At 37.0% G+C, this 60,948-nt stretch overlaps 3 protein-coding genes and 2 non-coding genes across 5 annotated transcripts; 4 read left to right on the top strand and 1 right to left on the bottom strand.

Annotated features, from left to right (window-relative positions):
• The first annotated feature begins 8,730 nt into the window (after positions 1–8,730).
• LOC149007751 (uncharacterized) lies at positions 8,731–11,190 on the top strand. The gene is made up of 5 exons (XM_089166320.1): positions 8,731–9,250; positions 9,356–9,432; positions 9,554–9,593; positions 9,664–9,778; positions 9,893–11,190. Exons 1-5 carry the CDS (start codon positions 8,989–8,991, stop codon positions 10,449–10,451), a joined length of 1,053 nt encoding a protein of 350 aa, XP_089022446.1. The 5' UTR covers positions 8,731–8,988; the 3' UTR covers positions 10,452–11,190.
• Positions 11,191–17,395: 6,205 nt separating this feature from the next.
• FOLK (Phosphatidate cytidylyltransferase family protein) lies at positions 17,396–38,339 on the top strand. The gene is made up of 6 exons (XM_089164672.1): positions 17,396–17,926; positions 20,668–20,735; positions 20,818–20,949; positions 24,379–24,494; positions 36,465–36,579; positions 36,683–38,339. Exons 1-6 carry the CDS (start codon positions 17,573–17,575, stop codon positions 36,858–36,860), a joined length of 963 nt encoding a protein of 320 aa, XP_089020798.1. The 5' UTR covers positions 17,396–17,572; the 3' UTR covers positions 36,861–38,339.
• Positions 38,340–41,246: 2,907 nt separating this feature from the next.
• Positions 41,247–41,320, bottom strand: TRNAI-AAU (transfer RNA isoleucine (anticodon AAU)). Its single transcript has one exon. It is a non-coding gene; the product is annotated as a tRNA-Ile (tRNA).
• Positions 41,321–41,418: 98 nt separating this feature from the next.
• On the top strand, positions 41,419–42,408 carry LBD21 (LOB domain-containing protein 21). Its single transcript, XM_089166128.1, has one exon. It carries the CDS (start codon positions 41,486–41,488, stop codon positions 41,960–41,962), a length of 477 nt encoding a protein of 158 aa, XP_089022254.1. The 5' UTR covers positions 41,419–41,485; the 3' UTR covers positions 41,963–42,408.
• Positions 42,409–44,599: 2,191 nt separating this feature from the next.
• On the top strand, positions 44,600–44,671 carry TRNAG-UCC (transfer RNA glycine (anticodon UCC)). The gene has a single exon. It is a non-coding gene; the product is annotated as a tRNA-Gly (tRNA).
• Positions 44,672–60,948: the final 16,277 nt, after the last annotated feature.

Genomic DNA, 60,948 nt, shown 5'->3' with positions numbered 1-60,948 from the left:
AAGAAGAAGAAATAAATTAGATGGGCCCCACAGACTCCTGGGAGGAGAGGGATAGGGAAAAGATATGTGCAGATGAAGACTCGGACCTGATTACCTAAATTTTCATGATCTTAAGGTGTCTACATAAGAGGCTATTTTCTTTTTTTTATTATTGTTTTTTATTTTTTATGTTTTTTTATGTTAATATTGAAAATGAAATGCCATCCGCAAAAGTCGAATCCAAGACCTTCTCTACTGAGAAGTATGGATCTTTATCACTCAACCAACCCTGCATTGGCCATAAGAGGCCATCTTCATTATGCCAAAAATCACGATTACTCCCTAATTTTTTTAAAATATATTAGAGCTAAACCCTTGTTTAATTTTTAATTTACAATTTTATATTGGTTGACCTAAAAAATTATCATCCTCTCTCTTTCTCTTTCTCCTTTTGTTTTATATGGTGGGGAAAAAAAAATTGCAACTTGCAAACACTACTTTATAAATTACAACTTGTGTCGCTTAGTTAAAGGATTTAAGATAAATTTATAGAGGCTGTATTTGTGCTTAGAAAAATGGATGAACTAAGACATAAAGTATGTTTTGTTTAGTCTACAAGTATATTCTCTCCCTAATTAAATTGATTATCTTTTGATTAAGCATTTTGTCCATGTGATGATGCATTTGAACTGCCTGCCACCCTCTTTGCTTGGCTAATGCTTAATCACAAATGAATTAGAATATTGAAATGAAGGTTGAATTGGGGTTGGTTTAGTATAGGGATGTCAAATTGCAGTTCAAGCCGTTAAAACCAAACTACACCGGTCCATTATAGTCCGAACCGACCCAGAACGGATCTTAATGGGCAATATTTGGGCTGAGGGTGACAAAGCCCGCACCAACCCGAACCCAAACCGCAACCCGTTATAAACCGTTTTACAACTCGTTTTATAGTTTTACATTAAATATTGTTTGAATCATTGTATCACCACTAGGTAGTTGGTATAAACTATCAAAAAAATCAACTATGAATTCAAAGATCAAATAGTCTTCTACTACTTGTAAATGACAATTAGAAGGATCAAGTATAAATGTCCAATTGAATGTACCAAATTTATTTAAATTAAGTAAATATTTATCCAATCCAGAGGTATGTCTTTGCATTTCAAGTTAAATTAAGTAATGTGGAATGACTTTTCATTTTTTAAGGGGAATTGATCAATAATAATTTTGTTTTCCATAGAATTTTGGCTCTTGTTGCAAGGTGCTCAACTATTTCTTTTTGTTCCTTTTCTTAAATATCATAATTGTTACTTGCCCCGATAGTCATAAATTGTTTGCCCAAACCGTTAGTTAGCCCGAACCCAAACCGCACCAAACCGAAACCGTCCTGAAACCGTTATTTTGCTAACGGGCCGTGTTTGGGCTAGTGTATTTGAGCCCGAAACCGTTAAGCCAAACCCGAAATCACTCCAAACCGCATTGTTGACATCCCTAGTTTAGTAGATAAAGACCAACATTTCATAAGTAAAAGTATAAAAAAACAAAGAGTTTAGTTTCGACAATATTACCTTGACCCCCCCCCCTCTCATCACCATACATTCAAGGAGATTGATCACCTCTGAATACTAACGAGATACACCCGCTTCTTGAATATGTGATGGAAAGGATGTCGGGAGAGTGATATCCTCCACCTTCAATGATAGATGATTCAAATAAATAGATTAGATTGAATAAACTTCTTCCAAGGATGACATAATTCTTTTAAAATGAGCTCATGTCAAAAGTAAAAAGTTACTAAGAGCCCAAATCCACAGGATTGTGCTTCTCTCACACTTTTCCGCTGCACATTTCCGAAGGGGTCTATCTCTCGACATTTATGATCCACTTTATTAATGCTTAGAGGTGAACCCTCTCTCCTAAATGTGTATTAAAAAAAATATAAAATAGTACAATCCTCTACCCTAATAGATAATGCATCACAACTCAGTAATAGAGAATTAATTGAAGGAATCAAATCATAAGTGATCTTGTATTTTTAGGGCATTTAGTTTTGATGGTAAACTCAAAAATCAATACTAGCCATAATTAATCAAGACTCCTCCATCTTGAGAAGATTTATCAAAAAGAAAAAAAATATGGATTGGAATTACTAAAAGAGTGTCATACAAGGTAGCTTGGAGGGTTGTTTGTTCCCCAAAGGAGGAGGGTGGGTTGGGTCTCTATCATCTACATTCATGGATTCAAGCTTTTCTCATGAGGCACATTTGGAGTGTGGCAGAAATGATCACTTATTACATTCATGGAATCAAGCTTTTCTCATGAGAGTGGTTGTTTCCCACTTCTTAGGTGATTATGTTTTGAAGGCAGTAAAGTGCCTTAATTTTAATACCAAGCTCTATTGTTTATGGAAGGAAAGAAACGATCGTCTTCATAATGGTGGGAAGCAGTTGGAAGAGCAATTGACTTGCCGGATTGTGAGGTTGGTCCAGCTTCGATTTTTGGAGGAGCGTCCTATAGTGAATGACTTCGCGCCTAATAGAGCTTTCTTTGATAGATGGAATCTAGCTTGTGCCTACAGCTTCAGTTCACCATTGGTTGAGACCATCGGCAGTGATGGCTCGATAGTTGGTGGAAAGGGTGGGTACGGGGCGATTGGTTGTGACCCTGAAGGATGCTGCCAGTTCCTTGGAAGATAATATCCTTATTTGTGAGTTGCGTAGGATGCGCGTAGGGCTACAAGAGGTGATTCGATGTGGGTTTAGCAAAGTATAGTTACATTTGGGCTCTCTCAATGTTGTCTAGGTTGTGAAGGGTGAATTGGGGATCCCATGGTATGTTATGGGGGTTGTAGAGGACATTTGAAAGTCACAAGATTCATTGCTGCATTTGCGAGTGATTCACCAAGTCTGGGAAACTAATCAGTTTGCTAACCTTTTGGCTAGTATGATATCTATGCCTATAGAGATTCGGTTGGACACAAACGGTTTGCCTAACAAACTTCACAGGTTTGTCTCTGAAGAGATGCCGGGTAAAAAAAAAAATTTCAAATCTTCAAAGTTTTCAAAAATGCTTGTCACTTAGTATTCATTATTTGAAAAGGAGTAATTTTTTCAGTCAAACCTTAGTTTTGATCAACTTAACAATAAAGACTTGTTTGATAGGGAAAAAAAAAAACCTTAACAATAAAGACTTAAAATGTAAGTTGTTTTTTTTTTCTTCTTCTTCCTTTTGGGGTATGACTTAATAATGTGAGGTTGACTGCATAATTAATTCAGTCAAAATCATTCATTAAAAATGTAAAACTCAAGTTATTTCTTAGAAAAAGAAAAACCCTAAAGGTACTAGATATTCAATGCTTGGGTTAAAGTAGTGCTTGACATGTCCTTGATTGGGTCCATTGGACCACAAATAGGGAAAATAATAAATCGAAAAAAAAAAGGTAGAAACTGAGTTCTCCAACGGCTCTGTTTGGGAATTAAGAAAGGAAAAAAAAGGAAAAGAAAAGTGGCAAAATAGTATCCTAGGCACTTATCTAGTATGGAACCCTAAACCCTAAAAAGAAATCTAAGTATAAAACACCCTGATTCTCTTGGACTTTTTTGGATTTTAAATTCGTTGAGTCTCTGAATCTGCTTTTTAATAATGGTTTGATTACTTTTACTAAACGATTTACATCAGAATTAAGAATCACTGGGAATTATGAACTTTTTGTTGGTGTGAAGAAAGTGGACTAAAGTCCCTACAAAGCCCATATACACTATTGGGCTAAATCACCACTGGTTTGGGTTCATTATTGGGCTTTTATATCATTGGTCGATTTTTGAGTCCATGACATATAATTTATTTTTGGGGAAAAGTCCATTAGACCATTACATATTAATAGGTGAAATTTTAATTGAAAAAACTGGTTTTCATCTAGATACACAAGCATGATAACCTTGCAAATTGGACCAACTAGATGCTGCCATTTGGCATCTACCCATTTGCCCTCTCATCTCATCCGCATCACCCAATTGCGCGTGGTTTCTCTCTATCCTTGAGGGTACAGGATAACCCTCCCCTGACTCTTTAAATATCACCATGCATTCAGGGAGTAGATCTACCTTGCCAATGTTCTAGGGGTGTCAATTTGTAGTCCGAACCGTTAAAACCAACCGCACCAGCCTGTTATAGCCCGAACCGTCCAAACCAAACCTTAATGGGCCATATTTGGGCTCAGGGTGGTAGAGCCCCCACCAACCTGAAACCGAACCACAACATGTTTTGTAATTTTACATTAAATATTATTTGAATAATTATATTACCACTAAGTAGTTGGGAATATAGACAATTAAAAAAATTAAGCATGAATTCAAAGATTGAATAGTCATTTTACTACTTAATATCTAAGTTCTTGATTACTATAGAATGGGTGGGTTTTTTTAATGGAAATTGACCAATAGCAACTTTGCTTTCTATAGAATTTTCGTTTTTGTTGTAGGGTGCTCAATTGTTTCTTTTTGTTATTTTTCTTGCACACCATAAACCGTTAGTCAACCCAATTCTAAATTGTTAGTCAACTAGAGTCTAAACCGTTAGTTAGCCCGAACCCAAACCGCACAAAATTGAAATTGGCCTAAAACCGTTATTTTGCTAATGGACCGGGTTTGGGCTAGGTGTTTTTCAACCCAAAACCACCCCAAACCCCCGTGACCCCCTACAATGTCGAAGTGAGCCACGCCAAAGGATGGAACTTGGAGGAGCCAAGGTACATGACCCCACAAGTGAAGTGAGTCATTGCCCTTAATATGTGATGGAACTTGGAGGAGGCATTAGGGTAGCATTATGACCTAATTCACTATATATAACATGTGAACCGATACAACAGCATTTTATAAAAAAAAAAAAAAAAATAATAATAATAATAAAATAAATGTGAACTGATAGAAGAAAGTTCTTAAAAAAAAAAAATTCATAGAAGGAGCCACTCTTTATGTTTGACTACAATGAAATTTTAGGGTTTTCTATTGTTCAGTTCATATAAAGTCATATATATACTACTACTCTTAGTTATGGCTATTTACCAGAAGAGAACAAATATTGGTTAGAAGTGCTGCATCATTTGTCAACCATGGAACAACATTACCTAACATTTACTTTACGTGAAGAAACATGAGTTTACTAGCTAAAAGATTAGAAAATCATGTATTTCTTGAAATGATAAACTTGACTTTTTATATATTATACAAATATTTATTATTATTATTATTATTATTATTATTATATTTTTATGAGAAAACTGAACTCTTAGTATTAAATATGAAAATTGCAATTACAGAGTGTAGAAAATGTATTGAAGTTTGAATTTTGCTTGGGAGCAGCATAATTAATGTATGATTCGGGCAGCCGACGGCTTGGATTCACTGTTGTGTCTAGAGTTAAATCTGAACCATTTAATTAATTCACTCATTTAAGTTTTAACAATTTGCATTTAGGTTAACTAAACGGTTGAGATTTAAATCTAGGCCAAGAGTTGAATCTAACACCATCAAGTTAGCCCACCTCATCACCATGATCAAGCCTGCCACATCAAGGCTGCTGCCAAACTAAATCCCTAAAGTTTCATACTAGGTTGCATTACAGGAGGCATCTAACGCTAGCTTAGTAAAATATTCCAAGAGTGTGGGGGACTTAAAATGATGAAAAACCATATTAGATGTTGCCAATGTGATTTCTAACAAAAGAAGGGGTTAATTTGAGAATAGTAAATATCTTATGGTTATATGTTAAAACATAGAACCACCCCATCTAGAAACATCAATAACGACCATTAAGGGGTTGGCTCAGATGGCAAAGCCCAACATGTCTTAGTAAGAAGTAATGAGTTCAATTATATTTGGGATATATATTGATCACTTCAACTCATTATTTTATACCCATGGTGTTGTCACTCACACAGAATGGATGTTTTGTACATTGCATTGTTACGATGAAAGTCAAATGTTGGCGTCACTCATGCAAGATGGATGTTCTGTACACTGCATTGTTGTTGATAAAAGCCAAAGGATTCTCATTCGTGGATGTAATTCCCGGAGCAGAACTTCCTAGGGGCCAAGGGGCCATGGCTCCACCCAATTTTATAAAATTTCTTTATGGATACCTCTTTGGTCCTTTTTCCATATGTGAAATACCAACACTTGGCACCCCTCTTCCCAATTTTTTAATATTTCCCTAGAGCTACCCCCGGGCCCTCTTTTCATGAGTAAAATATTAACATTTTCCCCTTCTCCCCCAATTGGAGAAAATTTTTAACAGTAAAAACAATGGATAGAAAGGTCATTGTCAATATTTTGTTTTTAGGCAAGGTAAAAAATATCGTTTCAGTTCGATAGTTGGTTGGGTGGCAAAACAAGTAAAACCCCGAAAAAGTCGGCGATGATTTCGCCGACATTTCAGGGTATATCGATCGTTATCTCGACTCTTAGGAGCCTTCACGAGGCTTCTTCTCAGTGGAACCATTTGGTCACGTCACTGAGCACATCACTAAAATAGGTTGCGTGATGTATTTGGCATTTTGTGTAAACAGGGTTTAAAACTTTAAAATAATCAATTCAACGTGAAACCCAAAATTCTGATTTTTGAGCCACTGTAGAGAGGAAGTTCATCGGCTTAAAGAAAACTCTTGAAGCAAAGTCCAATCGCAAAAGAGAGGAAGTTCATCGTTGATGGTGGAGCTAAGCAAGAAGAGTTCATCGATGGGTTGACGGTAGACCAGTTTTAATCCGGTAAACTATTAGTGAAACAAAGCAAGACAAGGGAGGAGAAGAAGATAACAAAAAGCCAATGATCAGAAAGCAGCGATTTAGGGCTTTGGTGTGATCAAAGCCATTTTTTGTCTTCTTTCTCTTGATCAAAAAAATTGAGAAACAAGAAGGGGTTTCTTCTTGTAATCTACTTCGATCTTCTCGATTTTTTTTAGGGCTTTGTCGCACCAGAGCCATTTTCTTATTCTTCTTCTTCTTCTTCTTGATCAAAAAATTGAGAAACAAAAATAAGTTCTTCTATAATATGTTAGGTAACAGAAATTAGGGATTTTTTCATGTAGATTTCAGAGATGGAGATGGTTCGAATGAAAGAAAGAGATACTCGGTGAAATTTCAGCAATTTTGGCTTGTTTTTCGCCGGTTCTCTGGAAAATTGGTAAATATCGTTTTTGCCCCCAATTTCAATTCGCTACCTTCCAAACTAGCCGAAATTCGCCGAAACTTCCCACCTTGTTTTTAGGGTATTTGACAAATTTGTAGAAACCAAGGCGCACAAAATTTTGCATTATTTGGCCCCCCCCATCGATGTTAAACCTTGGCTCTACCTAGACTTATAAATGGATAGCTAAAATTTACCTCCGAATTTGCATTCGCATTCTTTTAAGAGTGTTCGTATCCAAAAAAAATTTTTTTACCGAAAAAATATATGTATTCGTTCGTTAAGCAACTGGATTCATATTCGGATAATTGTTTATTGGATTGAATAATATCCGGATAAAGTATTCAACATTTTTGTCTGAAAAGGGATGGTAATCGGATTCAGAAACCAAATAATCGAAAATCGAAAATTATCTAGTTAGAGTAAAGTATCAAACATTCTTTTCTCTTAAAAAGGATTGATAATTAGATTCAAAAACCGGCAAGGGTAACCGAAAATTGAAAATCGGAGATAAAAAAATGACAATCACCAATCAATATTCCGATAGTTTATCCGGATTGGATTATTATTGGATATCCGATAAAGTTCTGGATTTGAATTCGGATGCATTCTTTAAATTTTTGCAGGATTCGACTTCGTATTCAGGTATCTGTTTTGCTAATCAGATTCGGATTTGGATATTGGTCTATCCTAGCCGAATCCAATCCGTTTAACATGTATAACTTCTCCCCTATGTACTTTTAGCATAATGGTGGCAGGATCTTAGGTAGAGGTGATAAGACTAAAGAGGTCTCTAATTCAAGCGTTCTTCCTTCCCCACCTTTCCCCACCTCCCTTCTCAAGAAAAACAGAAAAGAAAAAGTCACTACATCGAGAGCCCCTTCTTGAACTTCGTCACCATGAGATCATCAGGAGATGAAATCTGTAATCAACCGTAGCCCCATATGATTTCCAAAGATCAACAACTATGTGGGCTGTCAGAATAAAACAATATACATATATGTTCTTGATTTTGAAACTCTAGCTAGGAATCTCCTAGAAAACCCTAATTATGTCATCTATTATTTTTTTCTCTTTGATTCTTTGTCTTTATTCTCTTTTTTCCCTAGCTATCCTGTTCTTGCGGTTGTCTCAGAAGAGAATCAATATGGATTGGAGATACGATTCTATGATCACCAACAGCAAGCACCAAAGCTCCAGAAAACTTGATCACCCTTTCTCGCACTAACTTCTCAACCCTTTCTTTCTCTGCCTACCCAGTTAAGACTAGAGATATTCTCCACCACCCCAATTTTCACCATCCAAAAATTGGAGTAGATTACCTTGTTAGTCTCTTGATCAGTACATAAAAGCATCGAAATTAATGGAACGAGTTGTACCAATCATGTGTTTTTCACCCATGAATGCACACCTATTCTTGCATGCATGATGAGACATTTACAATGCGGCCATAAATATTTAAGAATATTCTCTATTATTTAATGACGTACGGAAAGGGGAAACAAAGTCAAGAAGAACAAGGAGGAAGGAGTAGGAATATTTCCTTTCTCATCTTCTCAACCTATCACCATCGTTTCTGTTCATTTGTTTGGTTGAAGGAGTTTTCCTTTTTTTTTGATAAAATGTTTGGTTGAAGGAGTTAACCAGTGAAGTTTGACATTAATTTGATCTATACAGGCCATATATGATTGTGCATGATGAAAGAAGGAAGAGTTTGATTAGTTTTTGAAGTTCTGTGAAGATTGATATCAGTCTTGCTTCTTCTCTCTCATTTTCTTCAGTAAAGCTTCAGATTTTGGGGGCTTCAAGGGGAACAAAAAGAAGATGGACAGAAGTGAAACTAGCCCTGGTAGTGATGATTTGAAAAGAAAACCTTCCAATAAGAATCAAGATGAGGAGAGTACTGGGAGAACTAGAAGCAGTGTGAGTTCAAGCAATAACAGCAGTGGTGGAGATGAGAGTGAAAATAAGGGAAGCTCCAACAGTGTAAGACAATACTGTCGATCTAAGGTTCCAAGGCTACGTTGGACTCCTGATCTCCATCTTTGTTTTGTTCATGCTGTGGAAAGACTAGGGGGACAAGAGAGTAAGTTATTTGCAGATTATATTAACAGAAAACCATGGCAACCAAGCTCAAGGAGACCATTATTTTTGTTTATATATCATGATCGATCTTCACTGTTTGATGCAGAAGCAACTCCTAAGCTAGTACTTCAGCTGATGAACATCAAAGGCCTCAGCATCACTCATGTGAAGAGTCATTTACAGGTAATTAAATTCATATTAGAATTCTCCAAGAACCTCCAAAGTTTGGATTCATGGAAGTACTGCTTTACTATAGATTTGTTAACTATCTTTAATTCTCGGCAATGTCGAAATTGTGCAACAGATGTATAGAAGCAGGAAGACATCAGGCAATCAGAGTAGAGGTAATTAAGAGTTCATGGCATGGTTCTATATTACATCTTCTTGTATGAAATCTTACTTTATTCATGACAGGTATGACCCAAGAAGAGAATCATGTGAATGCTAAAGATCACCAAATCCACAGCCATTATCAATTACTTCCCATTATACAGAGTCATGGTCATGAAGGAATTTTTTCAAATTTCAGGTAATCAAATTGAAAGATTCTGAATTGTATACACATCTTCGTCAGCCACAAATATAGAAATTTGAAGTTTTTTTTTTTTTTTTTTACTTCGTTTTGTATATTCATTCTCTCCAGATTTAGTGATTCATGGAATGCATATGGTAACTGGTTCGATGAAAGCAATGGTGTGGGTTTGATACACGGACCCAGATATTATAGTTCACTAAATGGTTATACAGATGGAAGTAGTGAACAAACGACTAAGAGAAATCAAAAACTCAATCAAGATCTGAGTTTTGATCATCAATCATATCAGAACCAATCCAGAACAACCATGGCGAAACCCAACTTATACGATTGCGAATCACGAGGAACTGATGATGAAGAGAGATGGGGTGGCATGGGTGGAGAAAACCACCAAGATGCAACTAGTAGAGGCACCAGAAAAGAAAAGAGGAACACTGTAAAAAGGAAAGCTCACTACTGTGATCTTGATTTGAACTTGTCACTCAATGTCATGCCAAGACAAAGAGTGGACTATAGAAGAACCCAGAATGAAGAAAAAGAAGAAGGAGAAGATAGAAGTGGATCTTTGTTTTTGTTACCTTCTCCATCAAATATGCTGGAAGGAGAAGAGCAAAGCAGGACGAAATCAAGAACCCTGGATCTGACATTATCCATGAAAGCATTCTAGTGAGGTGCTGCAGGTACCTGAACTGTTAGGGCTCATATGGAACCATAGATCATTTTATGTGTATCCTGGACATTATGAGGTACTTATTACAAAACCCCCTTTCAATCTTTTCACTGGGCTTCACAAAGGTTTTTCTGAGGGTAAAATTCATAAAAATACAGTTAAAATCATAGAGAAAGAAGGCATTCATTGGTTGTGGCAGATTTAGGAATCCGTTCATCTTAATTGCAGGTCTAGCAGAAGTGTCTTTTGAAGAACATAGAAAACTTTTGAAGGGTTTGTGAACCCTAATTAATGATGTGGTGAAAGAACAACTCTCCCTTTTACATGCATTGTAGTCGTCCCTACAAAGCAATGGAATAGGCTTGTTGATTTGCTTAGTTCCTTGTAATAATTTTCTTCATTTTTCTTTTGCTTTGAATAGAAATCATACAATTAGAGGGTCAAAGGGCTCTAAAGTTGAGATCTTTTTTAGGATAAATACTTCAATGGAAAAGAACAATAAATAAGGTATTAAACATTTTCACACAAGCAAAGCTAGCTTTAATCCCTTACCATTAACTCAAGGTCACAAGTTTAAGAATTTTAGGGATTTGTGACATTTATGTTCCAAGAGATTTTACAACCATATGTGTTCTTATTAATTCAAAGCATTCATGCATGGTAAGTAGGAAAGATATGCAGTAGGAACACAGGTATATTATCCTTTGCTTGGTTTTGTTCTTATTCTTAACAACCACATGCCAACCACCAATAATATTTCTAGAGTCTTCCACCGTCTGAGCTAACAATCATAGCCGGCCTAGGTCCCTATATATATGGGTTGGAGGTTGACCCTTGTTCTTATTCATGGATAACTACATAATTGATTCTTTTAATTAATCAGGTTTTGGCTTTCTATGACTAAAACGTTTAGATAACCATGGCTACCTCTTTTTCCATCATTTTCACATGAAAGATGAAACTCAATATATTTGACTATTAATTACATCATTAAGAAGCTATATATGAAAATTCTCTAGGGTTGGACAACTCAGATTATGTCCTCGTCCAATGATATTAAGAGCCTAGTCCAAATCCTCTTCATCTGAGCAAGCCTCCACCCCATCCTCCCAGAGTCCGGATCAGCGATTCCAACGGGGAGCACTTTGTGCTCCCCGACGCTTCCTGACCACAAAGATCAGTGGGGCCCACGGTGAAAAACACCTTTTAAAAAAAATAAAAATAAAAAACTTTTTTTTCCACCAGTGGGACCCACTGATTTTTGTGGTCAGGAAGCCATGGGGGAGCACTCTCGACGGGAAGATGATCCGAATTCATCCTCCCACCCTTAGAGTGCTCTTAACATCATTGGACAAGGACATTGCTGGCTTTGATATGGGATAAGCTATATGATGAATTGAATGCACCACGAATTAGATTCATATATTAATATAAAATTAAGAAGATAATGATCTTACATGGATACAAGTTTCACGATAAATTTGCAGGAAAGATAAAGGGATCGAATCCTCGTATTGTTGTTCAACGGAATCAGATACCGATGAATTTTCAATCACGTGGAAAGAAAATAAGATTCACAACTCAAGAACTGTTGTGGATGAATGGTCAAATGGTCAAATGATAAGATCGAGCAAGAAGATGAGAGACCAAGAAAAAACCTGCATTTTTTTATTTTATTTTCTCTTTCTTCTTGTGTTTTTCATGTCGGAGAGAGACAGAGAAAGACCAACCGACACTATTTTCACACACAATGAATTACCTCCATCATACCGGTATCTCATTTTATTGTAACCACCTAATTAGCAATTTCCAAAACTGCCCTTGGGCATATCGATAATTCCCAACCGACATAATCTGAGTTGTCCAACCCTACCCTAATTTATTGGAGAATTTCCATTTATAGCTTCCAAACGAGCTCTATGTACCATGGGCAGAGGCGGACCTACATTGGGGCTGGAGGAGCCACCCCCTATATTTTACAAAATTTCGATTAATTTCTTTAATCTTTCCTAAGTTTTCTCTTCCCACATGTGGAATATTATTATTTGACCTTTTCAATATTGAGAACAATTTTTAAAAGTAAAAATAATGGTATAAATGTCATTCCTAATTAAACACTAACTCATCAATCCCTATTTAATCCGCCTCTCTTCTCTATCAACTTTTCTTCCTATTTTTTCTCTTCTCTTTCTATAAACATTGGTTAAGAAAAAATTTTAAAAAGAAAATCTTATTAGGTATTCAAAATGTCATTTCTAATTAGAAACTAACTCCTCAATTTCTATTTATTCTCTCGTCTCTCCTCTTTTCTTCCTATTTATTCTTTTTCCTTTTCATAGAGGTGGTTTAAGAAAATTTTGAAAAAAATTCTTCTCCACAATTAGGTACTCTTTCTCTTTCTCAATTTATTTATCTTTTCTCTTTTTCTCTTTTTTTTTTTTGTTATTCTTTTTATTTGATTTTATATTCTTTGTTACTTAATTTATTTCTTCTTCAATTTTTGTTTTTTTATTTTATATTTTGAATGAAATTTCTATAGTTAATAAGGTAACTACCATTGGTTTGTATCTCCTAATCCCCCCCCCCCCCCAAAAAAAATGGTTTGCATCTCCCACAAAGAAAATTTTGGTTTGCATTTAACTTTGTAGGGTTGAAGTCATGTGTCTTTTTTTTTTTTTTTTTTTTTTGTATTGTTGTTTTAATTATCTATATTTTGTCAGAAAAAAAATATCATTATCAATAATTTACCTTTTTTTTTTTTTTTTTTTTTCAAATATGTGTTGACCCCACAAAATATATGTGAGCTTATGCCCTAATATAATAAAATAATTCAGAGGTGGGACTCCTAGTGGGTTTTATAAGGGCCTACACAATATATGTGGTGAAAAAATATTATTGCTTCTCCAACAGGAAGGTGATCTGGACTTTCATTTTTTGCCCCCCCCAATGTTCAATCTTGGTTCTGCCCTTGATGACCATGGGTAGGCAATGTGTGAAGGTCGGCGGATGGGAGGACAGGCTACGTGAGTAGAGAGGATCTGAATTCCTCTATTCACATGCAATCTATTGTATTCCGATTTCATATATACTAGATTCTATGTGTGTTGCTCTAAAGTGTCTCTTGTAGAAAGAAGATTTATTGTTAGGTTGGAGAAGACCAATAAAGATGATTCCATGAGACCAAAGGTCACACCATCCCCTCTTTGCCATGCGCATATGATGCTACTCAAGTGAAACAACTACTCTTCAGGAGAAGTCCCTTGGATTGTGCGGGGGGTCCACCACACCTGACTTAACCTCCGTCTCTGGCAAAACCCGCTCGCCGCCCCCAACGCTCGATTGTCTGAGGTGGAGAGGCTCGCTTGGTAGTCTCTCTGCCTCTCAGATCCGCCTCTTCTCTCCCTCCCTGTCTATTTCTCCTGTTCCTTTTTCTCGGCTCCGCCTCCTCTCTCCCACCTCCATCTCTCCTGTATCTACCGCTCCCATCTCCATCTCATCTCCCATCTCTGTCTCTGTCTCGCCTCCCACGCTTCCATCTCCAGTCTCTGCTTTCCCATCTTCGCCTTGCCTCCCCCGCTTCTCTCTCTCTTGTCTCTGCCTCTCCCATCTCCGCCTCACCTCTCTCCCGCTTCCCTCTCTATTGTTTGTCTTTTCCTCTCCTCTAATTGCTTGTTTCCCTCTTTCCCGTCTCCGTTTCCCTCTTCCCCATCTTCGCTTCAATAACCAGATCTAGGGTTTCCCCTTAGTTTCTTTTTTCGTTTTTCACATAACAGTTCCTTTGGTTGCAGCGGTTCTTTGGTGCACACAGCAGAATAACTCCAACTCTGTGTACAAGTTCTTCTACATCGAGCTTGACAGGTACGCCTATACGGCAGGGCCGGATGGTAGGTCCGAACCTTCTCCGCACTTTCGTTGCTACCATTGCTACAATTGTAGGAGTTTTGTGTTCACCCTTGAGGCGTATTGTATGTCCCCTTATGTGGGTGTTGTATGTCTGTCCCCCTATGTGGGTGTTGGTGATTTTTTGGTGTTTCTGTTCTAAGGGTTTTGTGAACGTGATCCATTTTGGGCTTGACCCGATCCTTACCCTGGCTGACCTTGTCTATTGCATGTACGACAATTTGGTCTTTTTCCACTCCTTGGTTCGGTTTGAGCCTTGTGTACTCATGCAGGTGTGTTTGTACTTTTTTTTAGTTTTCTGAATGAAGTGTTGTTTACCAAAAAAAAAAAAAAAAAAACAAAGAAGGAAAATCTGCGACATTATTTTCCGTCCTTGGAACATATCTAAAAATAAGTCAATGAAATTTCATAGAAAAACCAGAAAATATTACATCACAGAAGCTAGCTGCCCTCATCTTTTCTAGCCCTCCACGTTCAATAGGCTTCTCTTTAGGCTTTTGTAACATTTATTAGAATTTAGGGTTTAGGGTGGGGGACCATTGGGGAAGTGCTGCCCCATGTTGTTCCATACTTCTGACAACTTCCACCCTCTTGTTACTTTCCAAAAATTCATTGGCCATTCGGGTTGCACTTGGCTTTTCTAAAATAAACATAGATACAACCTTCAACAAATCTTCAGGTAAAGCTAGTCTTGGTTTTATCATTAGAAATGATGGTGGTCAACATTTACTTGCCAAATCGATTCCCTCCTCTTTTCTTGACATTCTTGATGGAGAAGCACTAGCGATGCGTGAAGCACTTAAAGAAGCAAAAGATAGGCACTTTATTAATGTGGTAATCGAAGCTGATAGCAAGGAACTGATTTCACTATTGAGGGATATTGCCAAGACTGGTCCTCTATCTACACAACCACTGATTTCTGATGTTCTCTTCTTGGCATCTCATTTTGTGAGTTGTAGTTTTACTTATATTCCTAGGATGACCAATAGTATGGCCGATAAACTAGCAAAGGTGGCTTTGTCGATTCCGAGCTCGACATCATGGCCTAATACCACTCCGTGGCTGGATGACTCTGTGAACATCCCCACGTGTTTGTCTCGGTTCCTTGAATGAAAGAGTTTCATACCAAAAAAAAAAAAAAAACATTTATTAGAATTATATCACCATCTCCTTCATTTTCCATCGTCGAATTTGATTATCAAATTATCATAATATATCAAAAACATTGGGAAGATTAGATGATTCTGTTCTCTTCGTCATGAGAGAAATTAAATAATGAGGGCAAGAAAAGATGAAGAAGCAAAGGAAATGAAGGGGAATAAAGAGGAGAAATTTGAGAAGAATATAAAGGCTGCGTTTGTTTGCAAAGGTAGGGTGGGAAAAAATGGGTGGGAAAAAAAAACATGTGGGTCCCATGTGTAGTGGGGTGAGGGAGAAGGAAATGAAATGAAAGGGTTTTGTAGAAAAGTGATAGGGGTGGGTCCTACTTTTTATTTTTCCCAACTTTCCCACAAAGTCCCACAAAATATGTGGGGTTTTAAAATAGCATTGGGTGGGAAAGTTAGGCTGCCACGTCAGCAAACAAGTTTCCTTGATTCAAGGAAACTTGTCTCCCACTTTCCCACCCAAACAACCAAATAATATACTATTTTGGGATTTAAAGGAAAAGTAAGAAATTTACACGTTTTTCAAGAATTTTCCCACCCCATCACCTGTGTGATGGTATAGAGAGCTTTAGGGGTAAAAAATCTAAAGGGAAGCTAATTTGATTTTACTTACTTTTGTTGATTAAAACATTGAGTGATTATTTTTGTAAAGAAAATTTTCAAAGTACTTATTCATGTAATTTTTTTTTTTTTTGCACTGATAACTGCTAATTCTACCGGTATAATTAGGAAATTTTATTTGCTAATTAGACAAGCTTTTCTTGAAATTTAAAACATAATTGAAATAAAAAACATATATTATTATAACACGAAAGGATATAAGGAATTTGACCATGTGAAGCTAGGGTTTTACAGATCAAAAAATAAAAAATAAAAAAATTTAATCTGAAGGGGTGGTCTAGTCTAAGGAAAAGCATATCGGTGAATTTTACTTGAAATATGGTGAAATTCGTCGAGTTCGACAAGGATCGAAATCGAAAATAGGGCAAAATCTATACAGGCCAAATCTCGTCAGAAAATCAGTGAAATAATGGCAAAAATCGCCGAAACTTTGCAGAATTTCGCCGGTATCTCTCTCTTTTGTTCAAATCCTCGTATCAACGCTTCAATGCTTCATTACCTCATCCTTCCAGCAGATACCCCATCTTTCACCTCGCCAACAACGTTGCCGCTGCAACTTTCAACTCCTGTTGACCCTGTGATGATGAACCAATTCGCAAGTGTTAAAGATTCTTAACTCGCCCCTGGCCTTTGAAGTCTGAACCATTCACAAGGCTCTGCTAGACATCAGACTTGCCAGATTTGAAAGAGAACGGAGAAGAGGCAGCACTCTCATACTCTTGCACATCAGCAATCTACTGATTGTGCTTTGGCAGTTCATTTGTAAACAAAAGAGGCATACTTATCAATGGCTTTAGGGGTTAGTTTCTCTCTGTCGGCATTTTTTTTTTGACTATTGCAGGCGGAGAATCGAAATCGGTGGTGATCCCAAAGAAGTTGAGCTTGGAAGGCTTCCCGACAGCTGCAATATTGTCGGTGGTGTTAATCTCTAGAGGTGAAGAATCGGTTGTGGTTGCAGCGACCTAAACGGCAAACCTCTCTGGCTCTCTTTGAACGAAACCATCCCTAAATATTAGCGATTGAGCAAAATTCGATGCGTTCGCTAAAATGCGTACCACCGAACTTTATTACATCACACTTTGGAGTCCCGATGATAAAAAATCAAGTCTTCCAAGTAAGAGATCAGAGTTTAAATCCGAGGTTGGAGCATAGCGGCAGCCCCACCTATCATATAATACCCTCCATATTTTATTTAAATTCCCATTTTAAATAGTTGTGGCGTTTTCCTGGATTTGGTACAGGTCACACAGTAAGTCTTGTTTTTTTTTTCGGTATAGGTCCGACAACCAAACTGTCTGCACATTTATTTTCAACTAATTTCATGAGGGAGACATCTGGAAACATCACATGGATCGAGGTTCCTCTGCTGGATTGAAAAAAATCACCATTTCCCGGATATCTAGGGTGTAGACAAACTAATCCACTCTTTTAATGGCTGCCAAGTTCAGTAACATATTAATTCCCCAAGTTCGGTTCTTCCTCGTTCAGTTCTTCCCCGTTCAGTTCTACCAATCGAACGTCAGCTCAGTTAACTTCATTCTTCTGAAGCCGAATAAACCCTCTGCTTCCGCCATTCCTTCCTGCATTATCTGCAACAATCTCAGATTACAATCCTACACCACAGCCATCCGAAGGGTTCGCCGGTGTCGAACTTCAGTTGCGGTATCTATGTTGCCGGAAAATCCGGTCACAAGAGACCTCTGCGTTGCAACCCTAACGGGCTGCGCTGCTCTCTCCCTGCTTCGATTTTGGGGGGAATTGGCGAAGAACGGGATCCTTGAGCAGGTTCTTATTTCTTACCTCTGTTTTTCAAAATTGAAACACTAGCTCAATTTTAGTGAATGAGGTTTAAATTGGGGTTTAAGACTGTGAGGTACTGAAATTTATGAAGTTGGATTTTAAGATTTCATTTCCCTGTTGTTGGACTTGTGGTTGACTTCATTGATTGATGTTGGTGTTAAGAGCTTCGCTGTTCTTGTCTGAATGTGCTAAATCAGTTCTTTTAAAACAACTAGTAACTCCACCTGATTACTCTCCTACTTCCAGATTTTTTGCTGCAGAATCCTCTTGCGTTATAAAACAAATAGTTACTCCACCTGTATTGAGGAATTGATTAGGAAGGATTAGTAAGAAACAGCAATTTGAATTCTCTTCTTGGTGGATATAGTTTCATTATTGTCTTTGGTGTCGTTTCCTTTCCTAGTTTTGGTAACAGGTGGCTACTTCATTTTATGCAATTACACGAGGATGAACGTAGCAAGGTTCTGGATGTGATATCTTCTTTTCTGTCTTTTGTCTTGGAAGCTAAGAGAGAGTAGGAGATGCTGCTAGGTGAAGACATATTTTTGATTGTCGATAGATTATTTTCTCATTATTACACCTACAACAACAACAAGAAGTCTTTTGTCCCATTAAATGGGGTCGGCTTCATGGATTGCAAAATGAATTCCAAAGAAAAAAAATATTTTGTTGACAAATAACTGAAATTTCACTGCTGTGTGGGAAATGTATAACTGAAAGAATCCCTAGGCCCAAGTCATAGATTTATTAGAAAACCCCAATCCAGAAACAGAAACATAACACAATCTATTTCTGCTCTGGTAATTCATGCCTGGCTACCAGTGACACCAAATCAAATGACGCATCGAGCGAGACCATTCTGTTCCATTGTGAATGAGAGACGTTTTCGACCAACATCTACTCATATCCATTTTTGGACCTTGGCTCCCACTAGAACAAACAAGGATTGGCTTAATTTTAGCCATATATTCTCTTGTTGACTAACTTGATGGGCTACCCATTTAACAATACATGACTGAACTGCAAGAATATTGATTTTACTAATTACTACAATGCAGACAGGGTTTCATGCAGAATGACTAATGTAACCCAGGGTCTGGGTTAGGTCTTCAGGATCTTCTAGATAGGAACCAGCCCAAAACTAGGTTTTCTCGGTGTTTCGGCTAGGGTAGAACAGGGGCTTAAGCTTGCTGCCCTTGAGGATTCAGGTCTTATTCTAAGGATTTTCAGGCTTCAAGGTATGAAGTTGAAGAAATTCTGGGATTTTCTGTTTCTCAGAATTCTGCCCCCAAAATAGGGGATCGAATGGAGTGAGGGTTTTTTTTTTTTGGGGGGGGGGGGGATGCACAAGGACTGGATGGGTTGAGGAAGGGTATGTAGGGTTGCAGGAAGGTGGAGGGGAAACCCAGGGAGCTGAAACAGAAAAGGGGAAGGGCTCTAGGGCTTGCGGGAGTGAGGGAGTGTGGGTTTTACTCTGTGAAAAACAGGGAAGAGGGCAGGGGAGTCTTGCAAGTGGGGGAAGAGGGTGAGGGAAGGCTGCGATGGTGGAGGGGGGCTTCAACTTACTTGGGGCTGTTATGTCTTGTGTGTGCACTGCTGTGAATGACTTGAAAAGAATAAAGATGCTGCTGGACTTGTTGAATTTCTGAATTACTCTCCAGCCCAGGCCATAAGGGTTTCGTTCCCCACGATCCAAGCCTCTGTTTAACTCAAGATATCCAATCTGCTTTATTCAGAAATAAAGAGGCTATTAATAGCCAATTATTAGACACTTTGACTCAACTTGAGATTCCCTATTTAATTGGGATCCAACAACTTCTTACTTGGACTTTAGGTTAAAAGATTCTTATTGAATAAGGACACAAATTTCAGAACTAACTCTAAGAGATAAGAGACTCAAATAACTGACTTCTAAATAGAAACAAACTTTAAAGGATAAGATCCCCTTTGGATAAAGATATTTATCTTATCCACAACTAATTAACTCAACATAACTTAAAAAGGACTATAACCCTCAAACTACAAACTCAAATAGAAAATCAAGAGTAGATCCAGGACCCTTGGATCGAGGTGATTCAGTTAAGACCCATATTGAGCCCTAACATGGGGGCTTGGAAAATGACCAACCCCTGGGGTAATTCAGCCAGTTTTAGGAAGCTTCTTTGGGTCTGGATTTTCAGGCCCAATTTTTTTTTTTTGGGGGGGGGGGGGGATGGGGTTTTTGTAATTATTAAGATCTTTTCCTTGTTGTACAACAACATATGTTGTTTTCTAAGAGACCAAAAAACATAAAAAAAATCCAACCATCACAAATGTGATGGTGCTAACCTTTTCTTATGGTTTTATTTTTTGATGGACTATAAGATTGTAGTGTTCAAGGAAAAACATTTGCATATTCCTAGGTCTCTAATGTTACCTACTATTGTTAGATTTCTGTAGAGGTGTATCAATTTTGGTTAATTTGTTGAGATCTAACTTCTAAGTACCAGTTTACATGCCCCAAAAGGAACTTCTCTATATGTATGTGATGGACAGGGGCTAGGCAATTAAATTTTAGAGGGAAAAGGGGGGGGGGGGGTGTGTGTGTGGAGGGAAGAGAGTGGGAGAGATGAAAAGAAGGCTTTTATCAGTACATTTTTTTTTCTTATATGAGAACTGTAGGTTTATTTTCTCATTTGTTTGTTTTATGCTATCTGAAGTTTCTCACTCTTTTTTATTTTCTATAGAAAATGTCACGGAAACTTGTGCATATAAGCGTAGGTCTGGTCTTCATGCTTTTCTGGCCACTGTTCAGGTAGGCTAACTGCTGAAGAGAAATTTCCCCATAATTTTCTCATGTATCTTCCTGATAAATCAGCTATATCCTTTCGCTACAGTTCTGGAAACCAGGCAGCAGTTCTAGCAGCTCTTGTACCTGGTGTAAATATTATAAAAATGCTTTTGATAGGACTTGGATTATGGAAAGATGAGGCCACTGTCAAGTCCATGAGCAGATATGGAGACTACAGGTAACAATTTATGAGCGATATTTTATGTCAGGATGTCTGCATGCCAAGTGTTGTTAATTTTACCTACCTATACTTGCTGCTCAAGTGCATGGTCAAGAAGTCTTCTGGTCCTACAGTTCTATGCAACAAACTAGGATCTGTGTACCGGGAATTGGCTTAATTGGGAACCACAAGCCCCTATCAATGTGTTGCATCGGCGCTTAGATGCGGTGATAATTAGGCAAGGGTTGTGGACGAGTGTGGGTAAAGAAGCTAATCCAAAAATGTAGGATTAGGTTGGCATCTTGGAACATAGGATCTTTAACAGGTAAGAGCTTAAAATTGATAGATATTATGAGGAAAAGAAGGATTAATATAGCTTGCATTCAAGAGACTAGATGGAAGGGTAAAAAAGCTAAAGAGTTGGATGACTTTAAACTTCGGTTTACTAGAGATTAATCTAATAAAAATGGAGTAGGTATAATAGTGGATAAAGATTTCAAAAATGATGTGGTGGATGTTAAAAGAGTAGGTGATAGGATTATTGTTATCATACTTGTAATGGAGAAAGAGTTCGTAAATATAATTTGTGCATATGCACCTCAAGTAGGATTGGATGAAAGTCTAAAGCTAGAATTTTGGAAGAATATTGATGGATTAATGCAAGGAATTTGTCAAGGAAAAAAGATTATCATAGGAGGTGATCTAAATGGACATATTGGAAAAGATCAAAGAGGCTATGAGAGTGTACATGGATGATATGGTTTTGGAGAGAGGAATGGGGAGTGGATCTCAATTTTAGATTTTGTTGTTGCTTTTGATCTATCTATTGTAAATACTTACTTAAAAGACAGAGAGGATAATTTAATTAACTTCAAAAGTGGACATCATAGAAGCCAAATAGATTTCCTCATAACTAGAAGGATGGATAGATTGTTGTGCAAGGATTGCAAGGTGACACCAGGGGAAAGCTTAACCGCACAACATAGACTTATGGTCTTGGATATGTGCCTAACCCCAAAAACTCATATAAGGTGCAAGGTTAACTATCTTAGGATAAGATGGTGCAACTTGAAAGGAGACTGCTTAAAATCTGTAGCTAATAAAGTAGTCAAACAAGGAAAGTGGAATTTTAAGGGGGATACTAATGCAATGTGGAATGAGATGGCTATGTGTATCAAGAAGGTGGCTAAAGATGTCCTAGGTGAATCAAAAGGAAAACTCCATTTCTATAAAGAGACTTGGTGGTGGGATAGTGAGGTTCAAGCTGCCGTTAAGAATAAGAAATCTAGTTTTAAGACATGAGAAAGAACTAAGGATGTTGAGGATCTTCAAAGGTATAGGTTGGATAGAAATGAAGCTAAGAAAATTGTGGGAAAAACAAGGGGAAAAGAAGTATGAAGAGTTATACAATAAGTTGGGCACGAAGGAAGGGGAAAAATCTATTTATAAGATAGTTAAGTTTAAAGATAGGAAGAATAGGGATATTGACCATGTTAGATGTATTAAAAATGGGGATGGTAAAGTACTAGTATGTGATGAGGACATTAAGAAAAGATGGAAAATCTATTTCTCTAGTCTATTAAACAAGCATACTTTAAGCACCTATGATTCAAATGATTACACCATTCACCAAGGCACCAAATTTTGAACTTATATATGGAGAATTTTGATGTCTAAAGTAAAGAAGCACTAGGGAGGATGAAACTCGGCAAACACAAGGTCCTGATGAATCCTAATAGAAGTATGGAAGAGCTTAGGAACCCATGGACTAGTTTGGTTGACTAAGTTGTTTAATAAGATTATGAGCATAGGAAAAATGCTAGATGAATGGAGGAGAAGCGTCGTGGTTTCAATTTACAAAAATAAAGGAGATATTCAAAGTTGTAATAACTATAGGGGTATTAAACTAATGAGCCATACTATGAAATTATAGGAAAGAGTAACTGAAACCCATTTAAGACACTTAACTACAATTACGGAGAATCAGTTTGGGTTTATGCCGGGAAGATCTACAACAGAGGCTATTTACCTAATTAGGAGACTTATGGAAAGGTATAGAGAATGTAGGAAAGACCTTCATATGGTATTTATTGACCTAAAAAAGGCTTATGATAGAGTTCCTAGGGCGTTAATTTGGCAAGTACTAGAGAAAATAAGTGTTGCAAGTAAATATGTAGACCTAGTTAAGGATATGTATGATGGTTTAGTGACAAGTGTAAGAATAGTGGGGGGGGGGACAAAGTAATGAATTCCCAATTATAGTTAGGCTACATTAAGGATAAACTTTTAGCCCATATCTATTTGCACTTGTAATGGATGAATTAAACAAAGACATTCAACATGAGGTCCCCTGATGTATGTTTTTTGCTAATGATATTGTACTAATAGATGAGACTTAAGTGGGGATTTATACCAAATTAGAATCATGAAGAGCAGCTTTGGAATCAAGAGGTTTTAAACTAAGTAGAATGAAGACAAAATATATAGTTTGTAACTTCAGTCATGATCGGACAGACGATGAGGTGGTGATACTTGACAATAAGGATATTCCTCATAGTGATTGTTTTAGGTACCTAGGTTCAATTATAAATAAAAGAGGTGATATAGAGGATGATGTTTCCCAAAGAATTAAAATAGGGTGGATGAAGTGGAGAGGTGCATCTAGGGTCTTGTGTGATTGGCGTATTCTATTAAAGCTTAAAGGAAAATTTTATAGGACCGTTGTTTGACTTCCTATGATGTACGGTGCAGTGTTGGGCTGTTAAAAAGAATCATATAGATGAACTTAGTGAAGCAGAAATGAGGATGCTAAGATGGATGAGTGGCAAAACTAGGAAGGATAAGATAATGAATGATCATATTAGAGTTGGTTTGGGAGTTGCTCCTATAAGTGATAAGCTTCGAGAAAGTCGTTTGAGGTGGCACAACCACATTCAACGGAGACCTATAAAGGCCCCTGTACGGAAAAGGATATAATCCAGATTGAAGGGACTAGAAGAGCTAGGGGTAGACCTAAGATAACCTTAAGAGAAGTGGTGAGAAAGGATATGCATAGCTTAGGCCTTGTATCTAGCATGGCCTCAAACATAACTGATTGAAAGGCAAGAATCCATGTAGCCGACCCCATTTAGTTGGGATAGGGCTTATTGTTGTTGTTGTTGAATCTTTTGATAGAATTTTTCTCTAGTTCTATTGATTAATCTTCATCCTGTGGAATGAAATGCTAAAGATTCGATGATCAGGTTGGTTTTCTTCATTGTTCCCCCCCCTCTTAGGTTGCCATTAGATGGTGACTTCTAACACCTTACTGTGCCAAGTGTGCTCTGTAAATAATGGTCTGGACAAAGGTCAACCTTTTCAGAATTTTGTCAATTTCTCAGGTTTTCTGACTGACAATAATTTAAAGTTCTCATATTGTAATTCCATTTTTCTTTTTGAGTGCCTTAGGGAACTTCTGAAGGGACCGCTATACTATGCTGCTACAATAACATTGGCTTGTGCAATTTATTGGCGAACTTCCCCCATATCAATTGCGGCAGTTTGCAATCTCTGTGCGGGAGATGGTACTACTATCAACTTCAACTCTTTGTAAGCTTAAGTATATTAACTCATCTTGGCTCGGATTTCAGTTAGTTTTAGCACCTTTATGAAATAACGAAGGATAAGGCTGAGTTGTTAGAATTATTGGAACACTGATACTTTCTGCACCAAAACCAAAGTTGTTCAACTTTTATGCATTAAGTAAGCTACCTAGTAATCTGCCAACCAATGTACTAAGTCAACAATTACTTGCCATTCCACGAATAGGAAGAAAGCATCAGCATATGTGGCTAATACAGATTATAGCCCACCAAAAAATTGTGCATGATTGGAGAAATCTCCTAATGAAAAATCAGTTCCTTAGATATACTTAACGAAAATTGGGTTAATTTTGGTGATTGGGAATATTGCATCACAGAAAATTATTTACTGTCACTTTTCTTTAGGAATATTTTGGAAGGTCAAAGCTAATTCTCTCACTGTGATCTTGGTGTTGTTTTAAAAGGTTTTTAAGTTTCCGTGACATTTCTAACATTTTAATTTAGTGTCTATTTGTGATGGGTATTTCAAAGTCTACCTAAATTGGTTGCCTTATCTTTTTTATTAGTATTTTGTTTATTTAGGAGAGGGATTAAGCAGTTAATTATCATCACATTAGGAATTGTAGACTTCTAGCAAGTCAGAACGTCAAAATTTATGTATAGAATTAGGAACTGGTCAAACCCTAGCCTTTTTCAGGGGAGTTTGAGGTTGCAATGCAGATCAAGTTGGGGAATTCTTTTGAGGGGATGCTGTCCAATATGAATGAATTCTGATGATTAGATATCTGGTATTTAGAACCTCAGCTCTCAGGCTTTTGGAGGGAATCTTGGGCTGAATGGATGTTAGGTTTCTAATGTTTGATTGGTACTGAAACTGAGATCAAGTGTAACACACTTATTTATCTATTTTTGTGTGTGGGTGTTTTTCCCCTTTTTTTTTTTTTTTTTTTTTTTTTTGGGGGGGGGGGGTGGATAATTTGTAGTTGAAGTTATGAAGAAAACTGGTGGCTCGGTTGGCTGGATTTGGGGGTTGAAGTTTCTACTTTCGCGGAAACTCAAATTCAGGTACTTCATGATTTCTTGGGGTTTTAATGGATGGATGAAGGGGATTCTCTGGTTCGACTTTGCAGCAGGGGTAAGGACATCCTCCAATGGTGATTTGGGACTATTCTAATTCAGGGCTCAGGAAACCTTCCTTTTTTTTGGCGGGTGGGTTGGGGGTTTGGTTTGGGATGGGGTGGGGAGGGGGTTGACTAGGCTTTGCAAATGATTAGGGTTCAAGGGGAAAACAGAAATCAAAGGGGGAAATGGGTTAGGGTTAGGGATTTGAAACACAGACTCAAACTTGAATGCACTGTAGTTGCAGCCCTTCAATGGCAGCAGCTTCAATGAGACTGAAACATGAAGAAGCCTTGCTGGAGGAAGTCAATTTTCAACCTTGTTGAAGGGAAGCTTGATTAGAACCTGCCAGGCTTCTCACCAGCAAGGAGTCAATTGCTCCAACCAATCCCCACAGCAGCTTTGACTTTAAAACAAAGACCATAAGCTTAGACTTTAAATGCCAAACAAACTAGAGACTTCTACTCAGGAGAGGAGGAGGAGGCAGCAGCAACAGCTTACATCAGTAACAGTAACGTAAGCATGAGACTTTTTGGTAGTACCGGTGAACCAGATGGCCGCGGCGATGGAATCTGGGACGGAGGACTCGCTTTAGTTTTCACATGAGGAGGGAATTTATTCTGGGGGGCAGGAGGGGGTGGGTTTGACTTAGCAGCCCTTCACACTTACTTATTGAAATGGAAAACCAACTAAAGCTGAAACGTGAATAACAGCTGAGCCTTGGATTAAAGAGGTTTAACTGAGGATCAGTGTGCTGTGAAGGAATGTGGGATGGAACCATCAGTAAGTTAATTATAACTAGTTTAATGTTTTGAAGGCGGGAATGAGGGGTAACAATATTCGAGTGTATGCCTCTAGTGGATTGAAGTTTTAGTCCAAGTTTGGGCTAAAACAGTGAAGCAAGTTTAGGTCCTGTTTTAGGCTTTAAGGAGATTTCTAGGGTTTGATGGAACTCTGTGATGATTGATGGTTAACGGCTGAAATTAGGATTGAGTGGTAGGGAGACTGGTGGAGGGTTTCAACCAAGTTCCAGTGATTTCTGTGGTAGGAAAATGATGTCCTGCTTCGGAGAATCTTAGGGCTTTTTATAGATAATGGATAAGGGAGTTCTTCTTGGACTTCTTGCCGGTGTAGATACTGATGAAGGGCTTTTAGGGCTTCTTCATGGACCTTCTTGCGGATGTAGTCTTTTGATCTGCAGCAACAACTTAACTAATTAGCTTAAGTATAGCAACACTCGCTTAATCAAATCGTGGGAGAGTTTTAGGTTGCTAAAGACATGCTGCAAAGTCATGTGACTTTTAAGCAAGGTTCGAAACTTGTCTTGAACTGCCATCCTGACCTGGTCAAGGTTATAGATATTTTGAGATCTTGCTGAGATGTCAGTGGGATCTTGCTGAGATCTCAGTGAGATAGTGCTCCTTTTTTCTTTTTTATTTTATTTTTAAAATTTTTAAAATTTTTAAAATTTTAAAATTTTTTATTATTATTTTTTTATTTTAATGTTTCGGAATGGTGTTTTGGTAGGCAAATGTCCATGGTCAGTTGTGAGCAAGGCTTAAAGTATCAGCCCATATCCAATTGTATCGGCCGATACGCATCATATTGTAGGGTTGCAATACGATACATATCTAAAATTTTGTTTTTCCGAATCATCTCTTGCGTATCTCAATTTATCGGCTAATACACACCGATACGGGGTGGTACATACCGATACGTCGCGATATATACCGATGCAACTTCTGTTCTCAGCTTCTTATCATAGTCGTTTACTTCTTCACCATATAAGTTCTCTCTTCTCTCCTTTTCCTTTTTCTTTGATTTAAGGGTCTACATTGCATTGAAGCTATTATTTTAATCCTTGTTTTTCAATTCTAGATCATGGGGTTTTGCTTTCATCTTCCCATTTTCTGCTGAAAATAAAAATTGATATGATTTTTAAGTGGTTCATATCATTAGGTGTGATGATTGACTTATTCAAATTATCTAAATGATTAGTTTATGTTGTTATTTGAAGAAATTATTGATCAGAAGGTTATCTTCATTCATAGTCCCCAATGGGATATTTATAGTTAAAATCTGAGTAAATCATATTTTGAGTAGGATAAGGAAATACAAAGCAAATAGAATGGAAAAACCAATCCTAGATATTAGAAAACCTAGTCTAACACAAAATATGAAATCAATATAAAGAATATAAGAAAACAAAAGATGTAACTAAAAGAGGAGTCTACTCCAATTAGGAAACCTTAATTATACTTCCAACATTCCCCCTCAAGTTAAGGCATGGATATCACACATGTCCAACTTGGCTAAAACAGTGGGGTAACAACTGCTAAAGTACAACAGCAAAAGTGAAACGTTAGATTTGTAGCAATGTTAGATCTCTAAAGGGAAAATTTGCCAAGGGACAATCTCCAAAGGTAAGGGAAAAATTGTCAAGATAAGTGCATAGGTCACGGTGACGAGGCGATGCGAGGCGGTTTTAGCTAGTTGGGGTGATGAGTCGACGAGGCGCCCTCCGAGACGCTTTTGAGGCGGTCGAGGCGTTTTAAGTGAAATTTTTACTTTTTAGTGTACATCTCATACACTAATTCATTATAAACATATCTTATATATAATAAAAAAACTAATATTAGCCATTTAGCCTACCTCAAGTCATCCAACATAGTAGGTCCTAAATAAATTTCAAGTATCATACTATCATTAACAAGAATCAAGATACGATAAAATGTAACTAAATAGTAAACACATAGATGCATGAGCAAAACAAATAAACACTAGACAACATACCTTCATTAAATGTCACCAACACTAGCACCACCTACAACTCCACGGCTCCACCTCCACCAGCACCTAGAACTCCACCTCTTCTACATTGTTGAGCTGTAGCCAAATATCTTCACAAGTAAAAGAAGAAAATGAAACAAAGCATATTATATCTAAATATAAAATTTTAAATATTTAAGCAAACAGTCCCACTTATATCTAAACTCTAAAGTCCAAATCCCAAATATACTAACACACTCATATCCAAAATTCCCAATAAAAATCCACAATCCATATCCAAAATTCCCAATAGAAAAGTATAAGTCAGCTAGTCATAATCATCATCAAGCAAATTGGTAGCAAGTGGGAGATCTTCTCGAACTTCTTGTTGCTCTAAAGAGGTAGACCTCAAACCAAAATCATTTGCAATGTTCTCATCATCATGCAAATCTTCCTCTTCTTCCATGTCTCCATCAGACTCAGAGTCATGTTCCTCAACCACCCTCTCCAAAGACCTGCGACGTGAGTAACATATATTGACTCCACCAGATGTTGATCCACTTGGTTGACATCTCCTCGGTCTAGTCTAGCCCTCAAGTGATGAAGATGCCCCTATAGCTCTATCAATAGTGCTCCAAGTAAGATCACCCTCAGGATGGACTAAATCATTAGGCTGATTAACCATCCACTCACTGCTCCAGTCAAGCTCATCAAGGAGTAGTGGATCATAATTTCTACTCTTTAATCGCCTTTCATCAAACCTTTCTTGAAGACGACAATTGTACTGAACAAAAGCTAGATCATTCAACCTTTCATGTTCTAGCCTATTCCTCTTCTTGGTGTGAATCTGAATTCATAAGCAATTGAAAAGAATCCCAAGTCATTCTTCTAAGTTTAAATTTAAAAGTGTCTTAAATACTTGAATCACTTAATACTTACAAACTCAAATGTGCTCCAATTCCGTTCACAACCAGAGGAAGAACAACAAAGGCCTAGTATCCTCCGTGCAACCTTTGTAAGCTCAAAAGCAATTCCTCCATATGTATCCCACCATGTAACTATAGTATTAAAAAAAAAAAGATTAACATAATAGGTGGAGTTACAAACCAAATAAGTATAACTAAAAATAATATATACAAGAAAAAACTTATGAGGACTCATAGTTGTACGCTGTCTGATAGCTATAGCTGTGGACAAAGGACCTCTACCTTCCTTGTAGTCACTTACCCAAGACAATATCTTATCTTGTTGATGTGCATCAGGCGCTAGTCTTCCAACAACTTCATTGAAAGAAGTTTGGAGAGAAGTGATCAACTCATAATCATCTACATCATCTAAGTTGTAGAACTTCCCAGGATTAAAAAAAAGGCTGCACCATATAGAGGTCTCTCCATCTGACACTCCCATTGCCTATCAATGATTTGTACGACTTTCTTCCAGAGTCGTTCTTTGCCTCCAAAATTGTCCTTTATTCTTCTCTTAGCCTCTTGCATGGCTACAAACACTTCAGGCAATGCGGGTCTTTCATTAGCATCCACAATCCTCAATACAATCATAAGAGGTTGTGATGCTCTAATACAATCCTCCACACCATGCCAAAATGCCGTAGAAAAAGTTGTTTCAGCTACTTTCTTCCCTGCTTGTCTTGGACAAATTGAAATTTGTCCACTCCTTAGAAATGAATAAGTGCCTTAAATCATCCTTGTGTTTCAATAAGCTTTGCAATGTCAAGAATGAAGTGGCAAACCTAGTCACTGCAGCCCTCACAAGATCCTTGCCATTTGTCTTCTGTCTCAAGGCCTCCAACAATCTTGTGTGCCTATAAATGAAAGTGGTAATTCTCTTCCCCTGAATTATCATTTTCTTATATTATTTCAAATTCCCAATGTCCTCTAGCATCAAATCAAGACAGTAGGTTGCACAAGGAGTCCAATATAATTTAGTCCTCTTCTCCATTAATAATGCCCCTGTTGCTTTGTAATTTGAGGCATTATCAGTCACCACTTGAAGTACATGCTCTTCCCCAATTTCTTCAACTTTGCTATCCAATAACTGAAAGAGCATGTTTGCATCTTGCACCTGGCTAGATGCATCACAGAACCAAGGAAGAATGTTCCCTCTGGACAATTGACAACAAAATTGATGAGATGCCTACCCTTTTTGTCAGTCCACCCATCAGACATGAGTGTGCATCCATACTTCCTCCAATACTTTTCATAATTTTTCCTCATCTCCATTGTTCTTTCTTTTGCACTCTTCAACAAAGGCACCTTGACTTCATGGTAACTTGGGGGCTTATACCCAGAACCATATTGTGCAATAGACTCGACCATCACCTCAAAGCTTTTAGCTTTAACTGCATTGAATGGAATGCCACACTGATACATCTAATCAGCAATGTGGTTATCCACTCGCTTCTTTTCTTCATGAGATCCCATTCTATTCAAGATGGTTCTTTAAGTGGCACCCTTAGCCTTCCTTTCTTCAACAAGTTCTTCAGGAGTGTGTCTAACATGCATATCCATGGGACCCCTTCCTGGTGCCTTATTAAGGGCACTTTTCAGTCTCTTTGATGCAGTCCCAGAGCTTGGTATCTTGGAGCACACCTCAACCTCAGACCCTACACTAGGTAATGTACTTCCTCCACTAGAGGGCCTAGAGGCAGGAGTAAGATGTTCTTCTCCAATTTGAATGTCATCATACTCCTCATTATCCAAATCAGTAACAACAGCCCTCTTTTTATTTTTCACCAACACTACATTCATCTCTTGGGCAATTGCTGCAGTGGTCTTGGTGCACTTCACAACATCCCCATATCCACCCACTAGATGTTGCTTCAATTCCTCCTTTAAAGTTTCTGTTGCACAAACTGCATCTGACTGTATTCCTATTAGCAACATCTGACCAATACCCATATTTCCACCTTGAGTCTTAGTATAGAACGGATTTTGCACTCAAATCTTGGTACTCGACTATAGGCTCTTAAAAATGGTCTATTACAATGTAAAGCTGCCCAACACACATATATTGCAACTCTAGGCCTATGCTTAAGAAGTGAAGCCTAATTTGTTGGTGGATCTACATCAATTCACTATCTTTTTCATGAGCAAGCTTTTAGTTGGCTTGTTCAAGTCCACTTTGGATGAACTAGAACCAGAGAAAATAAACTGTTCAGCTGTGGAACCAATGTGTATATATCTCACTGGTCTTCAACTTATATTTATAAGAAAACAATATTATGTTACAAGGATTCGGGCTTAGACTAGGACACTACCAATAAGAATGAAGAATACATATGATAACTAAAGAAGGCATTCCATGATACCCCTTCATAGAAAGGTCTACCACAAGTTACGACTAGCTTCTATGCTCCCCTTCAAGTTGCATATAAATCATCCATGCCTAGGTTGAAACAAAACCACCAACAAACTGGATTAGAATGATACTTGATTAGATGAAACAAATGGAGTGAATCAAATTCTTTATTACAGCATCCCCCAAAAAGTGACAATTAGTCTCAATGTGTGTGGTGGGCTCATGAAACACTGTATTATGTCTTCAGTTTTATGCTAGGAAGATGTACCAACGGAAGTTTTTTTACTTTATTAGGAGACTTATGGAAAAGTGTAATGAGTGTAAGAAAGATCTTCATATGCTCTTTGTTGACCTTGAAAAAGCTTATGATAGAGTCCCTAGAGAGTTAATTTGGCAAGTACTAGAGAAGAGAAATGTTGCAAGTAAATATGTGCACATACTTAAAGATATCTATGATGATTCAACAACAAGTGTAAGAATGGTGGGGAGATGAAGTGGTGAATTTTCGTTTAGTGTTAGCCTACATCAAGAATCATCTTTAACTTTAATCTCATATTTATTTGCAGTTATAATGGATGATTTAACCAAAGACACTGAAGATTAGGTTCCTTGGTGCTTGCTTTTTGCTAATGATATTGTTTTGATAGATGAGACACAAGCAAGGATTGATACCAAGTTAGAATCACAAAGAAGAACTTCGGAATAAAAAAACTTTAAAGTAAGTAGAATGAAGATGGAATATCTAGTGTGTAACTTTGGTTGTGGTCAGATGGATGATGAGATGGTGAAACTTGATGAGAAAGAGATTCCATAATGTGGTTATTTTAGATACCTTGGTTCAATCATAAGCAAATAAGGTCATAGATGTTCCCCAACCAATCAAAATTGGGTGGATGAAGTGGAGAGGTACGTTTAGGGTTTGTGGTGATCAACATATTCCTTTAACACTCAGAAGGAAAATTCTATAGGACTTTTGTATGAGCAGCTATGGTGTGTGGTGATGAATGTTGGTTGGTAAGAAGCATCATCATATAGATAAACTTTGTGTAACAAATTGATGATCCTAAAGTGGAAAAATAGGAAGGATAAGGTAAGGAGATCATATTAGAGCTAGTTTGGAGTAGCTCTAAAAAATGATAAACTATGAGAAAAGCGATTGAGGTGACATCACTGGCATGACCATGTTCAACGAAGGCCTTTAAGTGCTCTAGTACGGAGAGTTGATTTAATCCATATCAAAGTAACTAGAAGAGTTGGGGCAGACCTATAATAACATTAGGAGACGTCGTGGGAAAGGATGCTAAGGTGGATGCGTGGCAAAAGAGGAGGGCTAAAGTAAGGAATGATCATATTGGAGCTGGTCTGAAATAGTTCTCAAAAGTGATAAGCTACGAGAAAGTCAATTGAGGTGGCATCACTGGCATGACCATGTTCTTTAATCCAAATCAAAGGAACTAGAAGAGCTAGGGGCAAACCTAGAATAACCTTTGGAGACGTTGTGGGAAAGGATATTCACTATTTGGCCTTATATCTAGTATTGTCTCAAGTAGAGCTGATTAGAAGGCACGGATCCATGTATCTGAGTGAATTTTGTTGGGATAAGGCTTGTTCTTGTTAAATATAGCATCTGACTGCCACAAGACATCTTCATGGGTAGAGTAATGGGAAACCTCAACTCATTATTGAACCCATAAAGAAGTGACTACAACCACATAATTCAGTTATAGTATGGGCAATACTCAGCCTTAGCACTTGATCGAGCCACAATAGTCTGATGCTTACCGCGCTGAGAACTAGGTTGCTGCTTTCTCCTGGGGGGAAAAATTACTAACTAGATTGCTGCCGATGAAGGTGCTATAGCCCATGGTTGATCCCCTACTACAATCAGCACCAGAGTGCCCTACCAGATTAATGTTGTGGTGTGGATGATAAATGAGCCCCCCTCTTGGAGCTCTGCCATTCCAGGATTCAAGTACATGTGATTAGATTAAGAGCAGAGAAGAAGAAGAAGGAACAAGCTATCACAAGAAAAAGGGGTAGCCTGTGATTCACTGATCTTTCTATCACAGGCCCTCAATTTATATTATCAATTACTGTTAAAAGTCCGTTCTGCCCTTACTTAAGTGATGGCAGAAATACAATAATGAAACAATTTGAATAAACCTAAACTAATAAGGAGATGGCAAGGACAGATTTGCCCTTGCAGTTGCCAACAGGACTAGGAGTCCTGAATATTGCAGAACTTCAACAATATGAATAAGCTGTTTCTAAATGAACCTTCCTCGGTGTTTGCATGAATTGACTAATGACACCCACAGCCACAATTGTCAAGGCATTGCTTAGGCGCCAGTGCCCATGCTTTTTATTGTTGCCTAGTGTTGTAGTGAAAATGTACTTGGAGCTCCCTGGTTTGTTCCTGATCCGGGTCCGGTTCTTGAGACCAAAACAATGGTGGACGTGGGCCGCCTCTGGGGATGGAAAGCCACCTCCAATGATTAAGTCAATTCAGGTAAGAAAACCAGAGTTTCTCCCTTGATGAATAAATGCTCAAGGAGATGGGGAAGAGAATGTTCTTCAGGAGTAATTGTAGGAGAGTAATGGCTGGAGCATTCAAGTCTTACCGTTGTTCATGCATAGTGATGATTTATATAGCTGGTCCATACCTAAAGAGATAGTGGATGCTTCTTAACCCTACGATGTTCGTCTGATGAGATGAAGGGTGGAGGTGGCTTCTTGGAGAGGCTTGCTCAGCAAGTTGAACTGTGTGATTTTCACGACAGCTGGAGTTCTTGTTGGTGAATCAAGTGGTCAGCATCAGGTTGATCTTGATGTGACACCAACCTACAGTTGGGGGGACAAAAGGTGTAGATGCAATACTCGAGGCAGGCTTTGGACGAATGAGAAGCTTCCTCACTAGCAATGAGCATTTAATGATTCTCAGTGCATTCAATGCTGAATTAAATGTTGTGATTGACGTCTGGATAAGGATACGCCGAATCCCTATCTACGCTACTTTTGCCAGGAAGTCGCACGAGGACAACTGTGTCTGTGTGTCACTACTTGGTCTTCTTTGCAGCTTCTTAGCTAGTATCTCTTCCGAGGAGTGCCAAGTCTGATAAACACCAGATGAATCAAGTTGGGCCAGATTTGAACCCTTTGCTTGGTCCAAATGATTTGCTCTGGTTCATTGGCTTGAACCATGATGACCATAACACCTAGTTAACTGGCATCTTATTGCAAGGTGCGTTGAACTGGTTTTTATTGGTCTGTTGGTCGTAATTTACACCAAATATTCTTCAACTAAATGATTTCCTATTTGTAGTATCATTTACCCAAAATATTAGTCATAAAAATAAGCAAATACCCCCATCTGAGTCTGATAAAAGTAGTTAAATAAATCAGATTTCAAAAAGGAGGGAAAAAATGGGCACCCAGTTCAAGAACAAAATTGGATTCCATCGGTAGATGAAATTTTCAACTCTTTAGTACTGGGTTTTTTTCTTAAGACTAAAAATTGCATAAAAGTTTAGTTTGGTAAATTAGCTAAAAACTATAAGTTCTGTAAAATATTCATTTATTTTGATAACTGAAAAAAGTAATTTCAATTTGGCTAATTTTGAGTTTTGACAGCATTCATGTAAACGAAATAAGGTTTGTCAGGCCATAGCTTCTTCAATATGAATTGAAATTAGGCAGTCGTGGATATGTCGAAAAGTTGTTTTTGTGTTCTATCTAATACAAAAAGGTCTCATGAAAAGTTAAAGCAACTGACCGGTCAAACTTAAACATATTTATATGCTATATTGCTAGACACTCTTGTTGAATTTTTTTCTTATATAATTTTTATTATCTTATTTATGCCAAAGGAAACTATAATATGATAAGGAAAACTAAAATGTTTTGTTTGCTGTGGCAACGCATTGCAGCTGCCCTGTTCCCAAGGGTGCTTTTGAAGGCCTTTAAAGCCTTGGTATCCCTGCCTTAATGATAACTGTGTGCACCAAAAAGAAATATCAGGGCTGATAATGGTTAAATAAGTTGGACAACTAATCCCTAGTATCAGTAAAGATCATCAAACAGATCACCAGCATTAGTTCCAAACTTTTGATGTCGGTGTATGGGTGTAACAACTGGCTAACAGGGTAGCATACCACTTCTAGTTAAAAAGATTTGAAACATATTTCTGTTCAGGCCATAAGTTGATTACTTTCTTTCAAGGAATTTCAGCAACAAGAAAGTAATCAAAAACACTGAAATCATTTATTTGGAAGTGCCGACATAGAAAAGTCTTTTTCACCCCTCAATTACCAGTAGTATCGTTACTCGATACAGTAATGTACCACACTTAATGTTTCCCCCTCTACCCAACAGTTGGAACTACTACATCATCTTGCCATACATTGTAGAATTACATGGCCTGACAAAGAAAGTTTTTCTAGTTGGACCATTTAGTGGTGATTTTCCCTTTATGAGTTGTCTCTCCTTTTCAGCTAGATATCCTATGATCACTGCTTTCTTGAGTTCCAAGTTCTAACCGTCTATTTCCGTCCCTCATTTCCTTTCATTTTTGGTCTTCTTATTCTTTGTCACCTCTTGCACCTGTCTTTCCATTTCTATAACTACTTTTGTGACTGTCAAAACAAAAATGAAACACTTTGCTCATACGTGTGTTGAGTTAATGCAAAATTCTTTGGATTTGTCCACCATTTTGGGTTACTATTGGTATTGGTATTGGTATATTCATTTCAGGTTTAGCTGACATAGTAGGTAGGCGGTTTGGAAACCTGAAGCTTCCCTACAACAGAAGCAAGTCCTATGCTGGGAGCATTGCAATGGGAATTGCTGGTTTCATAGCCTCTATCATGTAATTTGCTAATTGTTTGATTACACTTTTCTACAACTCCGTTCCTTCAATTCCCATATGGTGACTATCTGATGGTTGCATTGTTTGGTAAACTTTGCTACAGGTATATGCACTACTTTTCCCTGTTTGGATTAATTCAGGAAGGTTGGGAAATGGTTTTTGGCTTTCTCGTCGTGTCTCTGCTAACAGCAGTAGTGGAATCACTTCCAATTAGTTCAGAGCTTGATGACAACCTCACAGTCCCTTTAACTTCAATATTTATTGGAAGCCTTATATTTTAATGCCTGGAGCTGGGAAAATTGGAGTTTGATCCATTGAATGGAGTACTCCCAATTCTTATGTGTTTTTAAAACATATTCTTGACAAAACATATTCCTGTGTCACTATATCAGCTAGGGTGGTTAGAATTTTCTATGAAAGAAATTGTCCTTGATTCCAAAATCATCATGCATCAGGATGTACTAAAAGTAATTCTACCAAAAGAAAAAAGAGAGGATGTACTAAAGTAATTAAGCTGCCACTTTGGTCAGGCTCCTGTAAACATCAGTCCCCACCGTTCCCCTAGACCAATTATTGTTATCTTTCACCTGATGTAGGGCATGGTGAAGCATCAAAATCTTTTTTTTTTTTTTTTTTGATCGAAGAAAAAAAGTTACTATTAATTAAACGTCCAGAACACACCTACAGCCATAGGATAATAGTCTATTACAGTCATCCGTTAGATTAGTTGCTGAAAAAGCTAATTGTTCAAAGTAGATTTGGAGAATAGAGTTTGGGAAAGTGCCATATTTAACTGTCTTTTTGTTGTGGTGAAGCATCAAAATGTTGATCACCTCTCTCTCTCTCTCCCCTTAAAACGAATCTACTCATTAAAACAGCTCCTCCTTTTGGAACAGGGTCTTTCACAGGGTCACTTTTTACAAGAATGGACAGAATGAGAACCTTCAAATCTACCCTCAGTAGAGCATGTGAGAATCATGGTACAAATTTCGGTCGAAACGAAACTCATGAGGACCGAAAAAAAAGTCCTCAGTTTCAATCGAAACTGTCAAAATTTCGTTGAAACTTGTCGAAACTTCGAAACCTGTCAAAACTTGGTTCAACCCAATTGGACCAGCTAGTTCATGAGAAGAAAAAAATTCTCTAATTTCATGGGAAACATGGGAAATTTCTTGGAAAATTGGAAAATTTCGTGGAAATCTAAGACTTATTCTTGTAAATTTTGTAGTTTTTCCAAATTTTTAATTTCTTTTGTTTATTTCATGTTTTCCCAAATACCACAACAAATACCCCATCTATTAGGACTTCCTTATCCAAATTTCCTATTCCTTCAGATTGGTTATCTTAAGCATGTTGATGACCAGACTCATAAAGTTACAGTTGTCAATTACCTTGACAACAATAGGTATAAAATGTCATGAGATGTCTATGTTTGTTGGTTAGACAAGTGGATGTTATAAGCATAGTACTATTCATCTCACAGGATGGATCTATTTTTGGCACTCCTTTTGGCACTAAGTTGTACTTTCCTTTTATTGTCATGTATTTTGAAGTTAAAAATTATATATTGAATGTTATGCACTTCAGTAGTCAAGTTTATAGTGTACTTTTTGCACAACTCTACATTGATGTTATGTACATTGAATGACATATTTACATTGATGTTTTTAGTAAAATATAGCCAATGTGTTTTTTATACTCTAATTGGCTTAAATACAAAGTCCCACCCTAAACTACTCCTTAAAACCTGAACTTGAGTTTCCCACTTAGGTTTCCCATTTTCACATAGTCGAAACTTGAGTTTCTCTCGAATTTTTTTTCTATGGTGAGAACATAACTTATTCCAAGCTTTGGTCATTCATTTATCTCAAGGAGTATATTAACATGCATTCTCTGAACTTACATGATATCGAAGAGTATTTCTTGTGGGTAAGACTGGAGGAGATATGAATTCTTTCTGTAACTTTTGGGTGAAAGTTTGGAGTTCACTTAGAGTTCCTCTTTTCTAATGTTGTGATATCTATAGAAAGATTGAGGCACCGGCTTATCGGATATTGAGTGTGGGGAGATTCTGCAAGCCAAGTCAATGGCAGTGCTGAGAATAGTGCCATTTTCGTAAGGTCACTATGGTTAGAGCAGAAAATTATAGCTCCATAGGAGAGAGAAAATAATCAGGAATCTTCGCACCAATAAACAAAAAGGGTGGAAAAATAGAACTTCCTCATAGCTTAGGCTCTTTTTGGTATCAATTTTCATTCTCTATTATGCTTATTTAAAAGAAATAAGTACAAGAATTTATTATTGGTCAATAATGAAAAATGGTTTTGTAAAAAATAAATTATGGAATGAAAAATAAGTTTGGTATGTCAAAATAAAAAATTGTTAGAAAATGATAGTTAACAAGTGAGAAAAGAGAAAGAGAAAAAAAAATTATAGTTTTTTATGAAAAAATGTGTATTGATTATTTTACTCACACCTTAACTATACAATTTTAAAAGTAAACCTTTGTATAAATGAAGAGAAAGAAATTTTCACCATAATCCATAATAGACAAAAGGTCTATTATGGATTTTGGAGACTTTTCTATTATTTTGAATAAAAACAAAATTGATAATAGATACCAAACAATTTAAAATAATAAAAATTCCCATAATTAAAAATGATAATTGATACAAAAATAGAAAAAACATATTTTTTATTATTTTAAATTGTTTGGCATCTATTATCAATTTTATTTTTATTTAAAATAATAGAAAAACCTCTAAAATTCATAATAGACTATCAATAATCTGATATCCATCACATTCAGTCACAAACAACAAGCAACTAAGGTGACCTGCAACTCAACTTGGTTGGATAATGTTGGGCACCAATCCCACAAATGGAGTGTTACATTGCAACTGAAAACCCTACTAGGTAAGAAGATTTGATGTGATTCAAACAACTCAAAACTTGGTATAGGCATGCCCAATCTCATCTAAATTTTTTTTTCCTCAAATATTTTATTGTCGGCCAATGCTGATCCACCAATATGGTATCACCCCAGAATCAAGATCAGCTATGATTAATATAGGTTTTTCTACAGGGGCTAAAAATTAATAAACCACCTTTGAAGGCACATGAAGAAACCAACTTTTTCTACCAAACAAATTAATGGTCATTTATAAACAGTTCTGAAACAGTTTGTCTCACAAAATAAAGCTAAAACTGTACTGAGAAAGGAGAATGCATGAACTGATTGGCTATAGATGAGAAAAGCCAAAGTTGATACTGTTCCACCGAAAGTCAAGTGGTAAAGGTACAGTTTAGGGCACCATTGACAAGTTTTATTGCTCATTGCCCACACATTGACCAAAAGCAAAGAAAGAGGAGCCATCTCTGTTTAAGGTGAAGTGTTATGTGATAGCTTTGTAATCATGCCTTGCTTCTTCCTTACCTCTTATCTTTTTGCTTGGCTATTTTGAAAATGACACCACCACCCATTGGTCCCTCTTCTCCCAGCCACTTCTTCCCTCTCAAGTGGGTTCTTCTTTGGATTCCTCATAGATTCTTCCACCACATCTTGTCTAAAACCTAAGTTTACCATTTTGCTTTCTCTTTTCCTCTTTTTCAATCTTTATTACCCTTTTGAGTTTTTTGTTTAATTAGTAAAACAAATCAAAATCTCTTCAAGTTTTTTGCTAGGTTAAAAGGATTATTGGATTGTGCTTGAGGAGTTTTTCTTGGAAATGATTTGGATTTCATATGTTAGAATTTCAAATTCAAATCCAATTACACAACTGTCATTTCATTGGAATGCATCAAGTAGCACTAACATTTATTTATATGCTAAATATGCAAAAATAACTAATCATACTGAAGTAGTATGTAGAAAGGAAAAAAATTTCGTTCTGTTCCTTTCGGAAAGGGAGACTCGTTGATCTACTGATTGCAGCTTTCTTCAAACTTCAGAAAAAGCATAAGAAAAACAAGAGAGGCTCGAATAGTACAATCCCTTCGTCTCCCTAGAATAAAAGGGGTGTTCTCGTAGCTTTTAGTATGTGAAGATACATTATTTAGGTGCTCTTTTTCCCATTGAAGAATTAGATCTAACATGATTCCAAATAGAAAAAAATCATTTTGAATTATTATTATTTTTTTGGTAAACCACAATTCATTCAACAGAAGCAACAAGAGAGATATCTGAGATACAAAGCCTAGTAATCTAGGTTGTGGAAATAGGTCAATCAAACCTCCTTGGTAAGGAGACAACCTTCCATGTCAGAGAGTCAGTTACGTTGTTAGTCTCTCTTAGAAAAAAGGTTCCCAGCCAAATACTTAATATCCCAAATCACAACTTTGAATTATTTGAGTATTACTTGAAAGAGGAAGTCTTGAGTCTTTAAAAGTGAAAATAAAATAAACAGCCAACGGAGAGCTGTTCTAGTAGTGGGTTCGACTCTTGCTGAGGCATATTGATATCACCATTCCCGACTTAATAAAGCCCATTTTGTACAAAAAAATAAAAAATAAAAAATAAAAAATAAAAAATAAAAATATAAAAATATAAAAATATAAAAATATATAAATATATATATATATATAAAAATAAAAATAAAATAAAAATAAAAATAAAAATAAAAATAAAAATAAAAATAGAAAAAAAATATATATATAATAATTCAAAATGGCCCATGCAGGTCTCGAACCTGCGACCTTCGCGTTATTAGCACGACGCTCTAACCAACTGAGCTAATGGGCCAGATGTAGTTGAAACTTATAAATACTTTTTAAGAATGCAATGACAATATGGAGGGAGAGATGATATTAGACTTGTGATGTTAGCACTAATAAATTAAAGAAAGCTGTGTGGTGGGCAGTAAGTGGTGACCGGTGTGAGGTTTGGGAAAAGAAAACTGAAGAACATATGAAGGGTGAGTTGAGATCAACTTCTTCATGTGCAGCCTGCAAGTTACTGAAGAGGAAGTGCAGTTCTAATTGTATCTTTGCTCCCTACTTCAGGGCCGATGATTCACATAAGTTTGCCAAGGTTCACAAGGTCTTTGGAGCAAGCAACGTCAGCAAAATACTTGCAGAGGTGCCGGAGCAACACCGTGCTGATACTGTGAATTCTCTGGTATATGAAGCAGAATTGAGGATTAAAGATCCTGTCTATGGTTGCATTGGTGCAATTGCTATCTTACAGAATCAAATGCTTCAACTCCAGCATGACCTTGCCATTGCTAGAGCTCGTCTTGCTCTCTATACTCACTACCTTCCTCCTCTTCCTCCTCCACCAGATCAGTTTCTAATCTTGGAAGGGATCAAGAGTGATAGCAGTGTTTATTTTGATAAGGGTTCCTCAGAGTTTCAATACCATGGTCCTCTTCATCTTCTTCAATGACCTTCCTTCTTCAATCACTGCTCTTATCTTGTTTCTCTTGTTAAGCAAAGATCAAATTCTGTGAGATTGAAGACACATCTAAATTCAAATAGTATTAATGTATGACATCAATATTTATGGTAATTTTTAGTTGATTCTGGATGATTTTTACTGGTTTTTCCATGAAGAATTGTTTTGGCAAATCATCTACAACAGCTTTCTCTGCCATAGGGCATCCAATGAAAAAAGTTTCAGAAGAAAGAAAGCATTTGAGATAGGTTGGTGGGTGGGTCATGGATATGTTTCTATATTAATTATGGTTGATCTGACTATTCATTCTCTGGCCTTTACACTTGTATGACACTCTACAAGGCAACTTAATAGTACTAACTACCACTATGAAGGATCCAATAACTCTCAGAAGTTGATGATTGCTATGTATAAGTATACCCAACTTTTTTTACTGGATGTTAGAAGAATGATTCCCATCCACATATTTTAGTGGGCGATCCGAATGATTCATTTTCTAAGATTTGTAACGCAAGCAGAGGGCTTGAGCCACTGGGTTGACCCATTTATTTGATTTAAATTTTATAAATATGTACAATTTGTTCTCTTAGAGGGTCATTATGAGAATTGAGAATTTTTGCCTTATGGTTTCGGGTGAGAGTTTTGTGACGTCATTCTGGCGATTAGTGAGAGATCTCTATTTTAATCTTTTTTCACATATGGGAAAAGTTCTTCTTCTTCCTTCATAGACGTAGCACATCACATTGGTTTGAATCTTTGCGTTGGTATAATCATAATTAAACTTATGGACAATGAGTTTACTTCAATGCTAGATGATAGGGTTTTTTTTTTCAACTGTGGTTGATGACAATTGACAAGGTACTTTGACATAACTGATCCATATAACCCTAACCAAACCCTAGATTTGCCTTAGTTACTGGAGTGGCATTGAACACACTATTTTTCCACACGAGTTCCATTAATCCTTAATCTTGAATCAATTTATCATCCAATCCCACATCTTGTAAACCCAAATCCTAATTGATTTGGCTCTATAACCATGATTTACTGGACTATTCAAGGTTAAATTTTAGAGTTATGAATGTGAAGATTGAATTGGACATGTTTGAATCAAGAAGCCAAAATAGAGATACAGTGTGTTCTGCAACCAATACAAGCAATCTTCCAAACTTTATTTAATTTTAGAGTTACTAGGATAGATGTTTTAAGGCAAAAATTATAATTCTCTGTGATTATGCATCATGTAAATTTCCCGATATATCCTTAAGGGCCTAATGTGTCTAGATGGCCATTTGTTGACATTGGGTCTTGTTCAGAATTTCGAGTTCTTCGAGATGACTAGTTGTGGGGCTTTAACTATTCGGAGGTCATGTATTCTTTTTTCTCGCGTGTTTTTTGGGTATAGGGGCATTTTGGTCATTTTGTTGAGATAATGTTTTTCTCTTGTAACAATGCATGGTCTCTGAATAGGATTGAGAGGGATAGAGAAATGGCTAAGTTGTAAGTCTGCTCTTCTTCCTCATTGTAAAACATCAAATCTATTCGGCTTTGGACATAGCCTTCGGGTGAACCATATAACCATCTGTATTTTTGCTTCGTTTTCTAAGATATAAAAACTTAACCTTGAGTTAAATGAGTTTAGATTAGAATCAATATTTTCGAGTTGGAATTCTCTACCCTCATAGATAGAGGACTGTAATCTCCTCACACTTGATCTCCACCCCATATTTAAGAAGCAAATTCACTTTGTTAATGCTCAGAAATAGACTCTTCGTGTGGTAAAGGGATGTAAGGGAAACACAATCTTCTATCTCTGTGTGTAGAACAAATCGAGACTGGTTTTCTTCTATGTTCTTATGAATGTGTCTTAAGCACTGAGTTGGGTAGCAATTCTTGTTCAACTGAGACCCCAAATTAATTGCAATCCTCAAGTTTGGCATGACCCTGTCTAGTTCTCACAAATGGCATGTCGTTTGGAAATTTCTTCGATTTATCATCATACTATGTGGGTTCTAAAGAAATGTGATTCTGATATATTAATGCATTGAGTAGAGATACACTTATATATATATATAGGTGCACACATAGACTATTGTGTTTAAGAATATAAGAATACAAATCAAGAACACAATAGAAATACAATATACGATACAGTTGGGGACTAAGCTACTATATATACAGGTGGTTTATCCTTTACAGGTTCATCTATTGAGTAAAAAAGTTAAATTGGATGAGCATCCATGCATGCATGGATCCATTATATGGGAAGCTTGTGTCTCTTTTTATCTACAAAGTTACCATAGGCATCGTTAGTTAGGATCCCTCACAGTAAAGTATATTGAACATCTAGTGTTTTGGTTTTAGAAGAACTATCTACACTTTCATATCCTTCAGAATAAAACCTACTCTCAGAGTCATAGTCTCAGACTTTATATTTTTGCATGTTTCAGATTTTAACACTGCATAAGCATTTCCTTGACGAGATTTCTACCTTGACCAAATAACATCACTTTTTGATAAATTTCATCATTAATAGAAAAATATTCCTAAATTATACAGAAAATTTTAATTATTTTATTTAATTAAAAAACATATTTATAATTAATTAAAGACATACTTCATTATCCAGCGTTTGTAGTCCAACGGTTAGGATAATTGCCTTCCAAGCAATAGACCCGGGTTCGACTCCCGGCAGACGCATTTGGTGATTTTTTAAATTTTTTTTTGGGGGGGGGGGGGGGGTGCTTGCCCTTCTAGAAAACAACATTTAAACTCTATTCAGATTTTTTTTTGTCCCCATCTAAGAAGAAAACATTAAGACTCTATACATCCTCAACTCACAAGTCAACAATTTGGGAAACTATCATATGTAATGTCACATTTTTGAATTTCAATCTTTCATTTCTTTGAAGTTGTTTTCACTTAATTGAAACTCAGAGGTCATGAAAATTGACTACGGCACCGTTCTAGAAAAGCAAGTGTTTGTTAGACAAGGACCTTATAGGACTTTCCTCCATGTTGCCATTGCTTCCAAGTGTTTGTTAGATAAGGACTTTAGGCCACCATTCTCTCACATCACAATTGGTTTGAGAACTGGTGTGTATCAGGGATAACCCAAGGCCAACGTAAAGTCATAAAGTATCGTACTACATGTGGTCTAGATACTTTCCCTCATGCCTAGTGCCCTTTTTGTCCAATATTCTTCTTCACCTAGGAATGATATCCTCAATCAAAGGCGTTTGCTGGACCACATTCCTTAACCCTATGGTCATCCACATATGTTGGGGTGGATGCCTCTCGTGTTTCCTTATGACACTCAAGTCGTCTTTTGGACACCCCATGAGCTCAGCCCTAGCATATGTAACTCTATCATCACATGATGACAATGAGCTTGTTTGATGCACATAGGACATAGTCGGGGCGGGAACCAGGATTTAATCTTCCGTTCATGCAAAGTTTCACTCATTTCATAATAATTATACAACACCAATATAAATTAGAATTTAGAATAAATAAGATACACAAGATATGGCAATGTATTTCCTCACTTGTTAATGACAAAACGATCTCCAAGAGTCCAAGAATCAACAATTTAAAGATGAGCTACAAGAACCCTAGAAAACATATAGATTAAACTAGGTTTAAGTTGGGGACAAGACTAAGCATCATAGGAATCAAATTCACCTTACCTAAAAAGGGGCCGGTTGGTCGGAACCGGTCGGATACTGACAACCCACCCCCAATTGACTGCCCATGACTTCGAATCGAAAATGCCCGATTTCAAGTTCGATTAGAAACTTTTAGAGCTTTAAAAGGGAGTTGGAACACACATTCCATTCCAACAAAACCTTCCAATTTCATCAATACATTCAATCAATTCATAAAATACCAAGAAAAACGCTTGAAAGAGGGGTTTTGTAGAATCCACTTACCTCAACACACGATTATCCCTTCAAACCACGATTCAACACCTTCAATTGCTCAAGATCTTCTCCAAGATCCTTTCTCTTCTCCTCCTCCATGAGCTCAGCCTTCTAGCAACTCAAACCATCATTTATGAGGTTAGAAATCAAAGAAATAGGGCTTCAATGAGTGAAAACCCGAAACTACCCTTTTCTTGGTATAGGCAAGGAGGTCGACCGAGGACCAACCGCCCCAATCAACTGGCCATGTATCTTCTTCATACGAATACCGATTGCCCGCCCGCCCGGTTTATGAGCCCCTTTCCGATTCCCTCACCCAATCTCATGAGAAGCAAGCCCAACAGGCCTTGCTGACACCTGTCCCCAAACAGCCAGCCCTCACTAGGTTGGCATTGCTAAATGCTCTGCCACGACACAAGCTCTCCCGAATGCAATAGATGCGGAAGTGGCTAAAGAAGTCGGGCTTCCGACAAGCTTTGGAGGGTAGGAACCTCACAACATTTTATAATAAATGGCATACTTTATTATGGCATTGAAGTCCTTTAGCTTGGGTTTTCATGTATGCCAAAATCTCATTTTTTTATGCTTTCTGGACTGACTTGCTCTCTTCGTCTTTTAAAAGTAATTAGAGTAACTGAGCCTTCTTCTAGTTCATCCAAGTCCATAGGTTCAATTTTTTGAACTTTTGGGCTCAATTCAAATGGTTTGAAACTGCCTTGTACTAGTACCCCGTGTTTGTGGACTCGAGATATAAGTTTATCATTTAGGATTTTTAGGGATTTCACAGCAGGCATGTGTTTGTCATGCGAGAACCTTCTAGGCCTTTCCTCCACATCACTATCACTCCCTTATGCTCCTGGAACTCCAGTTGGTGCTTCAACTTTAGGCGTAATAACATTCTACGATGGAGCGAATTAAAAAAAAAAAGTGTTAGGCTATTCAAAAATCAGGCACAAGTTATAGCATGATATAGGACAAGACATGGGAAAAGAATGAGCCAAAATACATTCAAGTTGTACTTTTGTTATGCCAATTTTCATCCGCAACTAAGTACTAGTTTGGTGTTGGGCGATATGTCTTGCAATCCAACCATTCGAATTGAATAAAATTTGCACCAGTGCTTCTTTTACCTATTGGTAATATACTTTATGGCCTAACCAAGTTTTTATAGTCTAAAAGAAACAAAAGAGAAACAAGCTCTATTTGAAAGAAACGAAAGAGAAATGAGCTCTATTTGAAAGAAATGGAAAAGAAAACAGAGTAAGGTCGAGCTCCTTTATTTCCTAGTTGAAACTGGGCATAGCAAGAAGATGGTCATTCAATTTCTAATTCGAATAAAAAGGGGTTGCTTTCAAATATTTGAATTTGAACTACAACTTGTTTACAATCAAACTCTACAACTTGTTGATACTTTAACTATAACTCAAACTCGTTTTCATCGGTTGGAGATAAGATCAATCGAGGATAGAGCTAGTAACAGTGGATTTGAATTTGAATTTGAATTCAGAGACTTATCCTTTACACGACGAGGAAGAAGAAGCTTCACTCTTGCAGGCTCCACAACAAGAAATATTAGAAGGTAACCCAAATTGGGTTTAGATTTTACATGGACCTTGTGGTCTCAAGTAGGGTAAAAATGGAGAGTTTAGTCTTAGCCTTTAAGTCAAATTAGGCAATCCTTGAGAGATTTCTTCCAAGAAAAAGTGTTGAACTATTGCAAAAAGCGTAACTCCTTTGTTATTTATTTAATTTCTTTTTAGAGAATCTTTGTTTGGTCCTTTATTTATTTATTCATTTATTTTTTTAAAGGGGGTTGTTGGGTTATGACGCAAGGGAAGGGGTTTGTTTGCATTTATTCAAATGACAAAAGTGCATCAATCATATCATCACCCTCATTGGATCCTTTCGCTCAAAATCAATGACTAAATTTTTGGTTGGTAATTATTTATTTTATTTTATTTTGATAAACTGACTTTTAATTAGAAGCATGGCAAGAAAAAACCAAGACATCCTGAGTACAGACTACAAGAAGCCAAGGAGCGGAATTAGGCCAAACAGTCCTACTTGCCACGGACTGGGCCCTCCTAGCTAGACAATTGGCTACAGAATTAGCCCATCTAGAAACAAACCTAACCGACCAACCTGGTTTAATAGAGAGAAAGTGGCGGATATCCTAAACCACACAAAAGGCATCAAGATCGACAGGGCCGAAAGGGTCCTCAAAGGAATGGACTAAAGATTTAGAATCACTTTCAAACAGGACGTTCTTCAAGCCTTCATCGAACGCCCACAGACACACAACCCTCAGAGGTCTCGCCTCTCCATCCAAAACAGAGGAGACCGAAGCAGGAATCGAGGTCATAAAAAGGCAATCGATTATTTATGACCAATTGAATGACATGCTTGGTACATTTCCTTTAAATATAGCTAAGAGTAAGGTTTTACAACCACTACGGGGAATGAGGTGTTATGTATTGTTATAACGGTAGAGTTCGATGAATCTTCACATGTGTAAACAAAAAATAAATATAAGGTATTGAATGTCAACCTTAAGTGATTGGCTTAATTGGTAAAATGGAAAAAAAAAATGCTGTACTATATAATGTGAGGTCAATAATATTTTTTTTGGGTAGAAAGAACGGGTCAAGCAGGACTCAACAAAAAACAAAATAAAGAAAAAATTAATTTGGCCCAACCAATATGTCAACCTGAAGAAACTCCTCTAATTTCGGAAGTGGCTTTTGTAGGATTTTCAGGATTTCAATTTCATCACAGAACATCGTTGAACACCAATCGGCTACTTGGTGGGTGAAACGGACATGTCCATTTGATATGAATCTTTGACGGATGTCATTAATAATGTTCCCAAACTTTCCTTGAATCTTCGAAAAAGGATGAAGAAGTAGGATAGTTTGGCAGGAGTTGGATTCCATTTCAATAGGCCATGCCCCCATATTGAGAGCAATGTCCAATCCTTCCTTCAATGCCAAAAGTTCAGCTTCTAGAACTTCATTACACCGCAACTTTTTTGTGAATTCGCCTTGGAAAGCTCCACTATGGTCTTTAATAACTCCTCTCACTTGAGCAATTTGACATTGTTTGATAATGGAGGTGTCAGTATTGCATTTAAACCAACCCTTTGGTGGTTTAGACCAATTACACTTCTTTGTAATACTTGGTAGTTTATGTACTCACATTGCAGGATTCCCATGCTTCCTTTATTGTGGTGAAGTATTCCTCTATTATTAACTTCCCATTTTCAAGTCAGACATAATAGATATCATGCACATCTTTATTCCTCCAGTTCCATAGAAAATAAATCACACAAACGAATTTCTCTGGCCATTCTGAATACCATTTAGAAGTTTCTCCACAAATGTTAAGTTCATACCAAGAGGTCCGATCACAAGTATAAAATGAATCTCAACAAGTTGGGTGGACTAGATGATTCCATATACCGGTAGTAAAACTGCAATCTCGGAAGACATGCATATTGTCTTGCAAGCATTCGTTAAGAGGCGATCCTTGGTTGCAAACTAGGAAAATGAGTACAATCTACTCGATAGTTTTAGATTCCAAACCATGTCCCAAAACGCTGCTATGTACGAACAAGGAGCCGACATTATTAGTTCATTTGAAATAGCTTCATAAGCTGTGCGAACAACGAATCGCACATCTGGAGAATGCTTCCATATGAACTTGTCACTACCATTGTCTTTTGAAGTGGGGGGGGGGCACATGCTTTAATCTGTTGACAGTTATTATCAGGTAGAAAATTAATAAACTTGTCATTCCACAACCTCTCATTGGTTTGCACATAAGATTGTATATTCTCTTATAACCAATCAACTAGAATAGGTTTCATAGCCATATCTACAAGAGTAGGATTAGTTCCTATTGTCCCTCCAGAAAAGAATAGACTTACCATTCCCAACTACCGCTTCACAAGGTTTCTTAATGGTTACAACTTCTTTTGTTATTGCTTTCCAGAGTGGAGAGTCGGTCATTGAACTGTTTAATGGGTTGCTCCTCCTTGTAGAGTCATACTTCTCCCTTAAAATTGTTGCCCACATAGTATCTTGGTGGAGAACCCCCCATGCTAGCTTCATGATGAAAGCCTTGTTCATAATAGTAGCTAAAATTTTTAAGCCTAAACCTCCATTTCTCTTGGGACTACACAAACTTCCCCAATTAACTAGATGATTTTTTTTTTTTTTTGTTAACTCCTAAAACAAATGCTCTAGTGGCCTTTTCCACTTCCTGCAGAATTCCTTTCGGGATGAGATTTGATTGCAGTATGTAGTAAGGGATTGATTGGATTACTGATTTAGCTAGTACAACTCGACCTGCAAGAGATAAAGAATTTGATTTCCAGGAAGACAACCTCTCCTTCACTTTATTGACATTATAGTTGTAGTTGGCTTTCTTGGTTCTTCCATTTCAAATAGAGACTCCCAAATAATGATCTTGTGGAAAATCCACTGATATGTGTTATTTCCTTGGCTTTTTATCTATCCACATTTTTTGAGAAGTATATTTGTGTTTTTGCCACACTAATCTTGCTTCCTGAAGCATTGCAGAATTTATTCAAACACTGTAGGACTGTTGAACCTTGATCTTTAGAAGCTTTGGAAAATAAGATGACATCGTCTGCAAACATTAGGTGAGAGATCTTAGTTCCTCCCTTTTTGATCCTAAATGGCTTCCACCTTCCTTCTGCAACAATATCTTGAATAATATGAGTCAATCTTTCTATGCATAGCACAAACATGTAGGGAGAGAGGAGATCCCCTTGTTGAATTCCTCTAAAAGGCTAGAAATATTCCGTCAATTCACCATTCCAAAGAAAATTGAGCTTAGAAGTTGTGACATAATTCATAATGACGTCTATCAAACTTTTAGAAATTCCTACTAGAGAAAGTGAGTCAACAATAAAACTCCATTGGATTCTGTCATATGTTTTTTTCTAGATCAATTTTTATAGCCATGTACTGGATTCTTTGACCTTCTTTTTCACATCATAAAAGATTTCTGCGCTACAATAGTGTTGTCCTGGATGTGACGTCCAGGAACAAAGTTGGCTTGATTAGGGGCAATAAGACTAGGCAAAAAATCCTTAAGGTCGGTGATCACTTTAGTAATAATTTTAAAACTCACATTGCAGAGAGATATGGGCCTAAATTGGGTGATTCTCTCAAGATTGTTAACTTTGGGTATCAGAGCCAACAAAGTTTCATTTGCCTTATCATCCATATTACTTGCAAATGCTTCCCGTATAGTTTGATATACAGATTCTCCAATGGTTGTCCATGTTGTTTGGTAAAATGCTGCTTGAAAACCATCTGGTCCAGGAGTTTTCCACGGTCCCATTTGTTTCACAACTTTGAAGATTTCTTCTTTTGACACATCAAGGCTTAAAATTGATAGCCAATCCTGGTCTAGAGCAGGAAATCCATGATTCAAATTAACGGGACTTGGCTTATGATGTTTCCCATTAAATAAACTCCTATAATAGTTCATTACATGCACCTAAAGATTGGTCTCTTCTTGGATGCACTCACCTTTCTCATCTCTTAAAGCATCCACTCTATTCCTTCTTCTCCTTGTTATGGTAGAGGTATGAAAATATCTTGTATTTCTATCTCTTTGCAAAATCCAGTTTTTTTGAGATTTTTGGGCCCAGAGAATCTCCTCTCTGCTTAGAACTTTTTCCAATTCCAACCTCAATTTTTTTTCAAGATCAACTAGAAAGGGATTCTGAGGCCGTCAGCCAGTTTTTTCTGAATCCCTCCAAGTCTAGCATTCAACTTCTTTTTCTCCTTCCCTAATCTTCCAAAAATATTTTTTTTATTCCAGTCTTGTAATTTTTCTTGCATGTGGTACAGAGCCGCAAGAAGACTAATAGCTCTTTGCCAGCCTTCATTAAAATATTGTCAAATTGCTCATGAGTAAGCCACATGGCCTCCATACGGAAAGGTCTTTTGTGGGGGTTCCTCTTGGAAGGATAGAAGTCAACCAAAAGAGGGTGGTGATCAGACTTTATTCTAGGGAGAACTTTGATCACAGCGTTAGGAATAATAACCTCTAGGAGTCCGTACACAAACCTCGATCTAATCTTCTGTAAGTGAGTCTTAAACCCCTCCAAGTAAATTTAGGTCCAGACGATCCCAGATCTATCAAGCTACAACAATTCAAATTTCCCCTGAACTTTTTGCATTTTCTTTCTGATATCGGCTCTCCCCCTTTTACTTTGAATGAGTTTAGAACATCATTTAAGTCTCATATAACCAAGCAAGGCTGGTTTAAGATGCATATAATTGTATGGAGATCATCCCAACATTTCTGCCTCAATGTATCCGATGGATTTGCATACATTGCTACCATATTCCATTTAAGATTACCCATTCGATCTTCAACTTCCATAAACAAATACTGATCATGAGTCTTAATCAGTGATACTTGGATTTGAGAATTGAAGAGAATGAATCAAATTCCCCTAGACATACCCACATCATCACTTCTAAAGTTAACTTCTTCAGGAAGCTTTTTAATCACATCCTCAGCTCTTTTACCACTTATACGGGTCTCCATAATAATATTCCATTAGGATTGTATTCCGTCTATAAAATTTGAGTGTGGAAAGAAATGTTTTACTTCCCGCCCCTCTACAATTCCACACTAAAACCTTCATAATTAACAGATTGAAGGTTGGACATCCTCTTGCATAAACTCATTATCCCCAAGGGGATGGATCGATTTTTCATTTATGATCATTTTTCCACATGTGCCCCATTTGCAGTGTTGATATCTGGCGGTTTACCCACCTCAATTCTCAATGCCAATTGATCAACATCCATCTAGTTCTCTATAATAACAGTAGTAATGTTTCCCAATATGCGGTTTGGATATTGATTTTCTCTTTCTTCCATTATGCCCATAAAATTCACATGCATTCAACTCCTCCATTATCTTTCACTTTATCTATCGTGGCGTGTGTTCGTTGGATCTCTACTGGCAACTTGTAACTTCTGCAAGCATTTGTTACTGGATTTGTCACTCTTAGACGTGGACCCATATTGTTAATTGATAATTGTCTTGGAATTTCATCTAGTCTATTAGATCTTGGAGTTCTTTCCTTATTGAAACTTTGTTGAATTTGCTTAACTTGACCAGTTTCTGGAACCATCATTGCATTTGAATTTGATTGGGACTCTAGTGGCACCTCATTAGTTTCCTCTGAGATGAGCGCCGTGAACCTAGAGCCCGGAACTTGTACAAAATAGTTTTCTTTCCTAGTTGTTCTCTATTCTGGTTTTGCACCCTATGATCTTTGTTTCCTTCTCCGGCCATTCCTCCAACAGTTTTCCTGTTATCTTTCATGTATCTAGTTTTTTGGGCATGCATCCATGGACCATATGTGGCATAAGGAGGATGTTCTTCAATCTCCTTTTCCTTTCTCTTCAAGTTCACAGCTTCTCCTCCCAAAGGAATAATTGCATGTGGTTCAATTTCTGTAGGAGATTGTTCTTGGGAATGCCCAAATTTACCACATGTGTAGCATAAAAGATGTAATGACTCATATAAGATTTGATGAACTCGACCTTTTAAACGGAACTTAGAGAGTAGAGGTTTAGTCAGATCCACTTCTACACAAACCCTAGCATATTTACCTCTCAAGGCTTGCATTGTTGTTGTATCAATTTTGATAATTTTGCCCACCCTATTCCCCAGCCTACGTAGAAATAGATGGTCAAAATATTCTATTGAAACACTTGGAAATCAAACCCAAACAATCAATTGTTTCAATACTTCTTCTTCGGGAATGAAATTAGGCTCCCATCTTCGGATTGATAGATAATGATCAGATAAAATCCAAGGTCCATTGGTAAGGCCCTTTAGGTAGTCCTCTTGCTTTCCAAATTTTGCAATATAGAATGCATTGTCAATATCAATAAGATCTAGGACTCCACAAGGATTCCACAAGGTGTTCAGTCTACTAGAAAGGGTTTTGAAACTTACCGTCTTTCCCACATGCTTTTATCAGTGACTATCTCCAAGGTTTTCGCATTCTTTCTTTCTTTGCCTTCGAAAGCTTGATGGTTGGGCAAAATCTCTCATCACCTACACCTTCCTCTCCGCTTTCGTCGGCCTCCGAGTCCCATTCAGATTGTTCACCAACTAGAAATCCATTCTGATTGATCCGTCCAGTTTCCTCCATAGTTTCATCTTTGTCTCCTGCAATTTGAAAGCCAACCAATGATGCAACATAGGTTCTGGTTGGTGGGATTCCTTTGGTTCCCCATCACCAGCCCGTTGTTTCATCTTCTTAATGCTCCGGTGAATCTGATCGAGTTCTACCACCAATATCCCAACAACGTCCTTCCCTCCTAACGGAGGCATCGCTAAGGTTCTTTGAAAACCATTAGGTCAATAATTTAAATCTTCTTAAATAACAGTAAAGTTCTGTGGGTGAAATTTCGTAAATTCAAGATACTTCGTTCCCCTCCCCATGTATAAAAAAACTAAATTAACTCCAAGCATTTAATTGGAGTTACATGTAGGGCGGTTTGATTTTTTTTTTTTTCCTGCTTTTTTAACTTTTTGACCTACAAACCTAAAAAAAAAATTGAGATCTCGATAATCACTTTAAATTCGGATCTAGGCAACTCAGCCTTAATTATGCAGTACTGAAGCCAAACGCAAAAGCACATGTAAAACCTTCTTTCATGGATTCTGTTACCTCACAATAAACACACAACAACAACAAACACAAAGAGAGAGGGCCAAAAATTTCACTTTTGGATCTCAAACCATGCATCAAAGGAAATCATTGAGTTCTTACAACATTTAGCATCTCAAACATAACATATTCACATGCGTTCTCATATCATTTTACACACATTTAACCCTTCCAAAAGAGAAAAAAAGACACCAGAAAACATACGCAGATGAATTATTGTACAGCACTGATAAGTAACGACCTCACACGCCTCTACTGTCAACTTTCCTGTCTCAGTAGATTCTCAAGCTTCCACACTAAAAGGTTTCTGCGTCGCAGAATATTGTTCAACCTGAACGGTACTCTCAACTGAGCTAGCCATGAAGGCGAGCTTTTCAAGTCACTGTTCGTTCTGTGCTTTCAATTCTGGGTTATAAATCAGGAATCGAGTCTTGGGAAACACCAGAAAACTTGGGCTTTCGATCTCTTTCTCCTTGTAACTCTGCAACTAGATACTTCATTGATGGGTTTGATCTGTATCCATCAGAATCCTCAACTGGGTTTGAGTTATTTCTTCGCCACCTGAGATAGTAAAAGGAGATAAGAACAGAAAGGAAAAGAGCAAAGAGAAGAACCAGAGAAAGCATCATGGCTTCTCCATGTACAGCAAAACTCTTGTCACCAGACAACAGAAGCTCATCTTCTTGAACTACTTGATTGCTTGGGGCCATGGATGGTGACATAGAAAACCTTGGTAGATTTTGAAGGATTCCCTCAAAAACTCACTTACTCTCAAATGGGTTTGTATAAAAAATCAAACTGGGGGTTACTGAACTAGGTTTCTTATTATCATAACTGTTTTCCATTTGCAAGACAGCTTTATCTATAAATGTAGTCCTTCCCTTCCGCGAAATTTCCTCTCTCCCTTTCTTAAATTCTTGTTTCCAACTCTCTTTACCTTAGATTGACACGTGTAGTTCATCTGCAGTGACTTGATTAGATTGTAGTGGAAGTAGCGTATTGCCTTGGTCTAGTGGATTGTGATTTGTGAGATGTGAAGGTGACAGTAAACTAAAAATAGAAAATGAAATGTGCAATGTGCATTTATGATTTTTAAAATATGGTCCATGGCTCCACAGGACAACTCCAACAGGAATGCCATGATCCACATAGCTCCACTGCTTGGTTGGTCCTTCCCTTTCTATTGTCTCATTTTCAAAATTGGGATTAAGAAGAATATCCATCAGAATTAGGGAGAGAATATTCAATTAAAATTAATGCACCTCTCTTCGGAGGACACCTTCCAATGAGTTATAGGATTTAGTGACGTACGTAAAATGTTATAATTCAAGACACTTTTTTAAATTTTATTATATCCTTTAGATTAGAATATTTCAAGTGGATGCATTCTATAACTCATTAGAAGAGTCCTCCAATAAGACAATTCAAAACATTTGGGCTTATTCATGAATCATGATAACTATTATGTATAATTCAATTCTTGTATTGGGTTTTGAAGAATGATCTTGCATTAATGGGAGACCCGAATGATATGTGTTTTTGAGATCTGTTATGGAAGTAAAAGGCTAAGTTTGGCCCATTTACTCGAGTTAAAAACTTTTAATTGATAGTAAATGAAATTATGTCAGATACCCAAAGGGTGATCAAGATGAGCGGTAGTTGGCTAATCCTGTCTACTTGAGAAGACAACGAACCTTCCCAAGGTCTTGGAATAAGTTAATAGACCTAAAAGGGTTAAAAAGAAGCAGGAACCTCTATTTTAAGGATTAAAACAATGATGGTGGTATTAATAGATCCAAGCACTTGTTCAGAGCCCTGAAGAATTTCACAATCGCCTTTTAAAAGTTTTCTTTTTGATATCTTAGCGGCCAATGCTCTAATGACCAGAAAATTAATCTGGACTCGGAACTCCATCGGCTTTCATATTTCAAACAACTTCCTTTATTTCATCCAGTGTTGGACTCTTAGGGTTTTGGTGAGAGTTTAGTAATGCTATTCTTCTGAAAAATATCTATTGTAATATAATTCCGTACAAAATGACAATTTTTTTCCTTTTAATTATCCTATTAGTATCATATTTTAAAAAAAATCTTGGATACCATTGTAAAGGAAGAAATTATAAAATAATTTTAAAATGGTGACAATGGAAATTGTGTGTTGTAGTGGGGGACCAATATCAGGTCAATTTCTGAAAAATATCTATTGTAATATACTTTTATATATAATGACCATCCATTTCCTTGTATAACGTCACATCAAATGATATCAAATGGTTGGAACCCATTTATCAGTCGTATCAATCAACACTTTAATGTGATTTATAAATGAATTTCATCCATATGATGTGATGTTGGGACACATGGCACACATCTACAAGGAAAGACCTGATAAATTTCCTGTAGTGAGTAAGTAGAATTTAATATGTGTGACCTTATAAGACCAAAAGCTCTATGGATGATCTATGATTGATGGTTGCTATTGGTTTTCTTTTTATTTCTTTATAAAAAAGAAATAGATAAACCAATAATATGACAAATCTTATCCAAATGTTCAAATAAATTAAAACATTAGGCATATGTTAGTTGGTTTTTCCTCTACTCTCGAGAGGGTAGAGGATATAACTTCACCCTTAATTCCTACATCTCTTGCCCCATCATACATAGGGGCATTAATGAGCGAATCTAAATCTAATCTTATCTAGGGACCTAAACCTTAAACCCAAACTTTTTTCTATCAATGTTCTATTAAACCTGATTCTTCCTGATTTATTTTGGCCTTGTCTTAATTTTTTATCCAAAAAAGAAAACAATATTCATGGATTAGTGGTACCAAAGAGATTTGGACTTTTGACTTCTTAATTATGAAGTACTGGTGTTTGGCAGTTGAGCTAATCCCTTCGAATGGTTGTGGGAATTTAGTTAAGTAACTATTCAAACTCAATTTATAAATTTAACTAAATTAACACAGAGTTGAGTAGAGTCCGGTAGGGTTAAACCCAAATCCTACACGACACTGTCGGGGATAGTGTCTTTGTCATCCAAACCCGTCCTTCGGTTAAAAAATCAAGCCAATCTTGGACTAGGCTTAGAGCGGGTTTAGGCTGGTTTTTCACCGGTAACTATACATTCAATGAGATATACTTATCAATGTTTAAAAGTGGGCTTTTCTCCTAAATGTATAGTAAAGAGATCATAAGAATATGTTATCCATTGAACCATGGTTAATTTAAGTATATATTTGCAGAGGCAATTCCATACCCATATAAACAGTAATAGATCCCTCAGATCAATGGAGATAGTTCTAGTGTAAGAAGCAGCCTTCCATCTAAGAAAGCTTCTAAAGCAGGAACCTCCAAACATCTTAGATCTATATAGATTCTTGCTGTTCTTCATTATTAATATTCCAATTTGCTTGAAGAGAAGACAAAATACTAACAGCTGTGCCCATCCATGCAAAGCAAGATACAAGAGAAGACTAACAAAAAAGGGTGTAATTTTCTCTGTGAATCCAACTGTGATGATGTGAAATGCTGGAGTACATTTATGACTTGTACTCCATCTAATATGTCATTGTGTAAGTAATATTCAAAGAAAGCCTTAGCTTTGTCGACAAGTATATAAGTACAATATTCATGGTTGCATCAGAGAAATTTAAGAAATCTTTTATCATTATCAAAAAGAAATTCACATTACGTTCTCCATATGGATTTCTACCACATTTTGGAAGAGAAGAATGGAAAAAGAAGGGAATAATACTGATGGGAACAGAAAATGAAAACTCAAAATAATAGTTCTTTTCATGTGTTTTGCTTTCAAGATAATACGACATATTTGGATGTACCATCATTAAACCAAAAATGGTCCCAAAAATTAGATGGGTGGGGTTGTAGCTTGTAGGGGACCATATTATGAAAAATAATATCACTTTTTGGGCCAATCATGTATCGATAGAATGATTCATACAAGCCATTGGTAGAATCAATCTGAAATAGAAAATTTATCTGATAAATTTTGATTCTTTTAGGCCAATCTGCATCAGCATGCCATCCAGCACTCAGATTAATTTCAAATCTTGATAACAATCTAACAATTTCTAATTTATGTATAGTGGATTCTGATTTTTTTTTTTTTTTTTTTTTGTTCAACATTGGATTCTGATCTCTTTTCCATTTGAATTGACTTGGGTTTACTAGACCGGCCAAACACCTCCCATCAATCTACTTTTGAAGGGAAAAGCTCACTGAACAAGGAGAAAAGGTCAGATTTAGCACAGCAAGAATCAAGGACTTCTAAGGAAAGTTGTCTTAGGAAGTGGTGATTGTTAGGTTGAAACAATATGTTGGGAATTTTGTATGCTCAAGGGTAATTGTGTAAATTCAAATATTAAGCGGTTACAAAATATGATGATATATTTTGGTAACTGTCGATCCACTCAAAGCACAATTTTTGAGTTACGGGATTTTAATTTGGAAACCTCTCTCTCTCTCTCTCTCTCTCTCTCTCTCTCTCTCTCTCTCTCTCTCCAAGAAATGAAGGAAGGAAAAATTCGTGGAGCTTTTCTTCTTCCTAGTTCGATCTCGTTCTTCGACCATTCGTCTACAACGGCATTTGGGTTGTGGTCTTTCTTCTCTTTCCGCGAGATTGAAGAGGATTTGTCGGTGATGATTTTGTGGAGGAACGAGGACATGGATTTTGATTTTCTTCCATTGCAATCTTTCTTTATTTGGGAATAGCGAATTCAATAAAGATGTATCAGTTCCTTTTCTAGAATAATTATCTAAACTATCTCCTATATATAAATTAGTGAGAACCTACATTCGAAAAAAATTTCTGTCCAGATAGAGTGCCATCTCGTACAAGTCGTCTCAGTCTGAGAAGCGTAATTTCTTATGAAGCGGTTTGTCCGGGCAGAAGACCAAACGAAAAATTGTATGATTAGACAGAAGTCCATCTGCTTTCAGATAAAGATCCGTCTGAATCCAGACGTTGATCCGTCTAACTACCAGAGTGTGATCTGACTTTTTGGACACCTATAGCCCGATACTCTGAGTGATGTTTGGGCATTAAAAGCCTATTGAGACTAAGTGGAGCTATTGGGGTAGAGGCGTTTGTTGGGAAAAAGTACAACGCAAGGACCGCGAACAAGTAATATAATGATAAAAGATCGATCCCTCAAGACTATAGATTAAGTACCAATTAATTATACCAATTTTATTTGAACAAATAATAAGGAAGATAATTATTCTAAACTATAATGCAAATTGAAAGTTAAATTGAGATTATTAATTGCTAAAGACCTAGGGGTCAGATTTCACCATAACTAAGCATTCCCACCTTTTTCCCTCTTTATAATTTGAGAAATATTTCCTAATTGATAGTCGAGATTCCTCCCTATCTACCCAGTACAATAGAAATCCCAAGCTAACCCACTATATTTCACCGAGAAATCATTAAATCTAGGATTCCCAGTAACACTACACAAACAATGTAAGATATCTCTATCCTACAGTAATTCAGGCTACTCCAATGAACTAAACACATAAATCCCCCTCGGGCATTATGATTAACAAATCGTGATCAGCCAATTAATCAAAAGCATGAAGAATAGAAGTAAAACTCAACAAAGGAAACAATATCAAAATTATATTGATGAAGTCAAGAGTGAGAATCAAAGATAGGCTACATCGATCCCTAGAAAAACTAAATTAGTCATACCAAACAAAAACATTACAAGAGTTCAAGAACATTGAAAGAAGATCAAGAAACACTATTCCCAAGCTTCAAATCTCCAAAGCCAACCAATGTCTCTGGTCGACTCTCCACCCTCCAAAGCTCCCAAAAACGCCTCCCTCTTATGGAGTTGCTATCCTTTATAGATTAATAAACTCGAGTTTGAACAAACCACAGCACCGACAACCAAGGAGGTTTGATGTATAAATCGGATTAACAGAGATCCTAATGCATAATCCCACCGTGGATGAAGACCAAGACGCTGAAGCCTCCCCAAAACGGCCGACGGACACCAATGACCACCGATGAAGATCTTGATCAAAACGGACAGAGACACCAAAACGGGATCTCTATCTTCTTATTTGAATTGGATTTTCTTCCTCTTTCCCTTCTTTGATCAAATCCTAAATAGGAAATAAAACATAGAAGCAGCAAGGACTCATTCTCTCTATGTTTTTGACTTGAGGTAGGACTCGCAATAATACCCGATTTGATTGATAATTCCTACACGAAAAGTAATAAATCTTGATTAGAATTTGTTAGGAAATATATAAAATCACCAAAATTATAGAGATTAAAGGAAAG

This window comes from Hakea prostrata, chromosome 8 (assembly GCF_041222555.1).
Source record: "Hakea prostrata isolate BN-2017 chromosome 8, UWA_Hpros_2, whole genome shotgun sequence".
In the NCBI taxonomy this organism is placed as follows: Eukaryota; Viridiplantae; Streptophyta; class Magnoliopsida; order Proteales; family Proteaceae; genus Hakea; species Hakea prostrata.
Note: the sequence above shows the minus strand (reverse complement) of the source record. Positions and strands in the feature narration are given on the sequence as shown.

Coding starts and splice junctions, on each gene's coding strand:
- LOC149007751 (XM_089166320.1), top strand. CDS start 8,989: ATGGACAGAAGTGAAACTAGCCCTGGTAGTGATGATTTGAAAAGAAAA. Junction 9,251..9,355: donor AAGACTAGGGGGACAAGAGA/GTAAGTTATTTG, acceptor TGTTTGATGCAG/AAGCAACTCCTAAGCTAGTA. Junction 9,779..9,892: donor GGAATTTTTTCAAATTTCAG/GTAATCAAATTG, acceptor CATTCTCTCCAG/ATTTAGTGATTCATGGAATG.
- FOLK (XM_089164672.1), top strand. CDS start 17,573: ATGGCTGCCAAGTTCAGTAACATATTAATTCCCCAAGTTCGGTTCTTC. Junction 17,927..20,667: donor AGAACGGGATCCTTGAGCAG/GTTCTTATTTCT, acceptor TATTTTCTATAG/AAAATGTCACGGAAACTTGT. Junction 20,736..20,817: donor CTTTTCTGGCCACTGTTCAG/GTAGGCTAACTG, acceptor CTTTCGCTACAG/TTCTGGAAACCAGGCAGCAG.
- LBD21 (XM_089166128.1), top strand. CDS start 41,486: ATGAAGGGTGAGTTGAGATCAACTTCTTCATGTGCAGCCTGCAAGTTA.